Source organism: Xenopus laevis, chromosome 1S, assembly GCF_017654675.1.
Source record: "Xenopus laevis strain J_2021 chromosome 1S, Xenopus_laevis_v10.1, whole genome shotgun sequence".
NCBI lineage: Eukaryota > Metazoa > Chordata > Amphibia > Anura > Pipidae > Xenopus > Xenopus laevis.
In genome coordinates this window covers 121,504,981-121,577,069 of record NC_054372.1, presented here as the reverse complement: position 1 = coordinate 121,577,069, position 72,089 = coordinate 121,504,981, and the positions used below count along the sequence as shown (strand labels likewise).

Genomic DNA, 72,089 nt, shown 5'->3' with positions numbered 1-72,089 from the left:
ATGAGGTTTTCTCTTGGCTGCTGTTCTAAACCTGCTAATGAGAGCACATCATTCCCAACAGAGAGGTGGTCTGACATATTATCAGGTGGATGAATTTGAGTCTTTTTTCTACCTTTTAACTATTTACTTATGTAATAGTGTGACCAGTAAATGAGCCCTGGTTCTAATGCTTTCCTTGGCTTGAAGCCACACCTGATCTGTCAGTGCAATGTTATTTTAATCTCCCCACACACCTGCAGTTCTCAGATATATTAAAGAAAAATAATTAGTGACTGTATGACCATGAGGGCATATGTGCACATGAAATGCTGTCAGTGGCTGCAGTGATGTGGCAGAAGTTGTCTGTCTAGGGTGCTACTGACAGTGGCTAGACTGACCTAATTCCAAAACACATTCCTTGTATATAGTGAAATGTAGAGGAGATCCAAAATATTTTATAGAAACATTGAAATTTATATACATATATCACATTTATAATTCAAGTTTCTTCTGCATTTATTTTTTTAAATATTAGGCTGCCATATTACTTCTACATACAGCAAATATTTTTATACTGTATGTCTATTCATAGGCAAGCCCCAAAGACTACAGTAGGGTTGTGTTTCCAATTCATTGATGTAAACAGCCAATGTGGAATTGCCTGCACTTAAAGAGATACTGACACCTGAAATTAAACTTTTTTTTACATCTATTATAATATTGGCTTTGCAAGCTACTTCTAACTTTGCCATAAAGTATTTGCATGATGCTTTTACATTACCTATCTGATCCCCATGTTCCTGTATGAGGGGGCTGCCATATTTGTGCAGCAGGAGTCCGTTAGCATTAGAAACTGTAACTAACAGGCTGAGATGGGACAGTCAGGTTGGCAAAGTCAGAGTGTCAGAGAGTCAGGCTTAGGAACTTCAACTAACAATTATATACAAAAACAAACCTCTCAGCAACAAATGATCAACATGACCTATAGGTAACATTTAATGTACATTCATATGCTAAAATTCATTTTTTAGTGTCAGTATCACTTTAAAGATCCACAAAAGATCAGGAGAAAAATTGATGTTTTCTAGTAGGTTTCCTCCCCACTTTGCAACAGGTACTCAAATTATATAAGTATCTGCTTTGGCACCTTAACATACAAAATAGTATGGACATTTAGGGGCAGATGTATCAACGGTCGAATATCGAGAGTTAATTAACCCTCGATATTCGGCTGCCGAATTAAAATCCTTCGATCGAAAGATCTAAGGAATAATCGTTTGAATCGAACAATTCGAAGGATTTTAATCCATCGATCGAAGGGTTATCCTTCGATCAGAAAATTGTTAGCAAGCCTATGGGGACCTTCCCCATAGGCTAACATTGGCACGGTAGGTTTTAGGTGGCGAACTAGGGGGTCGAAGAGATTTTTAAAGAGACAGTACTTTGATTATCGAATGGTCGAATATTCAAACGATTTTTAGTTCGAATCGTTCGATTTGAAGGTCGAAGTAGCCAATTCGATGGTCGAAGTAGCCAAAAAAAAACTCGAATTATTTTCCTCTATTCCTTCACTCGAGCTTAGTGAATGGGCCCCTTAAACTAAAATATTTGTGATGCCAAAATGTAGTTGCTTATTTCAGAAAAGAAATGGAAAACTTAGTAGGTAGATCAGCCTAGATCTAATTCCTTGTTTCCCTGGGCCAACTTACTGGGTTGCACCATCTGCCCCTCTATAGTTACAGAGAGGAATTAAAATGAATTAGAATCCAACAGAGGAAAAAGACTGTGCAACTTTATATGACCTGTATTGCTTAGTGTGGAAGGATTATGGGAATACAGAATCTACAGTTGATAAACTTGGCTATGCAGTCCTATTTGTAGAGTGGGAGAACAGTTATTTTACCACAAATATCTCTAAATGTGCACTCAACAGGTTTGACACTAAATTATAAGTTAGTTTATATATTTCGCTGTTTACTGTGGAAACATTTAGGGGCATGTTTATCAAGGGTTGAATTTCGAATGTAAAAAAACTTCGAAACTCAAATTCAAAAAGACCAACCGAAATTAAGTTGAAGTTTTTTTTGGTCGAAAAGGTCAGTTTTCGATCAAACAGATATTTGGCCGAATTCAAATCGTACAAATCGAAGGAATAGCACATTCAATTGAATTCAATTTGAAGTTTTTCTCAAAAAAAAAACCTTTGATTTTTCAAAGTTTCAAAGGTTCTAGGAGGTCCCCCATAGGCTTAGACAGCAATTTGGCAGGTTTTAGATGGGAATGGTCGAGCAATACATGATAAATTTCTATGTTCGAACTTTCAAATTTTTTTTCAAATTCTAATTGAATTTGGATCATTCCCTAGTCGAAGTACACAAAAAATAGCTCAAAATTCGAATTTTTTTCATTCTGAAATTCACCTCAACCTTTGATTAATCTGCCCCTAAATGAAGATTCTTCTAGAAGAGCATTTCTTTAATTGTTTAGTATACACTGTTTGTGGCCGATTGCTTATTATTCATGGCAGAAGAAGAAATAATAATATTGAGCAGTGAACCTGTGCTGCATAACCATGCCTATGTTGCAGACTTTGTTTTAAAATAGCTCCAGGTGCAGGACTGGATTCTGTCTCCTTAGAAAACAAAGTTGGAGAGGAAGAACCAGTTTTGTATCTAAGCTAAGAATTATTTCAGTTATAGAAAAGAAAAAAATGTCTGGCTGTGAGGGAAATCAAATCTTTTTGGTATTATCTTCAAGCAATGGCATTTGTATAACAAAAGAATATCCTCTTAAGCAGCTTAATTCAGGGAAATCAAATAACGCTAGGCTCACAATATGGTACCTAGAGCTATAAACATTCTTTAGATGTGAAACACAAATCTTGTAAACAGCACCAAAATTCTGTATTTGCTTTCAAGGACAAAATATATAATATAAAAATGGAGCCAGGACTATAGTCAAAAGGAAAAAAAATATTAAATAAATCCAGAGAAAAACGTATTAGGGTTTGACAGACATTTTTAAGTCATCCTACATGCAGTATAAGGGTCCCTAAGCAAAATCCTCTTTTTTTGTGACTGATGGATAGGCATTTGGAAGAAGCACGTGTTTGATATTAATAAAACTTAAAAAGGAAATGAAAATAAATGGATTATTTCTTTCATATATTTTATCTGTTTCACCTTTATAATCTACTGCTGAAGGGCTGTAAATGGATCACTCACAAAGAAGATGTTGCTCCAGTGGAGTAACTATTGAGGAAGCCTGGGGAAAAGGGGGACTCAGACTGCAGGGTCTGCTTCCTCTATAGCTAACAAGACTTTGACTTTGCTAAAGCATTTGATACAGTGCCACACATAATATTACTGGTTGAATTAAGGAATGTTGGCCTGGAGCATAGTATTTGCACCTGGGTAGAACTGGCTAAAATAAAGATTACAAAGAGTGCTGTTAAATGGAACATTTTCTAATTGGACCAGTGTTGTTAGTGGAGTACCGCAGGGCTCTCTACTAGGTCCTTTGCTTTTCAACTTGTTTATTAATGACCTGGAGGTGGGCATTGAAAGTACTGTTTCTACTTTTGTTGATGATACTAAATTGTGCAGAACTTTAAGCTCATGCAGGATCCTCTCTCCCCGTTCATCTTAGTATGGGGGTGCCTCTGGGTTCTGTAATTGGTATTCTGTTGTTCCCCTCATAAGTCTCTCTTTAGGAGACCTTATATCTTCATTTGGCCTAAATATCAATAATATACTGATGACATCCAGATATATTTAGACACCCCTTCACTAACTGCCGACGTTCAAAGCCAGATCGCACACTGCCTAGTAGCTGTCTCCACCTGGATAAACCAACTAAACCTGAACTTGGCCAAAACTGAGTTCATGGGGGCAGATTCACTAAGCAACGAAAATGTGCTAGTGACGGCTTCACCGCACTTCACCAGGCTAAGTATCACCAGGGCACCGATAATTTACTAAAATCCGAAGTTGCGCTTAGGGAGGCGAAAGGTAGCGAAGTTGCACTAGCGTTACTTCGTCAAGCAAAGCAAAGTTACGCTAGCGATGCCTAATTTGCATACGCGCCAAGTTAAAGTACAATGGACGTATATGTAGCAGCAAATACATTACACTACACAAGCCTGGGAAAGCTTCATAAAATAATGTTGTTATTTTGCCCTATACATGTGCCCACTATATAGTTTAGGTGCCATATGTTAGGAAATGTAGGGGGGAAAAATTAAGATCTTTTCCAGCCCATCACCCTTAAAAAAGTAAAAGACGCCAGCATTTTTTGGGACATAGAAAAAATGTAAACTTTTTTTGAAAAAAGCCCTATCTACTCTATTAAACTTCGCCTGGTCTGAGGTGGCGAAGTGTGGCGCAAGAGGTAACGTTCAGTTACCGCAAGTTAGTCAATTAGCGTAGTTACATCCCTTCGCCATAGAGCAACTTCGCCTGGTGTAAGGGTGCGAAGTAGAGTAGGTCCACTTCGCTAGCGAATTTACGGCAGCACCCGTTAGTAAATCGATGAAGTAACGAAATTACATCACGCTGGTGAATTTCCGCTAGCGTTAGCCACTTCACCCTTTTGTAAATTTGCCCCATGGTCTTTCAACCCAAACCTAGTTCATCTCTTCCTTTCATCATTGCTATTGATGGCATGACCATTAACCCTGTTAACTCAGCATGCTGCTTGTGGGTCATTTTTGACCAGTCTCTATTCTTCTCTAACCATAATAATACTACCACCAAACTTGACGCTTCTTCCTTTGCCAAAACACTAATTCATGCCCTTATCCCATTTAGACTATTGCAATCTCTTACTAACTAGTTTTCCTGACTCCCATCTCTTTCCTCTCCAACCTCTCTCTTAAACTCCACTACCAGGATCCTCCTGCTCTCTCCTAAGAGGGAACCTGTTCAACCCCAACTAAAATCCTTAGCATGGCTGCCTGTTAAGCAAAGGAAAGTATATGAAATCCTTCTGCTAACATTCAAAGCCCTTCAATCCTCTGCTCCTCACTACATTTCTTCACTAGTATCACTGTACCTTCCTGGTCGTCTTCTCCACTCCTTTCAGAGCCACCATCTTTTTCACACCATCCACATCCACTGCTACTTCTAGTCTTAAACCTTTCTATCTTGATGCTCCTTGCCTCTGAAACTCCATCCTTGAATTACTCTGTAAGGAGTGCTTTCTCAATCTCTTCAAGAAAAAACTAAGTCTACCTTTTGGAGCACTAGAACATTAGTCTAGTCCTGGTACCTATTGGACAACACCTTTACACATTTACACTGTGCACATTTTCCACTCCAATTTGTGCCTGTATGTTAGCCAACCACCCACTTAGACCAGGGGTGCCCAAAGGGTAGATAAGAATCTACCAGAAGACCTTTAGCTAGTGATCAGATTGACTAAATCACCTCCTGTTTCATGCTTTTCATTCAGATATTTATTATGTTAAGGTTATATAAGAAAATGTCGTTTGTTAAATATAGCAATACACATTTTCCCATAAATCAGTATTTAAGTAATATTTTCCTTGGAACAGAATGCTAACAATGCTTTTATGGATGTAGATCCTAATGGGACAATATCACTAAAAGTAGACCTCACATTAGTAAAGTATGGGCACTCCTGATTTAGACTGTAAGCTTTCACCATGCTTTCCACTGTGTCTCTTACCACACAACGTTTCAACGTAAGCTTATGTTATATTGTCTATATTTTACTCCTTTTAAAATGTTATAAAACTTTTTTCTGTCTCCTACCCTAAATGTGCAGCAACAGCATGGATGATGGTCAGCAGGTTTCAGATCTGGTTGTGGTTAAGGCAGTTGTGCACTGGGTTGGGTGTTCATGTGTAGGACATAAATACATAATGTCCTACATGTATCTGTTAAGGGCAAATAAATACAATGATACTGCACAATAATCTAATGTTACCTAAAAAACGTTGGAAAAGCATTTTATGTATAAGAATAAACACCAGCATATTTACCAATACTCTTACCAACAGGGCCGCCATCAGGGGGGGGGACAAGTGTCCCGGGCCCGGGCATGAAGGGGGGTGTTGCAGTTTAGAAAGAGCCAGACCCCCCTTGTCAGCGCCTAAGATCTGCGGCCAGCCGAAAATGCAGAAGTGCCGAAAAGCCAAACAGCTGAACTCCCGAAGCGGCGAAAAGACCCAAAGCCACGAATAAGCTGAAGTCGTAGTCCCGAAGCGGCGATATGCCCCGAAGTCACGAAAACAGCCGAAATTGAAGTCCCGAAGTGGCGAAAAGACCCAAAGTCACGAAAACAACCGGAAGTCCTGAAGCCATGAGTTTAATTCTACTGAACACCAATTTGTGTTTTTGTTTTTTTTTTTTAATCCCCTGGCTACCAAAGTATTATTTTAATATTCTATAGGCCCCTGCCACCAATGTTTTTTTTTTTTAAATATTTTTTGGTGCCCCAATTTTTTTTTACCTTGTAAGTGGAGCCCTGGCACCAATGTTTTTTTTTTTATATATATTTTTTTGGGGCCCCAATTTTTTTTAACTTGTAAGGGGGGCCCTGGCACCAATGCTTTTTTAAAAAAAAATTTTTATGGGCGTCCCTGGCGCCAATCTTTTTTTTTTTTTAACTTATAAGGGGGCCCTGACCATCAATAGCTTTTTATAACTTGTGTGTGTGGGGGGGGGGTTACTTTTTTTAGAGCTGATGTCTGTCTGGTCTTTTAACTGTGTAACTGGAGGGTGCGGGGCCTGGGGCGGGGCTTGGGCACCAGGGTGGATGGGGCCCCAATAATGTTGTTGTACGGGGCCCTGTGATTTCTAATGGTGGCCCTGCTTACCAATATCTTGTCTACATTGCTGGTATGATCATTTACCCCATCTGGTATCAAAATATTTAACTTTTTTATCCATTTACCTTCTTTCTTGGATCAGTGGCCAATAAATCTCTCCATCTTGCTGCTATTCTGATTAAAAGAAGAGACGTATAGATATTCTTTTATTAGCAGTCTCCTTCAGTTTTTTAAACATAAGACTGTTATGTTGGAGACCATCAACCTCTTCTATGGCTTTCTGTAAAGGCTCTTGTTTATATCCTCTATCTAAAAAATGTTTAGTGAGGGAAATTTTGGCTTCATCATATTTATCTGGTATAGAAGAGATCCTTTTGACCCGTATATATTGCCCTTTAGGGATTGCACATTTTAGCATTGGGCTATGGAAACTGTTAGCATGCAAATCAACTGGCTTCCTGTACAGGTCAGTATGTATTTTACCATTAGATATACTTAATTTCACACAAGAACATTCATTTCTGATTTGGAGCATTCATAAGTGGATTTGATAGTACATGTATTATGATTCATATTAGCCTCATTCAACATATTGTTTAGTAAATTTACAGAAACATATTGTCCACAAATCTATAATATAATATATTATAATATAGAGTGGCAATAAGGTTCCTTTTCAAGAAAGATTTTCTTCTCTAGAGCATGTACAAATAAGTTAGAGAATGAGGGAGCAAATGTAACATCCATTGACATGCCTTGATTTTGCCAATAGAATACATTATCCAACATAAAATATGGTTGTGACAACATGTTTTTAAGCCAGTCAATGAAGTGCTCTGACTGTTGAACCTGATAATAACTAATGGTGGTTTTCATATATGACATAAACATCCTGTAGAAGAGAACAACTGTGACCTCGACACTAGAAATCCTGCCCCTCTGCTGAAGTGCAAGTGCCCCTGATGACTTAAATTATGAAATGATTACTTATTCAAGCCATACTTTAGAATTTGGCCCACAATATTTAAGAATAACAACAGGCTTGCATTTCAAAGATGAGAAACTGTCCCCAACAAATAATAAGAATAGTATTATTTATATATACATATGTATACACACACACACACATATATATATATATATATATATACAAATACAAGAGGTCCTCTGTACTCAACCCATTATCAATATATTTAAGACATTTTGTGCACAGAGCTACTAAAAATGCCTTACACTTTAAAACACGGATTGTTTGTTCATATATTGCAATATATTTAAGCTGGCCAACTACGTCAAAGTCATCCCATATCTGGCCAGTCCTATGCTTAATTTTCATCTGATTCATTAAGAATTCTATTGCTTCATTATACATTTTACAAAGGGACTAAGTTTTACCTACAACTTACTAGCTGCTTTCAAGGTTAAAACTCCCAAACATTGTCACCCTTTTATTGCCACCAGTGGGATCACCTGACTATAGCGGGGAAGGGTGGGAGCTACAACATGGAGCTGGTCACTGCTCCTGTATAAACTATAACAAACAAGGGAAAGTTATGCTCACCAGATGTTTTTTTTACCCTTTCTATTCTTGATGCTTGTGAGTGTCTTGCACCTTGCAGGGCACCCTCTGTATTTACTTTCATGCAGTCTTCTCTTTATGTAGACTTGGATATCGATACACCTACTGTACCTCCTGGAGAGTGTTGTTCACTTGTTTGGCTGTTCTGAAGGGGTTTCTCTCCATCATGGAAAAGATTCTGTGATCATCCACCACTGTTGCCTTCAGTGGACGTCCATGTCTTTTTGTGGTGCTGAGTTCATCAGTGCTTTCTTTCTTTCTCCAGATGTACCAAACTGTAGATTTTGCCACTCCTAATATTATAGCAATTTCTCGGATGGGTTTTTTCTGTTTTTGCAGCATAAGGATGGCTTGTTTCACCTGCATGGAGAGTTCCTTTGACCGCATGTTGGGGTATATTTACCAAAGAGTGAAGTTAATAGTGAAGTTCTGCCACTAGAGTGAAATTCCGCCACTCTCCATTCATTTCTATGGGATTTTTATAGGCATATTTATCAAAGGGTGAACTTTCACTTTCACCCATTGATAAATACGCCTTTCAAAATCCCATAGAAATGAATGGAGAGTGGCGGAATTTCACTCTAGTGGCGGAACTTCACTCTTTGATAAATTTACCCCGTTGTATATTCCACATACAAGCACCCCCCACCCCGTCAAATCAACTCCAGGCCTTTTATCTGCTTCATTGATAACAAAGGAATTTCCCACACCTGCCCATGAAATAGCCTTTGAGTCAATTGTCCCTTTACTTTTGAGACCCTGAAATGAAGTGATTGTGTTAAAAAAAGGCTTTAGTTCCTCACATTTTTATGCAATCTTTTTGTTCAACCCACTGAATTAAAGTTGAAAGTCTGTAGTTCAACTGCATCTCATGTAAAATTCATTGTGGTAATGTACAGAACTAAAATTAGAAGAAAGTTGTCTCTGTCCAAATATTTATGGACCTAACTGTATGTGTATATATATATATATATAACCAAACTGCAACAAAACCACACTCACAGGATTTATAAGGTGCACCTCCTGAAGAAGGCTCAAGTATAGGAGCCGAAACGTCATAATAAAATAATTTTTTGTTTTGCACCTTATAAGTCCTGTGAGTGCGGTTTTGTTGCAGTTTGGTTTACATAATTTTATAACCAGCACCCAGGCTGTTCATTTCTGTTTTATGAGTGCTCCAGTTCTACTAATGTTTATATATATATAATATACACAGTGTTTGTGGAATGAGAGATTATGGAACTGAACTAAAGAAATTAGGGTGTGGATAATAGAATAGAGATTTGTAATAATGTATTTCTATGTATATGGGTATCAGTGAAAATTATTGCAGCTGTCTGATTGTTCCAGCAAGCAGGGTGATTTTATATGTTGGCTGCTAGGAGAATAGCTAGGATTTTTTCATCAGTTTATCTAGTTGTCCTACAAGCCTGATTGCATTCTTGCAAGATTTGTTAGCTTATTTATTTCTATTAAAAGATTTACCATCACAACCTTGTAAACTCTGTATGCTTTTTTACCCTGCCACTGTTGTGCTGAGTTTCTGTTCAGCTGAAGAAATTTTGCTTTAGATATATTTGTTTCCCAGAGAAATACTCCGAGAGGTTTTTCAGTGTGATACTGGCATCTTTGACAAACTTACATGGAGGCTTATTTAGGTTGGATTTTAGTGGTTTTTGAGGTTTTTTAAACCACGACTACAAAACTCAGAAACTCTAAAACCACAATTGTCACTAAATTTACTAAAAGTTCCAATTATAATAAAGTATGAACAAAAAAAGCAGAGTGATCAAAACGAAATTCTGAATATCACTAAAAGCTTTAAAAATGTGAGTCTTTCAGACATTTCGTAGTGAAAAAAAATTGGAAAAAATCAGATTTTTGGAGCTTCTTTTTTAAAAAAAACAAAAAACAGGAAACCCACAAATATATATATATATATATATATATATATATATATATATATATATATATATATATATATATAGAACAAGGAGGAGCACTCACCAAACAAAAACACAGCATGCCTGGGTGCAGGTAAAATGTGTACAAATAGCAAAACAATACCACACTCAACAGGCTCAGTTAGAATAATGTATTTTAATAGACAAACAAAAGAAATTCCAATGTTTCGATCACATCATAGTACACTGCTTACACTCTTGTTAGTTTTTTCCCTGAGGAAGATCATTATGATGTGATAGAAACGTTGGAATTTCTTTTGTTTGTCTATTAAAATACATTACTCTAACTGAGCCTGTTGAGTATGGTATTTTATTGATATATATATATATATATATATATATATATATATATATATAGTGAATAAAGTACCCCCTTTTGTAAAATATAAGGATATTTTAAGTAAATGAAGACTAGTCCAAGCATGCCTGTATATGCTATAGAAATCTAAAATGATCTATTTACAAACACATACTGATGGCTATTTTAATTTATTTGATTTATTTATTTTAACCTTCTATCTGCTATATAATACTTATGGCAATCTGAGATAAGATTGATATGGTGCGTTTTTGCTCCTTAGGCATAACATGGAATTCAAATATACTGAGATTATCTCTAAATACAGAAAACAAGGAGCCCATAACCTGATGGGTCTATAAAACAGTTTAACAGTGCATCAAGTTCAATCAAGTTCAATGAAATTCCTTCACTTCTGGTGTTTAAAATGTGGCTATAAGAAGTGTCCTGCATTAAGAGGGTTAGAGTAATTCTGTATCAGTCCAGCAGAGTGTTATCTGGATTAACATATTTGTTTGGTTAAAATGGTAGCAGGTAATGTGGGTTGCCACCTGGCCGGTATTTTACTGGCATGGCCGGTAAAAATGATGGTTGATCCAAATGTTATTAATAGGGAAAAAAGATAAGTATATAGGAAGGCCGGTATTTTTTTACAGAAAAGATGGCAACCCTAGCTGCACAGAGAGGCGGCAAGTGAGAGTAACCATGCAATCCTTCACTCTGCAGTGTTTTGCTTGGATTTCTTTCACTTGTAATCTTTCAGAATATAAAGCACAGCAATGAGGGCAGTTGAAATAAAAAATAAGACTATAAAGCTTTCAAGATTATGAAATATTGCAAAGAATGCTCAGCTATGGGGAAATATTTTTCCTGTTAAGAAATTCCCAAAACATTGTAATGTGTAATTTTCTTTTAATGATACATTACTTCTGCACACAAGAAAAATCCTCCAACTTTCTGTTCATGCAGTTTCTCTAGTACCAGATTATAATACTGGGCACCTTTTCCTGTTCCCATCAGGTCCTCGGCTAATTACAGAAGGAATAGGAATGTTTTGTGTTTTCCTATCGCACAGTTTACATAATATTTTCAGCAAATGGCACAGCCAATTTGCACAGCTGAACATTTAGAGGTGGAGTTTAAGTTAAAGGAATGGTTCAGCTTTAAGTTAACTTTAAGTATGGTGGCTAATTCCAAGCAACATTTAAATTGGCCTACATTTTTTTCTCTAGTTTTGGATACTTTTCCTTCTTCTTCTGATTATATCTGGATTTCAGATGGAGGTCATTGGCTCATTTAAAAAACAAATGTTCTGTAAGGCTACAAATTGAATGCTGTTGCTACTTTTTATTACTCATCTTTCTATTCAGGCCCTCTTCTATTCCTATTCTAGTCTATTATTTAAATATGTGCATTGTTCTTAGGGTAAGTTGGACCCCAGCAACCAAATTGCTGAAATTGCTGCTGTATAAAAAGCTACAAATAATTAAAAAATACCAGTTATAAAAAATCAACACCAGTTGCAAATTGTCTCAAAACATCACATCTATACTAAAAGTTAATTGAAAGGTAAGTGGTGCTAGCATTTGTAAATGAAGTTCTTTTATTAATGAAAGCAAATGTATGTGTACCTGAGTTTTTATACAGTATGTACTAAAGTCAGGAGCTGAAAAGTCAGTAAAGTGCACTTTGGAGAAACTGCCTGGAAACCACCTGTTTTATGGAATTGATTGCTTGTGCTACAGTATTTTGAGGATCCCACCAATGAGATTATTTTGCATTATTATTATTTTGAGGATCCCACCAATGAGATTATTTTGCATTATTATGTGGGAATGTACATAAAGCAGGTAGTGTTTTGCTATATAATAAAATTAACATATACATGCAGCAAAATATATGGATATATAGGTATAGGATCCATTATCTGAAATGCCTGGGGCAGGTGTTTTTCTGGGCAAGGGGTCTTTCTATAATTTGGATCTCCTAACCTTAAATCTGCTAAAAACATTATATAAACAGGATTGTTTTGCCACCAAGATGGATTCATGCAACTTAGTTATTATCAAGTACAAGGCACTGTTTTATTAATACAGAATTTTTTTTTTAAAATGGGTGTTGGCCTTCCTGCAATTTGGAGCTTTCTTGATAATGCATTTATAGACATGGGATGCAATGTTTATTTATGGCTAACACATAACTCCATAGACCATGCATCACTCAAATTGTGGCCAGTAGGAATAATACAAGTCTTAATTAACACACACATGTTCACAAGGCGTCTTTTGGGTTGACATAAGCCACGTAAAATACTGTAGCTTAGGTGTGAGGTTTTTATTTCTAAAAAAAAAAAAAGAACAAAAAAAAAAAAGGAATTGATGCCAGATAAGACGAGTAACTTACAGTAACTCACATTTTCTTGCATTGAATGTTTTTCCCCCCCCAGATTTCTTTTATAGATTCACCTGAACCCCAATGCTTAATGAATAATTAAATTTGTCCCTTTGTGTTTTGACCATAGTCCTCTTAGGAAAAAGTAGTGGGGTAATGTAGTGGGGTATGTAGGCATCCCCATTCCCACCCTATAACTTATACATTATTCCAAAAAGCATGTTAGGAAGTGTCAGCAGGCCCAGGCAACTTACCATTCACCACATGGGAATGGAGAAGGCTCTGCCACATTAAATATTATTCCATTCTAAACAGGGCCACTCCTGCTATGAGGCAAGGCGACAGTGTGAGGCCAGTTACAAGGGGGTAGCAAAAAGCAGCTTCTTGTAAATTTAAGGTTCACCTTTACTTTAATTTTTAGTATGTTACAGCATGGCTAATTCTAAGCAAATTTCCAACTGGTCTTCATTATTTTTATATATATATATATATATATATAAATATATATATATATATATAAATATATATATATATATATATATATATATATATATATAGTTTTTGAATTATTTGCCTTCTTCTTCTTCTTCTTCTTCTTCTTCTGACTCTTTCCAGCTTTCAAATATGGAGTCACTGACCCCACCTAGCAACAAATGCTCTGTAAAGCCAGAAATGTATTGTTATTGCTACTTTTTATAACTTTCAGGGCCTCTCCTATTCGTATTCCAGTCTTTTATGCAAATTAATGCATGGTTGCTAGGGTAACTTGGACCCTAGCAGCCATATTGCTGCAACTGCAATAATAAAAAGCTAAATGAAACATGAAAACCAATTGCAAATCATCTTAGAATATCACTTTGCATCATACTAAAAGGTGAGCAACCTCTTTAACCAATTGCACTAGCGTTGCGACCCCCCTTTGACCGACGCTGATGTTTTAAGTGTAGCATGGGAGAGGGAAGCGATATCTGGTTTGCTCCCTCCGGTGGTAATGGCCGCAGGATTGCCGCTGATTGTAAAGGAATGGCAAGCCTTTGAGCACATTTTAACTGCTGCATTTCCCTCTGAGAGCACAACAGCTTTATACCCTAAACACTTCATATGTCATAAAGCCGAGTCCTGTAATTAAAATAATCCTGCTGAAATGGGGAATGATCACATGTAGCTTTGTAAACAGAATGTTGGGAGGGTATAAAGTCTCTCAATTTGCCTGTAAGAAAATATTTTATTTTTACAAGAAAAGATTTTTTACTGGGCAGCGTTAACTGTGAGTGAATCATTATTAAAACTAAAGTCTCTTGAGTACCATTTTGAGACAGTGAACTCACACATCTCTGAAGGACTGACTTTTGAAACCTGATCAAGTCTCCTGAATAGATTCCCCAGCAGTAAAATTGGGAATATGTGAAGTAAAACTTTGCTCTCAGGAAAAATAAATGTTCCAGGATTTTTTTTTCTTTAAAGAGAGGAATTTCAAGGCATTTCATGTATCAACATCTATTTTAGCAGTCAATCAGTGTATCCAGGCTCATCATAATGTATATGTTTCTTTTTGAAATATATATCAAAGCAGAGTAATGCAGCAAAAATAAGTAACCCATGTCACCTTTCTTTGCCTGCAGTTTCCCAGATTGCTGATAATTGCAAAATGTATTACAGTACAGTACAGGTTGGGGACCTTTCTATCTGAATACATATAGAAGATAGAATGATCTGAACATGTAGGAAGCTAAGATTGCCATTTTAAGTTATGGAACACATACAACGAATGCAAAAAGAAATGCAAAAGAAATATTGGGTGAAAATTTAAAATGAATGGTTCTGTTAAGTGGCAAATATCTGTCTGGGTTCAGCATCAGCAAAAAGACATGTTGAAAGCTTGTAATGTTGGGAGTGAAGGCTTTAGACTGAACCTTGCCCTCAGCCCAATGGGAATAGCAGGTCCGAATTTCTCACATATGCACTCAAGTGCCTTAGACTGCTGTTAAAGCCTATCTTTAAACCCTCAAAATCAATTTTTATTAAATGATATTAATTTCAATTGAGGTAGAATTGATTGCTCTTCTAAGCACATTATTATTATTATTTTTTTCAAAATTCTGTAATGTTTGCACATTTTACACTGCTACTATGATAAAATAAATCATCTCTGTGTTTAGGAAGGGTAAGAGAAACACTTGATAAAGGGCTTTCCCCGAAACATGTTGGGGCAGATTTACATAGGGTCGAATATCGAGGGTTAATTAAACCTCGATATTCGACTGTCGAAGTTAAATCCTTCAACTTTGAATATCGAAGTCGAAGGATTTAGCGATAATCCATCGATCGAACGATTTTTCTTCGACCCAAAAAAGTTACCAAAGCCTATGGGGACCTTAGATGGCGAACTAGGGGGTCCAAGTTTTTTCTTAAAGAGACAGTACTTCGACTATCGAATGGTCAAATAGTCGAACGATTTTTAGTTCGAATCGTTCCATTTGAAGTCGAAAGTCGAAGTTCGAAGTAGCCCATTCGATGGTCGAAGTAGCCAAAAAAAACATTCGAAATTCATTTTTTTCCTCTATTCCTTCACTCAAGCTAAGTAAATGGGCCCCGTTGTGTGATACACTTCCTTAATAAAGGAATTTTGCAGCTATAAACATCTGCTTGGAGTCATCCTACACCTACAGCTTTCTTTGATTATTCGCTTGGGATATCGGTACAGGATAACTCGTGGGATGAACAATATATTATCCAATGGTGAGCTACATAATCAATTAAGAGAAACACGATTTGTCTCTGGTGTAAAACCTATTTACAATTGTACATTGTTCCAATTGGTCAACAGCTGCATAAATTTACTAGAAGCTAAATGTTACACAATGTCCATGCTATTTTGCCATTTTAAAGTAAATGTATCAAATGTGCAGTAAAGCTAGAGCCAAATGTTTTTACGCATAAATTATCTTTTACAATCTGCACAAGCAAGACCTCATTCAGATTATTTTATGGTGGCAACTGAAATGATGGAGCAAAACATGTTATTGGGGCTCATTATTCTAAAAAATGTGCCCCCCCAGGCTAGAATATCCTTTGCTACTACTGCTACTGTTGCATTCTCTGAATGTCACAAGTTACAAATGTAATGGGTTCCTGTAAAAAAATCTTGATAACATTTCAGTATTTCTGGTTTTCTCAAAATTTACTACCTGTCCTCTTGTATCGCTCCTTCCAAACTTATCCACAATCCCACTTCCTATTTAACTAACCTGTTCAAACTTTTTTCCTTGAATGTACTCTTCCCCTACTTAAAATATGCACTGGTCAACCCTTTATGAAAGAAATACTTTCTTGATCCCCTCATTTATGGTAAGTTATGGTAAGCCCCCCCAACACACACAACAGGCCAGAAATCTGTTTTAAAATTAGCAAACCCACTATCACCCAATCTCCCCAGGTGCTGCACCTTGAGGGTTATTACTCTCTCCTGTCATTCAATCTTGATATCCAATCAATAATGATATCATCAATATCTTAAATACACTCCTTCTTGATTTCACATATTAAATACATCACTTTTCTACTGAGCTTTCTGCACCTCCAGAAGCATCACCATTCTATAATAAATATATACAGCTGCCAGGTTTATACACGTCACACTCTGACAACCCCTAAACTAGCTTCAGACTAACATTTAAACTACTGATTCTTATATTTAAGACAGTTCACAATTCACCCTATATGTCATCCAAGTACTAATCAAACCCTTTGGTCCAACAATTATGATCCAAATTTGGTTTGGTTGCAACACCAGACATTCTTGAAAGCCAAACAATATTATCCAAATATTGTTTGTGCTGTTGTCAACATTATTTCCTTAAAATAGGTGAATCAAAAACCCGTTGATAAAAAATGTATTGATCAAACAGGTCAACTTCTAGAAGACTTGAGAACCGTAAAATGATTTTGCTGTGGGGCCCAGTAACATATAAGTATGGCAGCACTTGAGATTCTTCTTTTCATACAAGGTCACATCTTTAAAGGTCTATGGCACAAACAGCATTTTAATTTGTGTATTTGAGCTCTATGGTGCTTAGGTCACCTGGGGCAGTTAGTAGCACAAGAAGTACAAATCAGACTCAGGCAGTGGTAATGAGGAACTAGGTTGCCATTAACAGTTATATAAAGAGACAAGGTCTGATTTGTGTTAGGTGAGCAAAAATAGGTATGCATCAACCCTAACAGGAAGATCCTCTTTGATCTGTGTAACCCTTCGCAAAAATCTGCTCTAGGTGTTTGGGTTAGATGCCAGGAATTTCACACAACAGAGGGCCATCGGCATAACTAGAGTGCTGATGGCCCCCTGCATAAAAATCTCAAATCCACATCCTCCCAAAGTCCGGGCCCCCCCTGCAGGTTCTGCTTCCTCTATACTGTAGTTACGCCACTGCAAATGTGGCAAATTATTTCTAAGGGTGTGCTTTATTTTCTGTAACATAATATCTATTAAAACAGTATGATTTATGCTTTTATAGTGCAGCAGTTTGTTTTAAATGTATTTTTGAGTGGTTAATAAAAGTGAATTTGGGTATTCTTTCTGATTAGAGTGATTGCATTATATAAGGTTTGTTAATACACATTCCTTATACCTATAATGAAGCTCCTTGTTGTGTGAAATGTGTAAGGCAGATCTTTTTGCCTAGAGCTGAATGTGCTACCATATCTTGCCTGCAACTCGGCCATGGGGTTACCCAAACTTCAAACATTTGCATAGCATTCAAGGCTCACAGAAACTAAGCCTGTGCTCTGACTGAAACTTTTTAAATCCAACAACTTAAGTTTCGTAGTCTAACAGTGTGCAAGGATGTGTGACCTTCTCTGGAATTAACATGGGAACAGCTCTATAGGGGCAGCTTCGTTCCAATTTGAAAATTATTTTAAAGTTTTTAACATTAAGAAATGTAACAATATCAATAGTCATATAGAGATAGAAACGATGATACCAATTGATAGAAAAAAAAACTACCAATGAAAGAAAAGTCATTGAAGATTAATTAATTAAGGCACACTAAGACTGCATAAAGTTAATGAATAAATGTCTCCTTTAGTCATTTTTCTAATGAATATATTCCCAGTGTCTCATTTGTGTTAATTACATTGACCTTTAATTACTTCTGTATTTTTCTTAAACTGTGATATAGTGTGTGATTATAATTATTAACAAAGCAGTGTTCATTGCATAAACATTTTTTGAACAATTTGTTTTTTATTATAGCATATTCTTTGCAATGTATTCTTTGATTTCGTTTCATGGTTCAGTTTATTGGCGTTAAGTCGCGCACAACATATATAACTGTATAACTGGGGGGCTGTTTAAGTAGAGAGTATAAGTCACATTCACATGGAACTACATAAATAACGAGGCTGGGGGGGGGCAGAGGGGAAAATTGTGTCTTTTTGCATGTGGACCGGAAAAGAATTGCCGCGTGTGTCAAAAAAAGGTCGAATAATAAGCCTATTAACACCAGACATACCCTTTAACTTACTACAACGATTTGGAAAATCAGCATATTAACTCCAGCTGTGTCAGTATAATTACTACAGAAAATGCATAATCAGCATATTAAGACATGCAGGGCTGGATTTGTGGTACAGACTATGATTAAGTGCCCATTGGCATGAAACGTGTAAGGCTATTATTATTTATTTTTGTGGTCTATATAAAGTTCTCAGTTTTTTTACAAGCCTTTTTGTGGGATCTGTGAGTCCCTGATGTTTTTCTCCTTTGGCTGGATTTGTGGAAAGGCCCGAGCCTAGGGTAGCAGGATTTTAGGGGGCTGCATGCTGCCCAACCACATCCGCATTGTTTGAGAAGCACTGGATATGGATTTCCCATGCGCCATTCACCAGTGCTTCAGACCCAATAATAAAAATTTGGGCATGTGCAGAAATGAAGGGGAGGGTACGGGTGACAAATTGCAGCAGGCGTAGGGGTGCCCGCTATGTAAATCTGGCCCTCAAGAACTGTAGAAATGGCCAAAGCACTCCATTGACACCATTTCTCAGTGAATAAAACAGTGTTATTTTATTCTTTGATGCATTTCCAACGTTTCGGCCCCCATTAGGGCCTTTATCAAGGATACAGTGCATGTATGATAAAGGACCTAATGGGGGCCGAAACGTTGGAAATGCATCAAAGAATAAAATAACACTGTTTTATTCACTGATATATAATCGTTTATTGTTGCATCAATATCCATGTTTCGGTCCTTGTTGGGACCTTTTTTAAGGATGATACAAAATGTGATAAAACCAAACATTAAATAACCATGTGCTTCATATCAAGCCAATCTATGTCCTTGTGTACAATCTACCCTTGGTTCCATACCAAATCCTTAGACATTTCAAGTGTAAAAAAATGTTTTTTACAATTGAAATGTCTAAGGATTTGGTATGGAACCAATTAACCAATTAAGGGTAGATTGCACACAAGGACACAGATCCAGTACAAAGCTCTTCGGCCAGACAGTAAATTCGCCTGGCTTTAGAGTGCGAAGTTGCACCAAAATCTATCTCTTTACGCCAGCGAATTTACGCCAGCTACCGTTAGTAAATCTGTCCCTTTGCCTCTCTCTGTCTGGCTGCTGTAAAAAAGAAATCCAAGATGGCCGTGCATTACCCAGTGGAACACACAGACATCTTGGATTTTTTTCTGGAGAAGCAGGGAGTTGAGAAGAATGGCAGACATGAAGGGCAAGCAATGTGGTGCTTTGAAACAGGGATCTGGGACAGTGGGTTGTTCAGTACGCACCAGTCGTGGGGGTGTCTGATACTGAAGAGGTGGAGTGATGATAAAAGGAGGCAGAGCCATGACATCACAGATGTCTCAAGATGCATCAGGGAAAGGGCAGAGAAAGGGTACGTTTGTGTTGAAAATACTCCAGCTAAAACCTGTCAAAATCATGTCAAAATCAATGGCAGATGGTCCCTTTAACCTTTGGAACATGTTTTACGCCATCATGGTACTCAAAAGTTTTGGGCTGTATGCTCTGGTTTTCATTCGATAATCCGAATTATTAGCGTTTTATGGGCGACAAAAATGTTGAGTTTTCAGATCGTCTAAATGAAAAAGCTGCGACATTCTAATTGACGATCAATTTTGTTGCAATGTTTTTTCACACTAATTTTTCTTGAAAAAAAAATCGGTTTTGGGAATTTTGTCGGATTTTTTTAAAATAAAGTCAGACCCAGACGATCAACTTAGTTGGCCAGATCGTGGTGTAATTTGCAGGGCCGAATTTGTGGGGAGGCCACAAAGGCCGGGGCCTTAGGCAGCAGGATTTTAGGGTGGCATGGTGCCAAGCCGAATCCTAAGGAGCACTGGAGTCATGCAGCTCTTTTACTGCTGTAAAAATGGGGGCTCTTGCAAGGGCAGGCAGGATGACCCTTTGGCCCTGGGGGATAAAATCAGTGCCTGGTAATTTTGCTACAGATATAGCCTGCCAAATCATGCTGATATAAATGTTTAGTTCTCTGCCCTTTACTCAAGTTAATTTATTTTATCTACCTGAACTTATAATTCCGATGCTGAATCTCTATTTCATACAAGTGTAGAAAGAACATGGAGAAGGAGAACAAGGAGATGGATAACATTAAGCAGCTAGTGCCATCTATTGGCACAAGTCAAAAATAACTGCAAAACTATGTTAGTTTCAACTCTATATTTTTATATCATTTGTTTATACAAATTAAAAAGTGTATGTGGGAAGGGGCTTGGAACAATTAAGTATTAATTTATCAGTAAAAAATAATTTAAACATTGAATAAAAACAATTGTTTTAACCATTTTTCAGAGAATATGAATGATAACACAAAAACTTTTCTTTCACTCATGGTTAGTGGTTTGCTGAAGCCAAACAACTGTGTTTACTCTTTTTAAGTCATAATCACTACACAAACTACCCAAATTACCCTGATCAAAAGTTTACATACCCTGGTGATTTGGCCTGATAACATGCACACAACTTGACACAAAAGGGTTAGAATGGCTATTAAAGGTAACCATCTTCATCTGTGATCTGTTTGCTTGTAATTAGTTGGTGTGTATAAAAGGTCAATGACTTTCTGGACTCCTGACAGACCCTTGCATCTTTCATCCAGTGCCGCACTGATGTTTTTTGGATTCTAAGTCATGGGGAAAGCAAAAGAATTGTCAAAGGATCTGCGGGAAAAGGTAGTTGAACTCTATAAAACAGGAAAGGGATATAAGAAAATATCAAAGGAATTGAGAATGCCAATCAGCAGTGTTCAAACTCTTTAAGAAGTGGAAAATTAAGGGTTCTGTTGAAATCAAACCACTGGTAGACCAACTAAAATTTCAGCCACAACTGCCAGAAAAAATGTTCGGGATGCAAAGAAAACCCCACAAATAACTTCAGGTGAAATACAAAAAATACTGGAGGAAAATTTGCACTCATCAGCCGGAAGCTGCGCATGGGACGTACTTGGACATTCCAACATGACAATGATCCAAAACACAAGGCCAAGTTGACCTGTCATTGGCTACAGCAAAATAAAGTGAAGGTTCTGGAGTGGCCATCTTAGTCTCCTGACCTCAATATCATTGAGCCAGTCTGGGGAGAACTCAAATGTGCAGTTCATGCAAGACAGCCCATGAATTTACAGGAACTGGAGGCTTTTTGCCAGGAAGAATGGGCAGCTTTACCATCTGAGAAGATAAAGAGCCTCATCCACAACTACCACTAAAGACTTCAAGCTGTCATTAATGTTAAAGGGGGCAATACACGGTATTAGAACTGGGGTATGTAAACTTTTGATCAGGGTAATTTGGGTAGTTTTTTTAGTGATTATGATTTAAAAAGAGTAAACACAGTTGTTTGACAACAAATGGCCACTAACCATGAGTGAAAGAAAAGTTTTTGTGTTATCATTCATATTCTCTGAAAAATGGTAAAGAAATCATAAATTCTGCCAGGGTATGTAAACTTTTAATCACAACTATATATATATATATATATATATATATATATATATATATATATATATATATATCCTGTCAATGACCACAGTGGAAACATGGGGTGGAAGCATAATAGAATGTATGTGGGAGTGTGGCTTTATACGGTAACTTGTAGAAGGATCACCGGCACACAGGAGTTTAGTTTAGCAGGGAAAGCCCTTGCAATTTTATTAATGCAGAAGACCTCTGTAACTCCTCAGGGATAATATCCTTATAATACACAAAAGCCATGAATATCTTATAAATTATATCCTTATAAACGGTGAGTTCTGATGTCATCAGTTATAAACGGTGAGTTCTGATGTCATTTCTGTCACATGACTCACTGAAACTTGTGTATTATAATAAAGTACCCCCAGTTGCAAAATATGAGGATATTAGAAGTTACCTCGGAGTTCCATGACCTGTATAAAAACACTCGGCCTTCGGCCTCGTACTTTTATATGTTAATGAAACTCCTCGGTAACTTATAATATCCTTATATTTTACAAGAGGGGGTACTTTATTCACTATATATATTATAAGTTGAACATTAATCCCTATATAAACTGAATTGAAAATAAAATGACAGTATTTCATATGTGTATATAAACGATTAGCCCACATAATGTCCTTAAAAAAAGTCCTGGTTTGAACTTAAACAGTTCATGTATAAAACTATAGATCAAATAGCTTATAGAAAGCATTTGTACAGTAAGATTAGATCAGACTTTCCCTGCAAACATTTGTTAAATCTGGTTTTATTTTCTTGGCTTGAATAATACTTTGTACATACAGACTGAATGCCCTATCATAGCCGTGTGAGGACATGGAGCCCCATCTGGAACTGCTGATAGCTAATTCTGAATTCCCAGCTTATGCCAAAGATTCAACACTGTGTTTTGTGAAAGCTGTATCTGCAAAGATCTCTCAGTTACTTCTTAATAGCATTGCATTCTGGTGCTCCGGATAAGTTGGTACAAAGATCAAAGATTTCTTTCACTTTCTTCCTGGGAGATTTATATACTTTACCCGTGTTATCCATGTCAAAATATATCTCTACAGAAAAGTAAATGTGCAATTCAAAAACCTGGTTTCACACCCCTTAGGAAGATAATTTTTTACGCCTAACAACATAAAAAAAAAACATTGATTATATGACAAAAATAGCCCAACCCATTTAACACATATGGTTGTATTCAGAATAATAGCAGTCTGTTTAAAAAGTGAATCAATCTCAAAATCCCTATAATAGCTTGTATTTCCATTTCCAAATCTTTCAGAGTTTGTTGCCAATTTAAAGCATTTGAGATCATTTTATCTGAGCAGCCTACCATTTTCTGCACTACTTTATATGTTTTCCCCTCTCCAATCAACTTTTTAATCAAATTACGCTGTTCTTCTGAAAAATGTCTGGAATAACCCCTTTTACTCAGTAATGCACTATAACCAGCCTGCACAACATTTGCTCCTTCCTTAAATAAGGGCCATAATTGACACCTGTTTTTTCACAAAATGAATGATTTTACTAATTGAACACTGTTATTTGGAACAGGCTATTATTATTTTGAACATGCATCAATTAATGATTCAGTTAAATACTGTTGGGTCTGTTGGCTTTCTATTACTCTACTACACCTACTAGTAAATTATTTGTAGAAATATAATTTATACCAAAAACAGAGATTGATCAGGTTAGTGATGTCGGACTGCTATTTGTAACGGTTGGCACCCAACACCAGAATAAATGCCAAGCACCCTGGTCTCAGCTCATGCTTCACCTGTAGTGTGACTCCTCGGGAGGAGCCTTCAGCTACTTGGATGCCACCACGACTTAAACAAGAGGTGCAAGGCTAGAGGTTCTGGATAGGCAGAGGGGGACAACTTTAATAAAGTCTTTTGGGCAGAAGGTCAAGGTACAAAGCATTAGGCAAAAGAGTAGTCAGATCAGGCCGGGTCGGGCAGGCAGAGAATAATCGTAGTCAGGCAGGCAAGGGTCAAACCAGAAAGTCAATCAGAGGGTTAAGCAGAATCCAAGTCAGTAATCAGGCAAGGGGCCAGGATACAGGATGTAGAATCATCAAAAGCCAGGCAGGGGTCAAAACAGGTAATCAGGTTCAAACAGAATAGCAATAGCTAACAGCACCAGGAACAAATCCTATCACGGGGCCAGGTCCTGTGGCTTTAATAAGCCTTTTATACTTTTCAAATTTGGCGCCATTAAATAATGAATAAATAATGCGCCCTTAGGGATCCAAGATGGCGCCAGACACTGAGCGGCATGGCGGGCGTACCTGCCGCACCACTGGACCACCAGGGTACATTGGATTCACTACACTATTATGACAGCTTGACCTCTTTTCAATTGCATAATGTAAAGAAGCTGTGTTCCACCTCAAATACAAAGTCACTGCAAAATATGGCTTAGATAGTAGATACAGTATGTATACAAAAAGTTTATAATGTGATTATGGACCTTTAAATTTGGATCAAGGTGGTCATTGCATAGAGCTAATATTCAAAAGAAAACACTTTATATACTGAGCATGGACATTGTTTTTTTAAATGGACTTCACAATACAGAGAATTGTTTTAGCACATGGACCCATAGGGGCAGATTTACTAAATGGCGGAGTGGCTGTCACTGTCGAAAATTCACCAGAAATGCAATCCGTAGGGACATATCCAATTCAAATACAAGAGTCCTCTGCACTCAACCCATTATCAATATATTTAAGACAGAGACATTTTGTGCATAACTATGTCTCTGTCTTAAATATATTGCTAATGGGTTGAGTGCAGAGGACTCTTGTATTTGTCTATATGTATTTTGTGGTCACAGCCTCATTGCACCCCCGCCTAATGGTTTTAAAAACTAGTGGTGAGCACAACTTTCCCTTGTTTATATATATATATACAGTTGATGTGCAAGTTACAAGGCTTTCTTCTGCCGACACAGATTTGAGATGAAGGTTATTATTAAATATCTAGGTGTGGGCATGTATACTGCTCTTATCCGAAAGGCCCCTTTTTTATGCACACATTTTTTCCAGCTTTTTTCCCCAAAAATAGTTTGACATACTTATATCACTTCTTAAAGAAATGTGTTCCTAAACATTGAGATATTAAAGTTTGATGGTGTTATGTTCAAAAATGTTTTATTTCGAGACATATTATTATACCAATTCTACTTTCGCATGTGTAAAAAATAAAAAAGGAAGGGTATAAGAAAAGCTTGAAGACAAACAAAAGTTATACTTAGATCAGAAATTTGGACACAAAACGGTAAAATCATGACATATTACACAAATGGGGTAGAAAACCGTTTTTCTACTTTGCTACATAAGCAATAAAAAGAGCAAAATTGTTTTTCATTGAACGTTTTTCAATACAATACAGGAAATATACAATGAATTGTCAGGAATAATGGGGGGGGGATTTATTTTAGTACTGCTAAGGTTGCCTGAGGCAAATAACATTTCTCAATGGAATGTCAAATGTTTGGCGCTAAAAGCATAAAGATGATAACTAATCAGAGTCTTCATCGTCAAGGTATTCGTCTGCATTGCTGGATGTTCGTACGATGCCTAAAATGAGACAGTTATTGTTAGTGTAGGGATTTCCATCTTTTGTGCCTTCAGAAGCTGAACTATCAGGAATAGGTTTCTCTCTTTTTACTGTACTTCTTTAACATTACAAAATCTTCACAGCAGTTATTAAAAAAAATAGATTTTTACAATTCTCTTGTAGTATTTTCTCCAGCATGAAAAGCTGCAAAAATGTAATACATATAAATGTGGTTCACTTTCACACATCAGATGCTATGCAAATCGAATGGAATTAACAAAGAACATTCTTACCTTGTCCTTGTCTCTTTTTAAGCAGTGAGGCACACTGAGCATTTGTAGCCATGTCAAGTGCCAGCTTTTTCTCGTTATTCCTTATATCTGTTCTTGCCCCTACAAAACAAGCCCCTCTTAAGGTTACGAAAGAAAATGTCGATTACATTTTATTCTGACTGCATAAATAATGACAGTAATGGCTCTGTCTTTTTTTGTTCACGTGCTGGAGTGCGATGAAAACTGCATTTCACATATACCTAAAATATATACTAAAATCTGATCTTTAGATCACTTTAGCCTTGGATAATATGCTTGTCCAAGAATCAAGGCCACACTGGGTGTTTTGGGGAGATTTGGTTGTCTGGGACTAATCGCTTCGTCTTTGCGGGGACCAATCTCCCCAAACGCCTTCCCATCACTCTGTGCCGGCTAAAATGAAAAAAAAAAAAAAACGCCGGCACTAACCACACACGGCGATTAATTTTCCGAAGTCACCAGGCAACCAAATCTCCCCAAAACGCCCAGTGTGGCCTTACCCTTAAAGGCATTAACAGAATCAGCCATCACCCGGCAGTGCATTCCACAACCTCACTGTCCTGACTGTGAGGAACCCCCTACGTTGCTTCAAATGAAAGTTCTTTTCTTCTAGTCTAAAGGGGTGGCCTCTGGTACGGTGATCCTCTTTATGGGTAAAAAGGTCTCCTGCTATTTGTCTATAATGTCCTCTAATGTACTTGTAAAGTGTAATCATGTTCCTTATCATGTTCTCCAGAGAAACTAACCCCAACGTTGACAGTATTTTTTTTAATAGTTTAATTATCTCTGCACTTTTAAGCTTATCAATTTCCCTCTTAAGGACTGGAGCCCAAAACTTGACTGAATACACTAGAAATGTAACATTTCAGTTTAAAGAACAAACCCACCTTTTGAAAGTAGTAACTCTACAATGTCTGCATATCCTTTCCATGCTGCTGCATGCAATGCAGTGTCGCCAAGCTTGTTCTGGACAAACCATGAAATAAAAAAAATATATATTTTTCTTATCATTAGAAATCAATGCATCATGTAATGGAATAATATGGGAGTGTTATGACATAGACTTCGGGGAACTGTAGGTTTAAAAAGAAGGTATTAACTGACAAAGTAAATGTCAATTTTGTGTATTGTAAAATATATTGTACATCTTTATTGTAAGTCCTATTGGCGTCCTGAAATCAATATACTGTAGATGTGCACTTGGTCTACAGAACTGCATTTTTGTTTGGATCCTTTAACCAACCTCCTCATGGACTGGTGCTGAACAAAGGGTATTAGACTTACTATAGTATTTTTTACAAGGGTGGGAATAAAGGGAGAATGCTCATACATATAGTACATGCTATGATTAATAAAAAGGTAACTGTTGTAATGCTAAACAGTCGTAATTAATTAAGGTGGATAAATTGGTATATGTTAGACATCTGTAGATAAAAGAGCAAAAAAGGACCACAACTGCTCACTGCTCTCCCCTCAGGCCAGGTGCTCAGTCAGACAGTGTCCCCACTGTAAACACAACAAAACTCGAAAGGCAGACGGCACTTCTGAAAATGGGGTTTATTGGAGTTCCTGCTGGAAAAACCTAACGCGTTTCGGGAGTTATCCCTTAGTCATAGGTTAACTCCCGAAACGCGTTAGGTTTTTCCAGCAGGAACTCCAATAAACCCCATTTTCAGAAGTGCCGTCTGCCTTTCGAGTTTTGTTATGTTAAGACAGTGGTCCCCAACCAGTAGCTCGCGAGCAACATGTTGCTCACCAACCCCTTGGATGTTGCTCCCAGTTGCCTCAAAGCAGGGGCTTATTTTTGAATTCACGGCTTGAAGGCAAGTTTTGGTTGCATAAAAAACAGGTGTTCTGCCAAATAGAGCCTTCTGTAGACTACCAGTCCATGAAGGGGCTACCAAACAGCCAACAACAGCCGTTAATTGACATCCCCATGGAATTTTTCATTCTTGTGTTGCTCTCCAACTCTTTTTTACATTCATGTGGCTCACGAGTAAAAAAAGGTTGGGGACCGCTGTGTTAAGACATCCACAAGTTTATTAAGATTACGACTACACAGACGTTTTCGGCGCCAAATCGCATGGGACAAAAAATAAGGTAAGTTTATGCATTGTCGGATGAAGTTGCGTGATGCGACGCGACACGTCTGTTGGAAAACGTCCGTGCAGTCCTACCCTAAATCTAACTTTTTATATTTTTTTTGTATTGTAATTACAATTGAATAGCAGTTTCCAACTGTTTATATTCTCTGTATTCCAGTCTCTGACTCCTGAAACAATGTTGCAAACCAGCTGATACAAGTTGATTAAAATACACGTAGGAGACCCAAGTCCTGTTACATTGTTTTAAGAGTCAGACCAATTGAACAGAAATGGATAAACAAAACACCTGCAATTACAAACAGAAATAGCTCTATTAACATTGAAAAATGTTTTATTAATGTAAATTGGAAAGTTGGATAGACAAATGCTTTCATTAGGCAAAAATCAGTTTTCGGGTATAAGAATCGGACCACTTTATGGTAAAAAAATAGGGTGGCAAAGAAACTAAAAAGTCAACACTTGAAAATACATTGCATTTGGAAATGTTATGCTGCAAGTTTATTTTCTTCAAATTTACAGAAAAAAAAATGCTTAGCATGTAAATAAATTAATTACCTGTTGATTTAGTTCAATGTTTGGTTGGGCAAGCAACATTTCAACGACATCTAGAAAAAAAATCAATGAAAAAAACAAATGGTAATAAGTATATTTAATGGAGATGTTCTTAGAACAATTGCTCAAACTAGAACAGATGCATTAAAAACTTTGCAAGGATGCGCCTTGCATCTACATGCCTTGTGTTCCAGTGTGCTTCTTTTACAGTATTGGGAGGTTGCTGTATCCTCCATCACTGAGCACCAAGCTTACACTAAGGGGCACATTTACTAAGGGTCGAATATCGAGGGTTAATTAACCCTCAAATTCGACCCTCGAAGTAAAATCCTTCGACTTCGAATATCGAAGTCGAAGGATTTACCGCGAATACTACAATGACCTTCCCCATTACTTTTCTAAGGATTTTTTGATCAAAGGATCAAAAAATCCTTAGAAAAGTAATGGGGAAGGTCCCCATAGGCTAATATTGTACCTCGGTAGGTTTAAAGTGGTGAAGTAGGTAGTCAAAGTTTTTTTTTAAAGAGACAGTACTTCGACTATCAAATGGTCTAATAGTCGAACGATTTTTAGTTTGAATCGTTCAAATCGAAGTCAAAAGACGAAGTAGCCTATTCGATGGTCGAACTAACCAAAAAAAAAACTTCTAAATTCGTACTTCGAATCCTTCACTCGAGCTTAGTAAATGTGACCCTAAGGGTGTGTGAGTGCCTTCATGCTTCAAACTGGAACAGCCCATTTTAATAAAAACATTTTTCCAAAATGATTATTTTTTTTTCGAAATAAAATAGATCAGCAAACCTTTGTCCTCCACTCAAGCAGAGTGTCACCAACCCCAGTCTGTGTGATTCACAGGAAGCCAAAGTTCAGGACTGAAGTGCTACTGTTCATGCCTTTTCCCTGGCTAACTGCCAGCTAATCATATCAACAAAATGCAAATGAGGCTGAATGATAGGAATAAGCACTTAGCGCATCAGTCATTAACCTCCTTCCTCTAGTCTATGCAATCACATGGCATGTCTCAGGATTAACACGGTTGCAAATTTAAAGGAGAACTAAACTCTAAAAATTAATATGGTTAAAAATGCCATATTCTATATACTGCACATATTGCACTATCCTAAACGTGTCACATTATATTCTAGGTGTACTGTATATATTAAGTCAGTCCCTAAGCTCAGTAAGGGACAGCAACACAGAGCATGTGCAGTGAATCAATAGAAAAGAAGATGGGGAACTACTGGGGCATCTTTGGAGACACAGAACTTTACTTCACACAGACTGTTCACACTGCTCCCATCCGGCAGACACTTCACAGTATTAAAGCCCGAACAACCAGGCTGCGCAAAAGCTTTTTTCCGCAAGCTATCAGACTCCTCAACTCACTGCCTGTCCTCCCACTACATTCCAGACACACCTGAACTGTGAACTGTTAATTTAATTTTAAAGGTTTACACATGTATATATCCAATTACTGCCAATATATTGCACATTTCATGTTTTCATATTTATTGTGTATTGTGATATGTACTAGCTGGAGCCACGTCATCTCGTCTCACTGTATATTCATATACTGAGACAATAAAGTTTACTTTGACTTTTGTGGTTACCTTGGGCTGGTACAGAAGCCCAAAACATAATGTACAACATTTCTAGCGTAATTCATTATTTAAGCTTTAGTTCTCCTTTAATGGCTTTATCAATGCTGTTTTGGCCATGAGGAACAGTGAGAAATTTGCCTAGTTCAGTGTTTGCCTCCCCTTGTAACTTTAGGAGCCATATTTCTTTTGTTTGCCTCCCCTGACCCTAGTACACACAGTGGAGTGAAGTTAAAGGGGTTGTTCACCTTCCGAAAACTTTTTTCAATTCAGTTGTTTTTAGATTGTTCCCCAGAAATAAAGACTTTTTTCAATTACTTTCCATTATTTATTTTTTACGTTTTTTCCAAAATCTAAGTTTAAAGTTGAATGTCCCTGTCTCTGGAGTTTGAGTCTGACAGCTCAGTAATTCAGGTGCAGACTCTGAACTGTTACAATTTTGCAACATTGAGTTGATACATTTCTCAGCAGCATCTCTGGAGTATTAGCAACTATTGTATCAAGTCTAACAGCTGCCTGTAATGAAACCCAGAGATTCTGCTCAGCAGGGACAAAGATAAGAAATGTATCAACTAAATTTATCCATTTGGAACAGTTTACAGGATCGGCGACCCCCCTCCTAGAGCTGCTTTAGAAGGTGAAAAATGACACTTTACACTTCAATATTAGAAAAACTGTGAGAAAATAGAAAGTCATTGGAAAAAGTCATTATTTCTGGTGATCTATCTGAAACCAACTTTAAGTATAAGCTATTGTTTTATAATAACAGAGAAAAGGGAAACAATTAAAACAAAATAGAATTATTTACTTAAAATGGACTCTGTGAAAGAGAAGTTTCCAGATAAGAGATCCTCTGCCTATACATATACATAGCACATACTTTTAATAAATAAACAGATTAAAGTAAAAAGTGTATGAGAGTACCTTTATGACCTCCATGGCATCCCCAGTATAAGGCTGTGCTTCCAGCTTTGTCTAATCCATTGACCCCAACCCGGTTCTCCAAACATTCTCTTAACCAGCTCAAATTACCTATAAAATAATCAAAAGAAAAATGTTTGAAATAGTCTGCTTATAAACACAATTAAGTGCTTAGTGTGACATTATTACTTAGAGGACTTTAAATACACATAGATACGCTTACAAGATTCTACCATATTTTGCAACCAGCAAGATAAGAATAAAAAATATTCTGGTATAGAACAGTTTTGTAACAGGTGATGTATAACATAACCTATTTAGCTAGTTGCAGGGTAACATGAACTATTTGCAAATTCTGAGGAGCACTTTATATACAGAAATGATATGGGACTTAAAATCCAAGTCATAAAAATAAATATCAGAACAAAGAAATAAGACAGAAGATCAATTGTACTTGAAAGGGCAATATAGGCTTTATGATGCATTATTACACACCTCTTTTGGCAGCTTCATGCAATGGATTGTCAATAGACTCGGCTTGCTCAGCAACTAGGAAAAACATTAAATAGAATGAATGCATTAATATAGTAAAGCAATATTTCTTGACCTATTTCTCAGGATATGCATCTAAAAAGTCAGATTTTTGACACTGAACTGGGTGATTTTCGGATTTATAAAAACTTTCTGTTTGTGAGTTCATCAGACTGTGTTTGACTGCTTTTAGCAGTGCTTATTGCAACTCAGTAGCTGCACTCAGCACTGTTACCCATCAGAATCATAACTTCCCAATACAAATAGCATGCAGGGAAAAAGGGATATGGACAATTAAATTGTTCAAAGAAGTTGCCTGTTATAGATTATACATTTAAAGAAAAAAGTAGTATGTGGGTTCTGGATGCTCATGCCCCAGACCTACAGCTCGAGGAAGGTATCCAACCAAAAGAGAAGTTAATACATAGCCTTACAAGTTTAATAATTGCCTATGACAATGTGAGTGCCTGTCATTTTCTCTTTTGGTTGGATACCTCAACCTTGAGCTGTTATAGATTATGCCTTGTCATAAGCCTAGAGTGAGCTATATTAAAGGCATATTTTACCATTGTTAATTTAACCTTTAACCACTTTATGCATGTTTAGTCAATGGTCTGTGTCAAATGTGAAACTGTTAACACGTACAACTATAAAATCTGGACAGCAAATTATGTATTTTTCTGTATCAAGCACCAGTTAGAAGAAAAACTGTAGTGCACAGTGTTGCTTTACAACAGTGCTGTAAAACCAATAAACTACAGAATCTTCAAGGGACAGATTATATTAAAAATGTGTCCTGGAGGTCATAATAATCCTTTGAAGGGCCATCTCAGTTTAATGTGATCCAATGTGAATAAAGCAAAACATGCGGCACTGAAAGAGAAGGAGTGCAGAGTTGTTGAATGCACTGATCCACATTTAAAGAAACAAGGCACCAAGTTCCGCAAACAAAATAATGAACTATGCCCTGCACATATTGTCATCAGCATCACAGACATTTGGAAAGTGAAACAAATTAAGATTAATGTGGAGATATCATCCAAGATCACAAAACATTTTGATTTCATGGAAACTTGGCAAAAACAAAGGAAAAGAAAGTTAACCTCTGTTGGGCTATAGTAACACCAAATGGACTTCCACGCAAAAATGTTACATTTGGATGACAATATCTATATGTGCATGGCCAATGTTAAGTTTAAATTACAGCACCATTTTAAAGATAATGGCATCTTAAATGAAAATCTGGTGGCTGTCTTTGCACATGCTTGTCTACCAACAGATGTTTATATGAATGATCATAGCATGCTTTCTGTTAATCATTTACTGTTCTGTATACTGAACTAACTTGTTATGACCATACCATTTTCTCTATAGTGTCACCAAAAGGAGATGTGCTTGGGTCATACTTCTATTATAATATAGTGTGTGTGTGTGTATATATATATATATATATATATATATATATATATATATATATATATATATATATATATATATATATATATATATATATATATATATATATATATATATATATATATATATATATATATATATATATATATATATATATATATATATATATATATATATATATATATATATATATATATATATATATTAGTGCTTACATATATATGTATGTGTACACACACACATAAGTACGAGGATGCTATGTAATGCACATAGATACTATCACAATATAAGTGCAAACCTCTGACCACATCCTGTCTATCAGGTTAGCTGTTAAACTCTCCCTAACAAAGTGTAGTTGTAAATTCAGACCTTTCTGTCCCCAAACTGCATTTCACACCTTCTATTGTCCTGAATTTGAGTGAAATTGCTTTTGCAATCCATGCCCAATAACCTTACATTATCATTTACTGACCAATCAGAACTGGATACATAAACATTAATAGATAGCCTCTAAAGCAGGGATCCCCAACCTTAATTATCTGTGAGCCACATTTAAATACTAAAAAAGTTGGGGAGAAACACAACAACAAGTTCCTTGTGCACCAAGTAAAGGCAATGATTGGCTATTTGAAGACCCCAATGTGGACTGGCAGCCTATAGGAGGCTCTATTTGGCAGTCCATGTGGCTTTTATGCAACCACAACTTACCTCCAAGTCAGGAGTTCAAAATAAGAATCTTCACAAGCTACTGGTGGGGGATCACTGCTCTAAAGTTTAGTTAGAGTTCCTGAAGCCGCCATACAGTGAGGAGACAGATATCAGACCCCATTTAAAGCATGATCAAAAGAGAGGCTGTTGGGAAGATACACACTGTATCCATATAGACCGTATTTGCTATTTATTGCTACTTTAGTTATGTGTAAAAATAGCTGTCTATGCTTTTTATTGAACTTTAGAGATCATTTATGACCCTCGGGTGCAAGTGCAAGAGTGCACTAAAGGGCAAAAGAGTACGCCATTTAGTCATTTAGTGCTTATCTACATAGCACTTTCGCCCTTTTCTACAATGCATTCTGCACTGAGCGCCAGATCTGGTAATCAGCAAAGAGTGCAGCACCAGAATGCAAGTTGTTGCCATGTCCTGCCATTAATGTCGGAATGACACACAAGGTAGCGGTGGCTGGGGAGGATCCAAAAATGGAGCTCAGAGGCCTGTGGCTATCTGCACAATGCACTATGCAATGAGGCATTGTGCATGATCCCTTAAAGGAGAACAAAAGCTTAACTAAAGAAGTAGCTAGAAATGTTGTTCATTATGTTTTTGGCTTGTGTACCAGCATCAAATATCTATAAAGGGTAGAGCTTTACAAGTGAGAAGGAGTTATAAGATGCCCGCAGGTTTGAGAAACTATATATGCAGCCAAAATATAAATGAGGTGTGGAGAGTTGTAGCTCTGACGTGTCGTGGCCCCTTCCCTCACACTCTCTTGCAAACCAGTTCAGGCAAAAAACCAAGTCTAGCTAAATGATACAAAATAATGACTAATTAAAACTTCACCTTTAATCATTACTGTAACCGCTATGTCTTGCAGATTGCCAAAGTAAATATGCACAATTGCATGACTGATATAGACAGCTCCCCCTCCCTTCTTTAACCCCGTTAATTAAATGTTAATTTTCAATATTAGAAGAAAGGTAAAAAATTAAAAACGGAAATCAATTAAAATTCTGAACTGAAAAAATTGTTTGAAAGGACAACAACCCCTTTGAAAAAATATATATTATGGACTTGTTTCTCCATATCTCCACAAGTCTTATGTTTTGAGACTTTGGTGTGTTCCTTGATGTTTTGTAAATTCTAGAAATTCTTGCAGACACCTAATTTTGATGTTATATTATAAAGATGGGTCCATGATGTTGATATTTAGGTGAGGCCTTGGTGAGAAAATTCAAGGGCTCTGTGGTATATTTTGTATGGCATAACAATAAAGTCTGGCCTGTGTTACACATTAAAGGGAAAAAGGTTAAGTACGGCATTAGAAAAAAAAAGATCCATTTGTCAAATACTGTAAATTCAGCTTGACTTTTTTCAAGCTACAAACAAATTACAATACAAGTATACACTTACCATAATTACTGGGTATAAGACCTGTTTTTCCTTTGCAAGTACCTTTCCACCAATTTGTGTCACTCTGAGAAAAAGAAAAAATAGGTTTATTTTCATGTATAACTTACTAAAGCTTTGCAAATACCATGGATCACAGCTTGCCTTTTATTACTTACAGGGTTTAGAAACTTTATGATATTCCAGACTATGAAAAAGACTACTTTTGTTTCTATGCAATGCAGACTATGTAAAAGAGATTTGTTGTAGAACGTACGTGCAAGGGATATGTAGATGTTGGGAGATGTGTTGTTCAAATATTATTGCTGGTAATGATTTATGCTTGACCAGCTGCAATACTTCTATATAAACATGTGCCCTCTTTTAGGCACTTTGTCTACTTGTGCAATGCCTTGTCATTCAAATAATATCCATGTTAGGGAAATGTTGCTACAGAAACAAAGTTGTGACTAAAAGTCAACTATCTATTGGAATGGCAGAAGGTTTCTGTAGTGAGGCAGAAATATCTATTGAGGGATGGGCCTCTTCTGAGAGATACAAGGAGTACCATATTTAACTAAATCAATTGATTGAGTCTATCATAAAGTCCTGGATTGTTCATGAAATATTTATTGCCGCATACCCTCCAACATTTTGGAAATAAAAAGAGGGACAAAAAAGTTGCCGTGGCGAAATTTTGTTGAGCACGCCCATGTTTGTGCCCACACCCCCTAATTACCATGTTTATTTTACAAAATTTTGCAGGTTAAAAAAGTTTGAACATATTTACATTTTTTCAGTTACTACAGTTTTGCTAATGAAGGTGAATTGCCCTTTAAGCTGTGAGTCTAACTTTTCCCAAGGGACCTGTTATCTTAAATTATTACAATTACTTATTTGCTTATCAAGATTGCTTATCTAGATACATTTGAATTGTTACAAATGTATCTTATCTATGTTGTGGCTGTTCTGGTCTCTCTGCCAAAAGCAAAATAAGTTAGAAACTATTTTTCTGGCTGTTCAGACAGAGAAAAACTGGACTTTCCAGTACAAATGAGGGACTGCGGGTTGAGCTGTCAAAAGAGGGACTGTCCCTCTAAAAATGGGACAGTTGGGAGGTATGTTGCCGGACTAAAGACTGCTTTGCACAACACCAATTTCCCCCAATTATGCATTGTATAATTAGCCCCCAAGCCCCCAACACTGTAACGCACAGCTACTTTACAGTAGGACAAACAGGTATGATTTTTACTCAAGACACAATGCTGCTTGTTTTAAATGGGAAATGTTTTTATATAAAATCCCACCAGAAACGGCAGACCTCTCAGCTTTTCAGCTAAAACAGCACTATAAATCATTTATAGCTACAATTAGTAATGAAATCAAATGATTTTGTCAAACATTAGTGATATTATAATTGCACTGTTTAAATTTCACTTTAATAAAACTCACCATATCTGATATATAAAGTATATCCCCTTCTTCAAAATATAATTCATCTGGCTGAAAAAAACAAATGTGAATGACAACAAAGTAGTAACATGGACTCTGCTACAGTAAATAAAACATAGGGTTTTAAAGGACCATGAACATCTAATTGAAAATATTACATTTGAAGTTTCTAGATATCTATTGATCAATCACCTACTAATAAACTATTTTTTGGATGGGAAATCGTATATAGAGCCCTGTTTATTTTCCTGTGTAAGAACTAACCCATTGTATTCTACAGATCTTATTTGGTTTCTGCTGTGTAAGGGTAGACAAAGTGTTGGCTCTGCTGCTCTCAGCTTGTGTATTTTTTTCAAGCTCAGAGAAGTGGATCCACTCTGTGCCCGAGCTAAATTCATCTGAACTGCTTTCGCTTGCATGCTGGCCGGTCCCATTGCTAAAAAGTAGGTATTTTGAGGCTGACCTCTACTCCACCGTGTGTGACTGCACACTGTGATTAATGCAAATCAATTGAGATGGGGCACAGAGCATATCTATATCTTTCAGTCTGAAAAAATATATAGTCTGAGAGCAGCTTCAACTGTACTGAGCCAATGCTTCATCTGTCTTTGGCCTAATCATTGGGGATGCACCGGATTTTTGGATTTGGCTGAACCCCCAAATTCTTTGTGAAAGATTCGGTCAAATACAGAACCAAATCCGAACCCTAATTTGCATATGAAAATCAGTGAGGGGGAGGGAAAAAGAGAGCAGTGCAAGAAGGAGACAGCATTTTTATTTCCATGTTTTTTGACGAAAAGTCACATGATTTTAAGGACTCGGATTTGGTTCAGCCAGGCACAAGGATTCAGCTAAATCCTGCTGAAAATGGGCAAATACCGAACTGAATCCTGGATTCGGTGCATCCCTACTACTCATACATCATTTGCCTTTTTATCCTATTCAGTTTAAATAGCTGCACTTCTACACAGACATTATTGTAAACATTTCTATAAATTATAGTACCATTGCAGCTTAACAGCACATTATATTTAAATGCATATAAAGCACTTTTTTTTTTGCTGTTACTGGTGCTTTTTGGTTTGAGATTATCAAACCAAAACAACAACAATAGCAAAACATTTAACAGAAAACTATTTTTCATTTCCACAGTAGCTCTTCTCATAATATATACTGTATGTACCAAATGAAAAGAGGCCATAGTATTTATCATGTGCCATTAAACTATTACACCACTTGTATAAGTAATGATAGCATTTACATAAAAATATATAATATTATAAAAAAAAACAGTAAAGAATGGGATATTAATATAAATTCTGCCTAAAAATGTAGAATTAAGGTGACATGGTGTGTGTGATTGATTCCAAGTTTGCCAGATTTAGATTGCATTGGTCGTTACTCAGCTAACATCCACTTGGCAACCATTTAACTGCAGATTTTTATGAACTATATTAGATACAGGGTAAAAAAAGTTTCTACAAAACCTGGGAACCCCTAATTTTCAAAAATAAAAGAGATGGCAGCGGTCTGTGATGCATAGATTTCAGTACAGCCCTTCATAGTTTCAATAAAAAAGGAATGATCTAACTTCAGATATATAAAGTTAACTAAAAAGAGGGGATCTGACTTCTGTCAGTATTCAATTTTTTGTATAGGAGAAAAGAATTAAAGTATCCCCGTCTTTTTAATCAGAAAAAACACAAAAAAAGTTATATATTATCACTATGTGATTTAATTTCAATTAAACCATTTAATCTCGTGATTCTGTAACTGTAGGTTCCCCCCTTAATAATTCATCCCACAAAGTGCTAGTGCTTAACCTCAATAAAATAGCATTAAATAGGGTAAAACTAAGCCACAGTTAATTTTCCTTTTAATTAATGTGTATACTTAGTAATTTCTAACTCATGAACAATTCATTTAACATTAATTAATAAATTACTAACAATCAACTAAAACACCAATAAGTATGGTAAAGTGCCACCAATTGTGATCAATTCACTTATGAATTAATTAAAGTGCAATTGTTAATATCTCTGATTCCAAGAAAAGGTAGGAAAAGGAAATTGGTAGATGGGTGGAGAAGTCCCGTATTTTCTAGCTGATTGTTGTATTAACTGCGGGACCCCACAAAGGAGGAGAAGTCAGTGCTTCTGGAACTGTGGTCTCAATTCTATTTTAACTAGCTAGATTGAGAAGCTATCTTTTCTAAAAAACACACAAATTCCAGAGCACTTATAGTGAAAACAGTAAAACAAGAATGCAGATAAGGAATCTCCTATAATCTGGGCTAAGAGAAGCGCCCATATCACTATAAGAAGTTTGTTTTTTTTTTAGAAAAAAGAACCCCCCAAGGTTTTGCTATTTTATTGAGGTTAAGCACTAGCACTTGATGGGGATGAATTATTAAGGGGGGAACCTACAGTTACAGAATCACGAGATTAAATGGTTTAATTGAAATTAAATCACATGGTGATAATATATATATATAACTTTTTTTGTGTTTTTTCTGATTAAAAAGATGGGGATACTTTCCTTCTTTTCTCCTATACAAGCCCTTCATAGTTTATTTGTACTGTTCCCTTTAAAAGAAGTACTGTATATTATGAGCCTATGCTGTAAAATATGGCAAGGTTAATCATTTTATATAAATAATTTTATACCTCAAACATTTGGTAATGGTCGCATGCAAAAAATATATATTAAAGGGATATAGAGTAATCAACTATGATACATGCTGCAGGTTATCCCGTAAGTCAGTTATCAGCAAAAAAGCATAATAATTTCATATGTGGTCAGTGGGCAATAAAAGTGATTTTCTCAAATAATACATTTAGTAATTTCCTGAATTTCAGCCAATGTACTTATACAACCATGGATGTGTCTGTAGTACAATAAGCAAAAGGAAATGTTCACACTGACATTACTTCTTATACAAAATGTAAAAGATGAAAATCACAGGGCAACTAAAGGGGCAATTAAACACTACTAATTGTTGTAACAGTCTCATCCCAACAGTAAGCTGGCATTCAACTCTGCCACCGAAACCTACCTCTATCAATCCTTCAAAGGGTCTTTTACATTAAATTTTAAAGTTCTTTTATTTTCCCTCATTGGGATGCTGGGAGCTTGAAAATGCATATTTTTGGGGGCTCTAAGGGGCCCATTTACTAACAATCAAAAACAGAGATTTTTTTTCCATGAACCTCGAAAAATTTGTGGTTTTCTATATTTTTAAAACCTTTGGAGCTTAAGTGTAAATATACACTTAATATATAGGCCTCCGCATTACTGGATTTGGAAGGTGGCAAAGAAGCTCTGTGTATGAAAATTATTTAGATATGATGAGGCTTGTAATACTTCAATATGCCATACATTTGCTTTAATGAAATGAGCAAAGTACTTGCTGAATAAGAAGCCTTTGGTGAGAACAGCTTATTATTGTTATATCATTATCAAGGGGCAGATTCATTAAGGGTCGAATTTCGAAGTTAAAAATACTTCGAAATTCGACCCTCGAATTGAAATCCTTCGACTTTGAATATCGAAGTCGAAGGATTTAGCGCTAATCCTTCGATCGATCGATCGAAGGATTTTTCGTTCGATCGAACGATTAAATCCTTCGAATCGAACGATTCAAAGGATTTGAATCCAACGATCGAACGAAAATCCTCCGATCAAAAAAAGGTTAGCAAGCCTATGGGGACCTTCCCCATAGGCTAACATTGACTTCGGTAGGTTTTACCTGCCGAAGTAGGGGGTCGAAGTTTTTTTTAAAGGGAAAGTACTTCGACTATCGAATGGTCGAATAGTCGAACGATTTTTACTTCGATTCGTTCGATTTCGTTCGAATTCGAACGAATTTAACCAATTCGATGGTCGAAGTACCAAAAAAATACTTCGAAATTCGAAGTGTTTTTCATTCGAATCCTTCACTCGAGCTTAGTGAATCTGCCCCCAAGTGTATATAGCATATTCAAGACAGGAGAGAAACTTACTGTTCTGGGTTCAAATGTGTATAAGGCTCGGAACACTTTCACCTGCCCTGCAAAATAAGAAAAATATATAGGTATAAATCACAAGCATAAAATAGCAATATTCCTGTCAAAATGTGGGCTACATTTTAAAATCAGACAGGTAAGCATCTTTTCCATATGCTTTAATAATACTATGCAAAATGGGCATCAACATTTTCAGTGGACCACTGGCATTCATGTTCAGGATGTTTTTTTTCTAATGGGGAAGTTAAGATGCTAGAAAATGGAAGCTTTTGGGCAATTTCAACACATCATCATCAACACTAAAAATCTGGGAAACAAAAACATGTTTACCTATTTTGGATTCACTCGAATTTGACTTTCTACAAATACATAAAGATAAGGATTTTGGGGTGGGGGGGGGGGTTACTCTTTGTGTGGGTTTTTAACCCACAAAAAATGCCCTAAATGAGTTGTAATTTTCAGTAGCTGAAGTGACTGCTGGGAAAATATGTACACACAATATATATGTATGTATATATGTATATGTACGCAATCCTATTCATAAACAACTGTTCAGTGGACCCTTGGCATTCATAATTAGATGTTTTTTTCTTTTGGTATCTAGCTATATTGGAGATACTAACTTGTAAGGTGAATGTTCTGATGTGATTTTCAGAATTTTCATATGTTTTTATAGAAACCACTAAAGTCAGAAAAACTTTGATATTTGGTAATTAGCATTAGAAAGACATGGTTATCCATTTTGGATTCAGCAGAATGTGTACTTTACAAAAATAGATGGTTTTCTGGGGTAAACCTTCTGTTTCATGATATTTTGGCTGTGGAAAATAAAAAGTATGCCATATTCTACTGTAGCATTTGAAAATTCAGTAATTGGCTGCTGTTAGTCTTTGATCTAGACATCAGAAACCGTACATATTTAGTATTCGCACATTTGAGAAACATGGGGCTTTCCAAATCAGTTGAATTTATGCACATGAAATTTTCTGGTATAAATCCATGTATCATTAAAAAATAGCAAATTTTCATTTTTTTTGGTACATAGAGCTCTAAATCTTGTTACAGAAGTGGAAATTTGCTGATTTGGGAAATTCAGTTTCTCTTGAAGAAATGATAAAAGTGAATTGCTGTCCTTTTAGAAAAAACTACAGTGATCAAAACACCTTTGTCCAATGTAATTTATCTCCCACAAACATGTTGTATGTGGCAGGTGCTTCTGTTACTAATCTAGGTTCGCTCAGGAATAATGGCTTGAGTACACTGGTGGTTCAATGGAGTAATGCCTTGAGTAAACTAGTGTTTATAAAAACTTAAAAAAACTGAAAAAATTGTCAACTATTTTTAGGGCTCTATGGGCATTTTTTTTGTTTTACAAATGCACACAAGGGGCAGATTTATCAAGTGAATAGGATACTACGACTTCGAATTTACTTCGACTTTGATTAGAAGTAAAAATCGTTTGGATATTCGACCATTCGATAATCGAAGTACGGTCTCTTTAAAGAAACTTCAACTTGAACAGTTTGCTAAATTAAACTTGCCGAAGTGCTATGTTAGCCTATGGGGACCTTCTAATGCATTTTTTGTATTTTTTGTAAGTTTTTTGTAGTCGAAGAAAAATCGTTCATTCGATCGCTGAAATTTTCATCGAACGATTTTTCTTTAACCGCAGGATACCCAAATTCGCTACAAAAAGTTCTAAGTATTTTTATCTTCGAAATTTGATCCGTGATAAATCTGCCCCTAAGTGAAAAACAGTATATATTGCGTTTCATGCATTTTTTTTTAACACAAAGTGCATTTGTGAGATGCAAACGATAACATTTTACTCCATAGTCTTTTGAAAGGTGCCAAGCTCACTATTCAAGTAAAGCACTAAAATATTTATACTATCAGGGCTGGTCTTATGAGAGATGACCAGATGACATATAGCAATCAAGAAAAGTTAAAAGGCTTTTTCTGGTATAGTGACCAGCACGCAAATGGTTAACCACTGCTAAAGAGCTAGCTGAAACTACAATGGACCACCTTTTATTAACTAATAGTAGTATGTATTTAAACAACATAAAAAAAAACCTGAAACCTATAAAAATGAAAGTAATAGAGGCACAGAGAAACGGTTAACACTAGGTAACCAAAGGCCAGCTAGATGGAAAATCTACAATATCTTGACATTTGTAGACAAGTGTAATGATGAGATTTAGCAAACAGCAATGCAGCAGTTTTAAGACTATATCAATGGCACCAAGTAATTTCTAAGTCTGCCTCAGTTACTCGATCATGGCCAGATTATCATGAACAGAAGATCTTGGACTGGTATTCAGCCTTTTCCTATAAGATGGTATAATAAACCATATAATTCTTGCTGCTTTATTGGACAAATGGCATGTTTTATTTTGTGAAAGTGAGTTTGCAGAGCAGCATACATTTGTTTTAGCTTTATGGAAACATTTTTTACCTGATGTCATGTTTACCTCTGTGTCTCCATACAATAAAAAGACCAGTGCTGTACCTCTGGGTGCAGACCCATCATAAAACATAACAAGAGTTGAAATGCAGGTAACAAACAGAACCACAAAGAAAACAACGGCACGTGCGCATGCCTTACACTCAGTTCTATATTTAAAAGAAAAAAAAAAGTAGCTGCTACATACAGGCCAGATAGTGATGTAAGTGAGTGATGTGCAGAACAACTGACACAGGAAAAGCGTGTTGCGACATCTTTCCTACATTTCCTGCCATCACTAGACCTGAATTCACTAGCCTTTAGCTGCTACTCATTATTCTTTTGTTCTGTAACAATACATCCTGGTAAAATCTGGGGAATCCTGGTAAATAAAGCAAAGATTACCTACAGGAAATAAAATAAAATGTAATTTTATGAATAAAGGATCTAAAGTGCATCAGCAATTTGTTTTGAACAGTCTGTTGCTAGATGAAAATAAGCAACTATACTGGTTAAAGGGGTTGTTCACTTTTCAAACACTTTTTTCAGTTCAGTTGTTTTCAGATTGTTCACCATAAACAGAGACTTTTTTCAATTGCTTTCAATCTATTATTTTTTCCCATTTACCCAACATTTACGTTTAATGTTCCTGTCTCTGGGGTTTCAGTCTGGCAGCTCAGTGATCCAGGTGCATCTGAACTGTTACAATTTGCTACATTTAGTTAATACTACTGAGAAATGTATCGACTAATTGTATCTTTAATCTAATATCTATAATTGTATCAATTCTAACAGCTACCTTTAATGAAACTCAGGGATGAAAGTCACGAAGTTTCCAAAAAATAAATTGGAAACTGTGATGTTTGTACTAATAAGAGTTTAGAGCTGCATCACTGTAGTATACAATGGGATTCATCAGACCTTATCTGTTATCAACTGTGTTTCCTGTGCTTCGATGGCTGCCCCTATTGCTACACAGCAGCTTGTTTATATAAACTATAGTAGTGTTTCTAAAGTAAATACACCAGTTTTACCAATACAGGGCACCACTACATTATATTGTCATTCCTTTACAACACTTACATTTTTTTGGTGTTTCTGTTCCTTTAAGTACTCACATACAACTATGGGTTGGGACCAGGGGTTTTCCTAGATGAGGGGTTTCTCTTTAATTTGGAGCACCATACCAGTGATGTGCAGGCCCACGGATGCCCAAAGCCAACAGGACCCACAGGTCGGGTGGGGTTGGACCTACTTCCATACAATGGTTGAAGGCCGTGGGCAGGTGCGGGCTGAACTTTAGCCTGTGTTCACCCCACCTGTGACCTTCTAGTGTCCCACTTCTTCTAGATAAACACCTTTTTATATACTCTCGCTGGCATGCCCTGACCCCTTCTGTGACGTCACACCCATCCATTAAAATTGACTCTTTAGTTGGAACACTCTGGAGCCGTATCAGCAAAAACAACTATGTTTACGAAGCATTGAGCATGTTCTGATCCACAGTCCTAAACAAAACATGAAAGCTGCACATAACTATGTTTTGCTATAAACAATCTTATCTATGGAAGTAGAAGTAGACTACAACATCAATGCGTGGCTGCTGCCGTTATCATCACAGCAGCAAGTCAGTGAGGCTGATTTACTAACAGCATTAAAGGGGTTGTTCACCTTCCAAACACTTTTTGCAGTTCAGTTGTTTTCAGATTGTTCCCCATAAATAGACTTTTTTCAATTACTTTCCATTATTTATTTTTTACGGTTTTTCCAAAATCTAAGTTTAAAGATGAATTTTCCTGTCTCTGGTGTTTGAGTCTGACAGCTCACTAATTCAGGCGCAGACTCTAAACTGTTACAATTTTGCAACATTGAGTTGATACATTTCTCAGCAGCATCTCTGGAGTATTAGCAACAATTGTATCAATTCTAACAGATGGCTTTAATGAAACCCAGAGATTCTGCTCAGCAGGGACAAAGATAAGAAATGTATCAACTAAATGTATCCATTTAGAACAGTTTAAAGGGTCAATGACCCCCTCCCAGAGCTGCTGTAGAAGGTGAAAAATTAAGGCTTTAGAATAGGGATGCACCGAATCCACTATTTTGGTTTCGGCCGAACCCCCGAATCCTTTGTGAAAGATGCGGCCGAATATCAAACCGAATGGGAAGGGGAATACCGAATCGAATGGGAAACAAAATTTACTTTCTTGTTTTGTGACGAAAAGTCATGCAATTTCCCTCCCCATCCCTAATTTGCATATGCAAATTAGGATTTGGATTCCGGATTTGGTGCATCTCTACTTTAGAAGGCATGAAAATTACGCCCATAGACTTGTATGGCGTTGTGTGTCAAAAAAAATACAAAAAATAAAACAGCGCATCAAAAAAAATTTTTGATGCCCATAGCCTTTAATGTGCATCTGCAACATTTCACTGGTGGGGAATTTTTGGTGAAACGGGTCAAATTTGCCCAAGCCTACACAGCACCTCTTATTCCTGAAATGCAGTGTGTTGCAGTCAGTCCAGCCTCTATTGGAATGAATGGGCTTTGGTAATGTAGTAGCAAATGCTCATGTGTTCAAGCACTAAGAATGGTGTGCAAATATAATAAGAACGATTACTGGAACCAGAGGTTTCTGCATCTTTTTCCCCCTAACCAAATTGTCTTGTTCAGTGGGTTGATTTGGACTAGTTTTATTTTCCTAAAAAATAAACAAATTCAATATATGTAACTGTCTGAAATGAAGCTGCACAGCAGAAACATGACAAGTTCTCTTTGCTGCAGGAAGTCTATGAAAGCAACTCAGCAGGGCTGTAGGGGACTTGTCAGCAGAATTTGCATTCAACAAGCATTCTGAAAGGGGAACTATAGCAACAATGAATATGTAATATAAGCTTCAGCATATTGAAATAAGAAACTCTCTAAATACAATCAATTAAAAATTCTGTACCATTTCTGAAATAATCAAGTTTATCTTCACTATCCCTCTCTCAGCATCTGTTTCTCTTTGTTCTATGTTTGTGCAGGAGTTGGGTGTCAAATATTCATTGACAATTAGATTCAATATATCTTATAGGAGGGGGGCTCATTTTGCCCAGAAGATGTATTAGAGGTCACTCCATTAAAATCACTGGACACCATGTCTCTCTACATGCAGGATTTGTGCAAAAGACAGTTATTTTGTTTGTACTGGAACCAGTTATTTAAGTGAGCTCTAATTCATCTTCTAGTAAAGGAAGCCTCCCCGATAAGATATATTGGATCTAACGGTCAATGAATATCTGACACCCAGCGCCTGCATGAAAAGAGAATGAAGAGGAAAAGATACTGAGAGAGGGATGGTGAAGATAAACTTGAAATGGGGCAGAATATTTAATTGATTGTATTTAGAAAGTTTCTTATTTCTGTATAATGAAGTCTATATTACATTTTCAGTTTTGCAATAGTTCCCCTTGAATAAAAGAGTTAGTCTGATTGGTGAGTATACTTTACTGCACAGAATGCACACACGTCACAAGGCAAATATATGTTTTTGGAGGGACTGTATGCATATTTCTGTATGAACATCTTCCCTTTAAAAAAATTAGGGTGGGGCAACCTATTAAAAAAAATCACCCTGCACAAAACTCTGTGGCTATGAATGTGGATATTCTTTGGCCATTGACTACATTTCCCAGCATTCCCTGACAGCACTTGTATGAACTTCACAAGAATGGGATTACTTGGACAATCAATAATAATAAATAATATCAAATTACTACACAAAAGCCGAATAGAAGTCGCATCATGACACCAATTCACAATTGTATATAATAGTAAAGGGACTAAACAACAACAGGAACAAAGTATACAGAGCTGTAGGCTGTGTATAAGTAAAAGCCCTAAGCAATTGCAGAGTTTGCCGATCCCCGTACAGAAGTAAGACTGTAAGAGCAAGCCTTCCCGGTTCCTTGTAGAGAGACAGAAGCAGTAGTGTAGGTGGGAGGCGGGCCTCATCTTACCTGGTTTCACGGGTTTGGGTGGAGGTTTAGACATGCTCGCCCAGCTTCCTTTAGTTCACAGCCCGGACGGTGTCCTCGCAAGCAGGCGAGTAGAATAAGGGAGATAGACAGTTAAAGTGAGGGTGCAGCTGATAGTACAAGCACAGGGTGGCTTCTGTCCTGTGAATGAGGAAGTATGGGGAGGGGCCGGCACTAGGCATGAGGGGTGGAGCTCCACGCAAGCACGGACAGGACATATTAGACCGCATACACATAATGTCACTTAATGTCACTGCATGCTGCACATGGTTGCGCACACAAACAATTGGGCATTTCAAGACAGAATTGTGAGCTGTACTGCGTTCATTTTAGGACATGTATGCCTCAAATTCAAGTTTGTCCTGGCCTGCCCTCTCTCCCCCCGTAATAATCCATGTCTGTATTGCTAAGAAATCCTTATGGCCCCTCTCACTTTGGGATGTTCTCTTTCAGCTGCCTCCCATTTCAGTTCAATCATCTCCTCTTACTTTTTCCTCACAGAACCCAGCTTCCCCATTCATCCTAACCCCTATCATGTCATCCCTCAGGCTTTTCCGACAAATTGGAATACAATTTTAAAGCTGCTGTGTACTTTCTGGCAAAGTTTTTCCTGCCTCTTAGTGCATGTTGGGTAATTTAGTTTTTTAGGTTTTTTTGTCATATTGCCAAGGTGAATGTAAAACTACAATACCCAGCATGCAATAGGACTGAGGGTGTAGAAAAAGCTTCCTTTTCTGCTACTGCTCTACTCTAAGCCAAGCAGCCTTCTTCTTGCTGCATATAGTATGTAATTCTACTACTACTACTATGCGATGTGGGGTGCTGTCATTTGTTTCTGCAGTAGATCCATAAAATATAACTCTCAGGTAGGGTTGCTACCTTTTCCAGAAAAAAATACCAGCCTTCCTATATATTCAAGGCTGGATTTACATAGCGGACGCCCCTAGGCCCACTGTCATCTGTCTCAACCGACCCCTCCCCATTATTCGTGCAAATTTTCATCATCGGGACCGGAGTAATGGGCAGTGTCGGACTGGCCCACAGGGATACCAGGAAAACTCCCGGTGGGCCCAGGTGTCAGTGGGCCCTCATGCTTCTAAACATTTGACCCATTTCATGGCCATACCCTAGTTCTATGAGAACAAAGAGACAAAATAGATGGAATAATAGATTATAGTATGTAAAGAAAATAGACTAGGAGAATAGAGGTTGCTAAGGAGAGGAATTATAATAGTACTGAGAGTGGGCCCCTGATCTAAGGTCTTTTGGTGGGCACCTGGTCTAATGTTTTTGGGTGGGCCCCTGGTGTTTCAGTCCAACACTGGTAATGGGGATTGGAGTACTGGGAATTTAAGAAATGATTGTATCTCCAGCACATCCCCAGTGTTCTTGAACCAATGTGGGTGTGATTGGACAGCATGTCGCCCCCCCTAAAATACTGCTGCCCTAGGCCCGGCCTAGGTGGCCTTTCCACAAATCCGGGCCTGTATATATTATAATTTTTCCCTATTAATAACATTGGGATCAACCATAATTTTTACCTGCCAGGCCGGTAAAATACCAGCCAGGGTGGCAACCCGACGTTATACTCCTTTAGTGCCTTTTCAAGACTAGATCTGTCATGGTATTGTTTTCCAGGCTTGTAGAATCAATTGAAGTATTGAATAAACTAAATTCTGTTTTAAATAAACTCACCTGGAGTTTGCTGAAAATGTTTTGGCGGAAGTTGGGAAATGATACTATGAACTTACAGAAGGAATGGTGGGCTAACCAACTTGGGCTAACCAACTTGTTGTGTGATTCGAATGCATTTGTGAGTATAACCACTGAAAGTTATTTAAGTATATTTTTAGAAGGTAATACACAAGTCTAGTGCTCCACTGTTTCAGGAACATAGGACCAAACAAGGGTGAAGTGAAACTGCACTTTCGAAACAATTTTACTCATGCAATTGTGTTGCTGAAATAGAACTTCCAGACTTTTGTTTAATATAAAGGGAGTTGGGAATTTGACATATTCACACTATTATCAGTGCCAAAGCATGGCTGCCTGCACTGGGAGCACCAGAAGTCTAGCACAGTCAGGGGGCATTTTTTTTGTAGAAAAATACTATTGTTTCCGCCCACCGGAGTATGGGTTCTATTAGGCCACATCTCACGTTGGGAAAACATTTTTCGGGTGCCCTCGTGTGAACTAGATTTTAATAACAGAGTTCAGAAAGCCATGTTTATACATGCCTTTTATAAAGTAAGTGACAGTGCTGTTTTTATGAGCTATTATATTTTACTAGCTTTAATACTGTCTATAGGAAGCCTATGATAAAGAGGTGTTCCTGAAACGCGTTAGGTGTTCATAATTTTTTTTTAATGGTATAATAAACTGTGTTTTTTACTTTGAGACAGTGTGCCCACAAAAGGTCCCCATAGACGCGACGATTCTTTTTTGGTGAATGACTGATTTCAGTGCAGTCCGACCAATCCATCACATTATCGTGTGGTTAATGGGATTCGAACGATCGTACATCTTACGATTTTTCGGCCGACATCTGTCAGAAAACTGATTGGCCAGGTTTAAAAATCTTTATCGGTCCCAGTGCAATCTATTTATGTTTGCAGGGCCAAGCAGTCAGCTACTCTTCAGTTTTGCTGGCAATATCGCCCGAAATGGTTTTTTTAGTTGATGGACACATCGTACATTTAAACGATCATTTTGAGATAATTGTGGTCTCACGATAATGATTGGATCTTTTAAAAATCTTTACATCTATGGCCAGCTAAACTCTTTTTTTCTATTGGTCTTGCATTACTGCAGTTGGAGGAACCCTGCATGAGCTGGTACACACTGAATCTCTACAATCAATATTATCTACCTTCTTTTTAAAGGGGTTGTTCACCTTCCAAACACTGTTTTCTGTTCACTTGTTTTCAAATTGTTAGCCTGAAATAAAGACTTTTTTCAGTTGTTTTCCATGGTGTGTAGGCAGGTCACTTTGCCTGCTCGTGTACTTTCAGCACTTCATTATGGAACTGCTTTCAGACAGGCTGTTGTTTCTCCAACTCAAGGAGTTGAAGGAGTCGCAGTGGGACATGAATTTTTACTACTGAGTGCTGTTCTCATATGTATATTTGAGCAGTGATCAGATTTAAAGGGGACCTGTCACCCTATAAAATAATTCCAAATCCTGTTTTATGATTTTAGTCAAGCAAAATAAAGTTCACTATACACATGATTTTAATCATTTTTCTTTTAGTCATGTAAATCACAATCACATCAAGCAGGCAACAGCCATTTTGTGCAAACTTTTATTAAGGCAAGCTAACATCTTGCCAAATCATGCCAAAATCTTGTTTATGTACCAAAATGGGGAACCTGATGCCCATGCCCGTGTACTGGCTACAAAATTAACAAGTGTAGAGAAATCTAGGAATTGCAGAATGTAAAGTGAAAAGTAATGCCTGCCCCTGCCTAAGCTGAGAGTTTTAAACAAGCTTATAACCAGTATGGTTGTTTTAATAAAAAAATGAATTTGGCATTCATGATTCATTTTCAAAGAACTTTTAATTTTTACATTTTCATGTGTGGGTGACAGGTCCCCTTTAATTCAAGCACAATTAGTGCAGCCCTTCACACAATCTGGTAGTCTTAATCAACTAGTTATATATATTGAATAAAGTAACCCCTCTTGTAAATTATAAGGATATTATAAGTTACCAAGGAGTTTCATGCCATATAAAAATGTAAGGCGAAGGCCGAGTGTTTTTATACAGGTCATGGAACTCCGAGGTAACTTCCAATATCCTCATATTTTGCAACAGGGGGTACTTTATTTATTATGATACACAAGTTTTAGTGAGTTTTGTGACAGAAATTACATCACTACTCACCGTTTATAACTGATGACTAGACATTAAGCCCGTTAAATTAACGGGCGCTAGAACATATGTAGTCAAACATTTATAAAAACAGAATTGTTCTAGTCTAAAAAAAATTCGCCAGAGACGGTCCGTGGGGCACATGCGCAGTAGCGCAATCCTACGGACACAGGGACTGGATGCAGAGACACTTCAACTTTATTAATTCGCCAGAGATGGTCCGTGGGGCACATGCACAGTAGCACAATCCCACGGACACAGGGACTGGACGCAGAGACACTTCAACTTTATTATATAGGATATTATCCCCCCCAGATGAGTGAGACTACAACATAAGCAAAACCTGGGAATTGATATAAAATGTATAAAAGCAGCGAAATTTTGCCCTATAAGGGCAGAGACACACGGGAAGATTTAGTTGAAATTGCCTCTTCTTCGGGCGACTAATCACCCTCCCCGCCGGCTACAATCTAAATCGGGGGATGGCATTCGGAGCGATTCGTTTTACGAAGTCGTCCCAAGTTTCCTTGTTAGGCGACTTCGGAAAACGAATCGTTCCGAGTGCCACCCTACTGGCGATTTAGATTCCAGCCGACGGGAAGCAAGTTTGGGGAGATTAGTCGCCCGAAGAAGAGGCGATTTGTTGCAAATGAATCTCTCCGAGTGTCTCTGCCCTAAGAAGGGTGACATGTGCTCACCCCCTTGCGCCCTAGGGTTACCTGTAATATATTTGGGTGCTGAAGCCTTTGCAGTAGGATCATTTCTTTGAGGATCTTGAAGGAAGCCAGCCTGTAGCAGTCCTCTAGGGTCCCATAGTGCCTGACACAATTCTGGATGTCGTGTCCCCCGAAATCGACCGATTTGAGCGCCACCGACACGCTGCCATTGAGGAGCGATTTATAGACGGCTTTGGTGTAACCGGAGCCCAAGTAGCGCACGTCGCTGCCATTTCTGATGTCCTGACAGCTCAGCCGGGGAGAGCGCAGTGACACGTCTATTTTGTTGTTGCCCAGCGCTGGGGATACACTGCCCCTCTTCACCTTGTTGGATTCCCATTTGGGCTGAGGCTGCGCCAGGTCCATGAGACTTCTCTCCAGGGGTCGGAGAAGTCTCGCCGAGGTCGAAGGAGGGGTCGCCCGGTGGTCTCTGTAGCGCAGCACCTCCTCGTATCGCTCCCGCAGCTGCTGCAGCAATGGGCGCAAAGATGCGGCGTCAGTTTCATTCTGGAGTCGCCGCAGCTCCTGATGGTGATGAAACCCGGCGGGGGCACAGAGCAAGTTGAGCAAAGTGCCAATAAAGAAGGAGAGACGGGGCGTGGCTATGTGAGGGAACGGAGCAGACGTGTCTGGCTGGAGCTCCGCACTTAAAGAGATACTGACACCTGAAATTAAACTTTTTTTTACATCTATTATAATATTGGCTTTGCAAGCTACTTCTAACTTTGCCATAAAGTATTTGCATGATGCTTTTACATTACCTGTCTGATCCCCCATGTTCCTGTGTGAGGGGGCTGCCATATTTGTGCAGCAGGAGTCCATTAGCATTAGAAACTGTAACTAACAGGCTGAGATGGGACAGTCTGGTTGGCAAAGTCAGAGTGTCAGAGTGTCAGAGAGTCAGGCTTAGGAACTTCAACTAACAATTATATACAAAAACAAACCTCTCAGCAAAAAAATGATCAACATCACCTATAGGTAACATTTAATGTACATTCATATGCTAAAATTCATTTTTTAGTGTCAGTATCACTTTAACCCATCCTGAAATATACCCAGCGTCGATTCCTTACCGCAAAAGTGAGTGGCTACTACGTCGGAAACTCCACTTATCTCGACCATATGAGCGGTAAGCGCTCGAGGCGATCCCAAAGGGCACCGCGACTCTCTAAAAAGCAACAACGCAACAGCGGGCCGGACACCATCTTGGGTATGACGGAGACACCTTCAGGCGCGGCGTCTCCGCCGTCAGCGGCAGTGGCTTTGGATGCCGACCCGGTACAGCAGAAAGAACTCTCACCGGAGTCCACTATGTTGCTCAATGCTATCCGTGAATCCCAGACGGCCCTCTCCTCCAAAATGGATGACCTCCGTATGGAGATTCAGGCTGAGGTCTCCATATTTCGGGCAGATCTGGACAAGGTGAGAGAGAGGGTGTCGGAAGCTGAGCGCCGCATGGGGGATGCGGAGGACACTCTCACACGACAGCAGCCGCTGGTGGCGGAGTTGCAGCGACAAGTGAAGTTGCTAAAACAAAGGGGGGAAGACGCTGAGAACCGCTCGCGGAGAAACAACGTGCGCATTATGGGTTTGACGGAGGGAGCGGAGGGGCATTCTCCAACTGACTTTATTGAAACTCTGCTTAAAGATGTGTTGGCGCCCATTACTCTGTCCACTGCCTATACTGTGGAAAGGGCTCATAGGATTCCCACGCGGCGCATACCAGATGAAACGCCGCGGCCTTTTATCCTGCGTCTCTTGAATTACAGAGATAGAGACGCCATTTTGTCTGCAGCTCGGAAAAAAGGCGAAGTTCGTTTTCTCAACGCTACGCTGCAATTTTATCCTGATTTTACTGCGGAGATACAAAGGCAACGCCGCACTTTCCAAGATGTTAAAAGAAGACTGCGTGAGAAAGAGATCAAATACAGCATGCTTTACCCCAGCAGACTGCGGGTAATTGTTGGAGCGGCTACCCGCTATTTTACAGATCCGACAGAAGTCAGCAAATGGATCGACAACCATCATCGCTAGGGCCGGATGGCCCCTTGTCTGGTGCACCTTGTGCAGTAAGGCTATTTGCAGGACTGTGACAGCATACGGGGTAAGACACATTGGAGCCCCAGCCACCATGAAGAAGTTTGGTTACACCTTAGATAGTTACGGTGTGCCTCCTCAGTTAGTTAGACGGGTTTGGGAATTAGGACCTCCGTTTTCTGCTCGGACGGTCAGGGTGGGGGGGAGTTAGTGGGATTTGGCAGCTAGGTTTGCCTATACGGGCTGATTTATAGTCCTATGCTTGATTTACCTATGGGGATTCCCATATATGTTGATATGCCATGTGTAATAATGCTTGCCATTGTATATTTTTTGTTTGTTGTATTTTTTCTGTGCTTTTTCTGTCCCTCCTTTCTTTCTCCCTCTATTCTCTTTTCTTTCCTGGGGTGTTGGAGGGGACTTAGGTGTGCTGGCAATCGGACGGTTCCTATTTGCACTGTACACTTATGGCGTCTTTGAAACTGCTTACTTGGAATGTACGGGGTTTGGGCACTAAAGAAAAAAGAGCTTTAGTGTTCCAGTTTGTGAAAAGGCACAAACCGGATGTTCTTGTGCTCCAGGAAAACCCACCTCTCGGGACAAAAATTTTTAGCACTTAAACGGGCCTGGGTAGGGAGAACTTTTCATGCCACCTACTCCACTTATTCTCGGGGAGTGGCGATCCTGGTGCACAGGAATATTGATTGCCAAGTAGAGAAGGTCAAGCAGGATCAAAATGGGAGATATATAATTGTCCAGGCCCGCTTTAACGGGGTTAGGCTTATATTGGCCTCTATCTATGCCCCCCCTGCTGTTGAACACCAATTTCTACCCCACCTTGTTACGCTTATGGCAGACATGGTCCCATCTCCTATTTTACTGTTGGGGGATTATAATGCGGTTTTGAACCCGGCAGTTGATACGACTACTGGCTCGCATTACAGCAAGTTACCTCTAAATAGCTGGGCGGATAGCAGTGCTCTTCTTGAGGCATGGAGGTGGAAACACCCGAATACGAGGGAATACTCCTGTTACTCGGCCACACATAAGTCACATTCTCGCATTGATTTGGCCTTTGTATCCCCAGATGTTCTAGCCAAATTGTCTTCAGTAGAATATTTACCTAGGGGCATATCGGACCATTTCCCCCTGATGCTCACGCTGGTTCTACGGGCCGAACCTATTGATAAGATTTGGAGGCTCCCTTCACACTGGATAGGTACCACTACCACCGAACCCATAGTCCAACCTGCTTTAGTGCAATACTGGCAGCTTAACCCGGGTACTGCCGATACATTTGTAGTTTGGGAAGCGTTTAAAGCAACAGCAAGGGGGGTGTACATATCAGGAATCAGCCAGGCAAAAAGTGCATTGGGTAACACAATTGGCTCCTTGGAAACAGAAACCGCAGCTAAGGAGCAGGTGTATCTAGCTGACCCCACTGATGTGAATAGGAATGACTGGTTGCAGTCCTCTCGCTTACTTGCACTGGCCAACGTCGAACAGGCACGGGCGTTCATACAGAAGCAATCGCATAGGCTTTTTGAGATGGGGGACAAAGCTGGCAAGCTTTTAGCCATGCTGGTGCGAGACGAGTGTAATACGGCTTCCATTCCCTGTATTGAGAATAATGCTGGTGAGTTGGTAACCCAACCTCGATGCATTGTGGATATATTTCGTCAGTTTTACCAAGAACTATATTCCTCGAAGGTGACATGCTCTGATGTACAGTTGCTTGAGTATTTGGGAACCGTCCCACTGCCATACCTTTCTGATGCTACACAAGAACGGTTAGATGAGCTCATAACGCAGTCGGAAGTAGAGCAGGTAATTAAATCGCTACCTACAGGCAAGGCCCCTGGCCCTGACGGCCTCCCGGGTGAGTTTTACAAACAACATCTCTCCTTGGTGGTGGGGCCGCTCACGGCGATATTTAACGATGTTGCTCTGAGGGGTGCAGTGCCTGAGTCCATGTCCTGTGCATATATTTCCATTATCCCTAAGAAAGGCAAAGATCCGCGAAAATGCGCTTCATATAGGCCTATATCGCTTATAAACTGCGATGCCAAGATTCTAGCTAAAGTGTTGGCAAATAGGCTTAAACCATTTATGCAAGATTTAGTCCACCCGGATCAAACTGGCTTCATTCCCTCTAGGGCGACTGACGTCAACATTCAGAGGCTTTTTACTCATCTACAGATAAGGCATGATAATGCTGGCTCCCGAACCATTGTGGCATTAGATGCAGAGAAAGCCTTCGACTCAGTCGAATGGGCCTTTCTGTGGCAAACCTTGAAGCGATATGGTTTTGGCCCCAGGTATGTGGGGTGGATTCAGGCACTGTACCATTCACCGGTAGCTCAGATCAGGGCAAACTCTATGCTCTCGGTCGATTTCAATTTGGGGAGGGGTACCAGGCAGGGCTGCCCCCTCTCTCTTTTTTTGTTTTGTTTGGCGATTGAGCCGCTTGCAGAACTAATTCGTAACTCTGCTGGTATCACGGGATTGAAAATTGGTACTCTGACCAAAAAGATATCGTTGTACGCTGACGACATGTTGATATACCTTGAAAACCCTGGCCCGGCCCTTGATGATCTCTTGGGAATTATAACAGAATGGGAAATACTCTGGGCTTCGAGTAAACTGGCACAAATCTACGTTATTTGCCTTGGATCGGGCGGCCAAAGGACAGTTATCTCCAAATTCTCCGTTACAATGGGTTGACACCTTTTTGTACCTGGGGATTTGGATAACTCAGGAGATTACCCGATACAAGACAATCAATATAGATCCTATTACTGCAGATATGGTCGCCAAATTTGCCCAATGGGAGTTTTTGCCATTGTCATTATACGGTAGGATCAACTTATTAAAAATGAAGTATGTTCCTAAATTTCTCTATATGTTCAGGAACTCTCCTATATGGCTTACTAAATCCTTTTTTCAACAAGTGAACTCAGCTATTTCCTCCTTTATTTGGGCCAAACGGGTCCCCAGAATCAGTATGGCGACATTACACAGGTCCACTCAGGCCGGGGGTCTTGCCGTCCCTAATTTGTACTTATACTACTTGGCTGCTTTATTGGTAACGGTACGATGGTGGTTTGAATCTGACTGTACCAATGCATCCTGTACCTTAGAAGCTGGGATACTGGGCTCGAGGGAGGCTTTGAGGCTTTTGCCTTATAGAGGGAAGGAGGCACACCCACAGGTTACCCACTCTATGGACACAACCGTCAAAGCCTGGCAGCTAGCTCAAAAACTGTTGACTCCCACGGGTCTGACCTATCACTCACCTCATGCTCCACTGTGGTGTAATAAGTTGCTCCCACATTTTCTTACTAACCTGGATTACAAATTGGGCAGGCAATGGGCTCAGATATGTGAAGGATCTGTATCGTGAGGGGGAGATAAAAAGTTTTCTGGAGCTCAAGGCCTCTTGTCCGGCACAGCATGTTACACAGTTTCGGTATGACCAACTTCGTCACGCTGCTCAGGCGCAATTCCCTGATCCGCAGTCTACTATTGTGGCTACCTCTTTGGAAAAGGCTCTACAACTTCAGGTGGTCGCCAAACCTCTCTCTGCCATTTATCATATCCTGACGCCCGCTTAAATGTTTCCAGAAATGGATCAGGGACATTGATAATTTGGACGAGGAGTCCTGGGAGCTGATTATGCGTCACATGTTAGCCACCACAACTTCGGCTAGAGACAAGTTGGTACAACTGAAATTTATGCATCGCTCCTACCTCACGCCGGTGCGCCTTCATCATATGGACCCTACCAGAGATCAGAACTGCACCAGAGGCTGTGGGCACCCGGGGACATGGTTCCATGTGGTGTGGACATGCCCCAAATTGACTCGCTACTGGACTGCCGTCTTCTCCTTTATCTCTAAAGTTTTGGTTTTCCCTATACTGCCTCAGCCCAGCCTAGCACTGCTTGGATACATGGGGGGAGATGTGAACTCAATTGGCTGTCGGACTTTGCTGTAGCTGCTGTTGTTCTATGCTAGGAAAATGATTGTTCTTCGGTGGAATAAAAAGGAAGCACCCAAATTGGAGGACTGGAAGGACCTTGTTAATAAAGCCCTCCCTTACTATAAAGCAGTATATATGTCTAGAGGATGCACGGACAAATTTATAGCTGTATGGATGCTATGGGTTTTGAACCCTGACACTAATAGCCCACATGTGTTTTAAAATGCCGATCTTTGCTAGCTCCACTAGATTCTAGTCTTGTCTACTGTTCACCCCCTCCACACCCTATTTGTCTCTCTCTCTTTCTTTCTTTCTTCTCCCTCCTTTCCTTTTTCTTTTATTGCTTTTACTGATTATGTATGATTTTTTGTTTCTTTCATGGAACAATGTCTGTTTTGATTTTTTCTGTGTGAGAAAACTAATAAAAACACTTTTAAAAAAAAAAAAAGTAGAGACAGAAAGCAGCAGCCACTGCGATCTTCCTGCGTCTCATGATGATGACCCCGACCCCGGCTCTGCCGCAGCTACTCCTTGCGTCCAGATAGCACGGGGGTGATTGGGGCTGCGCTCTGAGCTCACATTGTATCTCCCACAGCTCCTCGCACTGCTGCGCCTCAGCCATATAATTCATCCAAGTGCGTGTGACACCCGCCTTATTATTAGCCTCAAGCACAACCCACCCTGCTGCTCACATAAGCCCCTGCTCTGCCTACATCACCCCCTCGCGTCACTCCATGGACAGCTCCACCCCCCACTCACTCTGAGTCTGCAGCAAAGGCGTTTGGGAGTTGTAGTTCCTGTGTGTAATTCTATAGCCCAGGGGCAGTGATCTCCTGCACTAAACTCTACAATAGCCACGGCTGATCGTTCCAGCAGCAGCAGCTTGGGATGAATAATAAGACAGTCCGTGGGGCACATGCGCAGTAGCGCAATCCCACGGACACAGGGAGTGGACGCAGAGACACTTCAACTTTATTATATAGGATATAGGATGACATCAGTACTCACCATTTAGGATATAATTTACAAGATAATCATGGCTTTTCTGTATTATAAGGTCATATGTAGTGAATGGGGTTGGATAACTTTGATTTCCCAACTATTTACACCTTATAAGAATCAAAGGGATGGGATGTTTGAGTACATTGGCAACCACATGCAGGTCTTGTACTCCCTTAGGCTATGGGCACACATTTGCTTGCAGACACAGACTGAGAGCAGTTGAGCCCTTCAGCCTGTGTGCCCATAGCCTTAATAGAGGCTAGTGTTCTTCTAAAAGGCACTTCTTGTTCTTTATACATGGCAGTAGATAATGTATGGAAATGGTGGTCAGCTGGCTAGTAAAGATTGTCCACTGCCAATGTTGTTAATAGGGTAAATCTTGAATGCAAAAGAGCCAAAATACCACATTCCAGTAGATTATCTCCAGCCAGAAAGCTCTGAATTATGGAAAGGCTGTCTACCATAGACTCCATTTTATCCAAACAATACAAATTTTTAAAAATGATTACCTTTTCCTCTGTAATAATAAAAGATTAACATGTACTTAATCCAAACAAATATGAATCGTTATTGGAAGCAAATAAAATAATTATATTATTTTCGAGTAGACTTATGAAGATAATGTTCATAGGTATGAAGATCCAAATTACGGAAAGATCCGTTATCCGGAAAACCCCAGTTCCTGAGCATCCTGGATAACGGGTCCCATACCCGTATATGATAATTACTTGCTACCAAAACTCTAATTACTGCTGTTTTGGCAGTGAAGTGACAAGTGGGAAAGGCAGTGACTTAAAGGAGAATTCAACTGTAAAGTACAAAAACCCCTACCCTACATAGACCCCCTCCCCCCAGCCTAGCTGCTACCCCGGGCATATGCCCCTAACTCTTTACTTACCCCTCGGTGCAGATAATGTCCAGCGGAGTTCACGGCAGCCATCTTCTTCTCTTAGGTTTTGTTCGGGTGTAAGAGGCGTATCGGCGCATACGCAGTTGGAGCAATTATCAGTACTCTTTTTGTGGCCAAATCAAGAGAGGTGCAGTGTTTAAATTGTCATACATGTCCAATAAATCCCTATGCACACTGTTTAATGAATCCTCTGCAAAACGAAGGGGCTACGGTATTTCTACTTAAAACAAGAAAGGTTCAAGGCACATATGAACATATCCATCTCATATTCAGTTCAAAATAAACCCTCCCATCTGCTCAGAATTCCCTTTCTGCCACATAAACAAGCGACATAAACAACTGTCCTCCTCAAATGCACCGGAACAAGGTAAAGCCAAGAGCATTATACTGCTCATGTTGCACATGCCTGTTCTATGGAACTCCCTTGGTTTGTATTACAAGAGAGCTATATTTATTTAATTCATGACAATGTACCTTTAAACAGGTGTATAGGTAACTCTTCAGGTACCCTCCCTTGTTATGTAAAGGAAGCACAAATTCAAAAAATATGTCAGAGGAAGTATAGTTCCTTTATTTGTTTAACAAATATCTCTTTGTATGTCATGAGTTGGCAAATAATGATGTTTTCTTATCCACACAGAATGACAACCATTCCTCTCATGTAAATGATGAAACTGTTTATTATTGGAATTAGTGGGTTAGTGGGTAAGTTCACATGACGTCTATGGGTTGCAACATGCCATCAGGCCTGTAGTGTCAACTCCTACCCCCATATGTAATAAAAGGCACTAGGTTTGCCCAGGAGCAGTAACCCATAGCAACCAATAAGATTTTTGCTTTTTAACATGTGGCCAGTAAATGCTACCTGCTCATTGGTTGTTATTAGTTACTTCTCCAGGGCAAACTTAGTGCCTTTTATTGCATAACCCCTCTAGTATAGGATCTATTATTGATTTATACTTCAGACCTGGGGTTTTCTGTTTAAGGGATATTTATGCTGTTTATAATAATATACATTAAGCCTGCTAAAAATTTAACCATTGCTTTGTCACCAATACAGATTCATGCAAATTAGTTAGGCAATGTTTTATTTTTGATTGTGTAGGCTGAGACACACTGGGCTTAAAAAGCGGTACTTATAAGAACAAAAGTGGGAAAATAGCACAAGTACCACTTTTTAAGCCCAGTGTGTCTCTGCTTACACAAGCGAGCCCCACTTATTAATGATAGGAGGTTCTACGTTGATTTGTCAACTGACTAATTGTTTCAAAGCTAAGGGGAATGAAAATACAAGTAGAAAGCAAGCATTTGGGAATATCTGCCTTAAAGGGACTCCTATCATAGAAAAACTGTTGCCCTCCCCCACCAGAGGTACAGTCTAATTAAGCAAACCAGGGCCACCATCAGGGGGGCACGGGGGTCACAGTCGTCCAAGGCTCGAGGGATTTCTGGGTTTAAGGGGAGCCTCGTCGTGCTGCATTAGAAGGCTCTCTAGATAAAAACTAAGAAGAGGTGCTGGAAAAGAGTGAAGAAGCAGCGACGGAAAAGAACGAAGAAGCAGAGAAGAACAAAAAAGCCGCACTGGAAACTGGTGGAGGGGCATGACAACCAATATTTTTTTGAATGGGGAGGGAGGCCCTAGCACCAATATGATTTTTAATTGTAGGAGGCCCTGGCACTATTTTTTTTTTAACCACCAATGTTTTTTTATGAATGATAGGGGAACCCTGGTACAGTGTTTTTTTTTTACTTTTAGGGGGCCAATTTTTTTTTTATTGTGTAGGGGGCCCAGGCACCAAAGTTTTTTTAACCTGTAGGGGGTGCTAGCACCCATTTCTTTTTGTTTGTACTGTATGTGTAGGGCCCTGATTGCCAATGGCCCATATTCACACTGGTAATCTTATGACCATGTCTGTGTGGCCTTTGTACTGTGAGGCAGGAGGGGGGCCCAGAAAATGTTGTTGTGCAGGGCCCCATGAATTCTTATGGCAGCCCTGGAGCTAGTGATGCACCGAATCCACTATATTGGATTCGGCCGAACCCCCGAATCCTTCACAAAAGATTTGGCCTAATACCGAACCAAATCCGAATTTGCATATGCAAATTAGGGGTGGTAAGAGGAAAACATTTTTTACTTCCTTGTTTTGTGACAAAAAATCACACAATTTCCCTCCCGCCCCTAATTTACATATGCAAATTAGGATTCGGATTGGCCTGGCCGAATCCCAAACCGAATCCTGGATTTGGTGCATCCCTACCTGGAGCATACTATTTTTTTTAATAAAAATGTTAACACCTACACTGGGAATGAACTCCTGGTGCAGGTAGCCATGTTAGGGCAGGTGCATAATGAGCAATGTGCCCCCTTATCCTACATCACATTCATGGAACATTTGCTTATTATGCACCTGCCCCAAAATTGCCATAACACCAGGGGCTCCCTCCCAGTACTGGTGGCATAGCACTTATAAGAGGCATTTTCTTGAAAAATTAGTACTTTCCCACAACCAAAGTGTGCACTTTATCAGATTGCACCTCCAGTGGGATAAACAATTTCTCTATATAAGATGCCCTTTAATGACATGGGGTTAGTTAACATCTCTGCATTCCTCCTATCATTGTCTCCTGCAATCTGTTGGGGATTGGGAATGCAGTGCCTGAAGCATAAGTAGTGGTAACAGGCTTGAGAAATGCAAAATAAAAGACAGCAAACTAGCTTAGGCAGGAAATTAATCCTTAGTGCTTACTTCCTGTGCCCCTGCCACATAAATTACATAGTTAAGTTGGGTTGAAAAAAGACAAAGTCCATCAAGTTCAACCCCTCCAAATGAAACCCAGCATCCACACACACACACACACAAACACACACACACTGAAACTATATATACAAATATATAACTGTCGACAGATATCTAATTGTCGATTTTAGTTTCACTATAGCCTTGGATATTATGTTTGTCCAAGAAATCATCCAAGACACTCCTTTTAAAGGCATTAACAGATTCAGCCCTCACAACATGATCTGCCAGTGCATTCCACAATCTCATCACTGTGAGTAACCACCTACGTTGCTGCAAATAAAAGTTATTTTCCTCTAGTTTAAAGGTGTGGCCTCTGGTTTGATGTTCTGTTTTATGGAAAAATAGATCTCCTGCTAGCGGTCTATAATGTACTTATAAAGAGTAATCATGTGCCCTTCCAAGCGTCTTTCCTCCAGAAAGAACAACCCCAACCATAACAATCTACCCTCATAATTTAAAGCTTCCATCCCCTTAACCAGTTTAGTTGCACGTCTCTGGAGTCCAAAACTGCACTGCATACTCTAGGTGAGGCCTTACCAGGGACCTATAAAGAGGCAAAAAAAAGTTTTCATACCCTTTTTTATGCAAGACATGACTTTATTTGCTTTAGTGGCCACAGGACACTGCCTGGAATTAGACAACTTGTTATCTACAAAACCCCCTAGATTATTATTATTTATTATTAACATTTATTTATATAGCGCCAGCATATTTAGCAGCGCTGTAAAGTATATGTGTTTATACAACTACATCACATTAATTACATACTGTACATAGAACATATGGAGATACATACATCACAACCAATACCGGTACAAAAGGTGAGGAAGGCCCTGTGCAAAGGAGCTTACAATCTAAAGGGAAGGGAATAAGACGCAAGGTGTGGGAATGGGCAGGATCAGAATGTAGTACTGTATGTGGTATTGCAATTGGTAGTTAAGCAGAGTGAGGCTAGGCTTTTCTAAAGAAGATCCTTCTTCTTCTAGATCCTTTGCAATTAAAGAAACCCGAACACACTGCTATTTAGTGTATAACTTGCATTTATATTATTTTTGGCAAAGTGCTTAACCTTGCATTTATCAACTTTGAACCTCATTTTCCAGTCTGCTGCCCAGTTTTCCAACTTAATCAAATCACTTTGCAAATTGACTGCATCCTGCATGGAACCTATAGTTCTGCTCTATTTTGTATCATCAGCAAAAGTAGAAACAGTACTTTCAATGCCCACCTTCAGGTCATTAATAAACAAGTTAAAAAGCAAAGGACCAAGTACAGAGCCCTGCGAAACTCCACTAACAACACTGGTCCAATGTTGTTGTAAAATGTTCCATATACCACCACTCTTTGTAGTCTATCTTTCAGCCAATTCTCTATCCAAATACAAATACTATGTTCCAGGCCAATATTCCTTAATTTATCCATTAACCTTCTGTGTGACACTGTATCAAAACCTTTAGCAAAGTCCAAGTTGATAACATCCACTGCCATTGCAGTCGAGGTTACTGCTCACCTCCTCATGAAAGGCAATTAAATGTGTTTGGCAAATCTATTACACATAAAACCATGCTGGCACAAACTCATCGTATTATGATTTGCAATGAAATCAAGTTTTTTTTTATCTTAGTACCCCTTCGAAGAGGTTTCCCACCACTGATGTCAGACTAACCGACCTATAATTTTGAGGCTAAGCATGGGATCCCTTTTTGAATAGTGGCACTACAGTAGCAATTCTCCAGTCTCTTGGCACCATGCCAGACCAAAATGAATCCTGAAAAATTAAGTAAACAGGTCAAGGACCCTTGCTTATCTTTACATTTTCTAGTCTCTTTTGAATTTCCTCTTGCGTGAACCATGCATCACTGATGTATTATTAGATGTAATTCCTAGTAGGTTCTTGAACGAGCTGAAACAAAAAGTTGTCATTAAGAATATTTACAAACCCGTTAGCTCTTTCGGACTTGACAGCCCCATTACTTCAGTAAAGACAAATGCAAAGCAAAAAACTCATCATTGATAGTAGAAAGTTATTAAACAGTTAGATATAATATTTAACAGTAGACAAGTATCTCTGGTGTCTCTGCTTGCAGGACCAGCCCATTGTTCAATTATTAATCAATGAAGTACATAGTACACCACCACCACTTAAATCCCCATTTCTTTGTTTAACTTATTCGAGGCATAAAGGATCCCTTTCCCACCACATGATCTATCATGTAGTATGTATGGATAACTTTATTTAAAAAGCACTACAAAAACACATAGAAGGAGGACAAGTATTATAATAAATACAATGAATATGTATAAATATAGTACATAGTATGAAGGAGAATGCTGCCCCAGAGAGCTTACAGTGTAAGTGGTGGCAGTACTTGTGATGTCATCGACTGTTGTTAGCATCACTGTCCTTTTGAGGGCACAGTAGATAAGCTTTTCGGATGCATTGCATATGTTATTGATACAAATGTAGACACTTTGTACGTGCCGCAAATTAGACTAGCCTGCAATCAGTAGTTCATTCCCTAGCTGCCCTAATATTCCTAACAGTTTTCCTAAATTAACCAGTTTATCCCAGATTGTGACACATCTATTTTTGCACTAAAACAATGAGACCCTCATTGTCACAGTGACATCTAGGAATTACTGAATGGAAAGTAAAAGTAATTAACTGCCCCACCTTTATGCCTCAGGCATAGAGGCGGGGCAGGTAATATTTGATTGACAGCTCAGATATTTAAAGGGGTTGTTCACCTTCCAAACACTTTTTTCAATTTAGTTGTTTTTAGATTGTTCCCTAGAAATAATGACTTTTTCCAATTACTTTCCATTATTTATTTTTTACGTTTTTTCCAAAATCTAAGTTTAAAGTTGAATGTTCCTGTCTCTGGTGTTTGAGTCTGACAGCTCAGTAATCCAGGTGCAGATTCTGAACTGTTACAATTTTGCAACATTTAGTTGATACATCTCTCAGCAGCATCTCTGGAGTATTAGCAACAATTGTATCAATTCTAACAGCTGCCTGTAATGAAACCCAGAGATTCTGCTCAGCAGGGACAAAGATAAGAAATGTATCAACTAAATGTATCAATTTAGAACAGTTTACACTTTACAGTGTCGGCGACCCCCCCTCCCAGAGCTGCTTCAGAAGGAGAGAAATGACACTTTATACTTCAATATTAGAAAAACCGTGACACATAGAAAATAGAAAGTCATTGGAAAAAGTCGTTATTTCTGGTGATCTATCTGATAACAACTAGTTGTTTGAAGGTGAACAACCCCTTTAAACACTTTTTTTAAGAGATATGGATGCTTTAATGAAAAAAACCAATTTGGGTTCCAAGTTTAATTTGCAAACGAATTTTGTTAAACAGCTTTTTATGTGTAGGCGACAGGTCCACTTTAAAGGTGAACCACCCCTTTAAAACCTTCCTTTTGCGGTTAAAGGAAAACTATACCCCCAAAATGAACACTTAAGCAACAGCTAGTTCATATCATATTAAGTGGCATATTAAAGAATCTTACCAAAATGGAATATATATTTAAGTAAATATTGCCCTTTTACGTCTCTTGCCTTGAGCCACTATTTTGTGATGGTCTGTGTGCTGCCTCAGAGATCACCTGACCAGAAATACTTCAACTCTTACTGTAACAGGAAGAAGTGTGGAAGCAAAAGACACAACTCTGTCTGTTAATTGGCTCATGTGACCTAACATGTATGGTTTGTTGGTATGTTTGTGAGTACAGTGAATCCGACGATCCCAGGGGGCGGCCCTTATTTTTTAAAATGGCAATTTTCTATTTATGATTACCCAATGGCACATACTACTAGAAAAGTATATTATTATGAAAATGGTTTATTTACATGAAGCAGGATTTTACATATGAGCTGTTTTATGCAATATCTTTTTATAGAGACCTACATTGTTTGGGGGGGGTATAGTTTTCCTTTAACGTGGGATAAGAAGAAAAAAGGATACTTTTTTCTACTTCTTCGGCACAAACTGGAGCTTACAGCATAATAACATAAATGACTTCTGATGAATTATTGGGAGCAGAGAGACTACAGTGTGTCAGATAAAGGTCTGGCTTCCACAAGGGAGATAAAGTGGGCATTTGTGCTTCCCGGCATACTGTAAGTTCTAGTGAGCAGCACACACAACTATCTATTGCTTGAGAGCTGACGCTTTGGTGGCAGGGGGTATGAATGCCAACAAACATCAAAGTGCAAGTGCCTACTACACACTTCCGTGTGTTACTATAAGAGCTTTAGAGCGCAGCACACTAAACTACCACGTCACTCCCCAAGGGAGCTACGTGCCGCGTCACTGCACTAGTACGTGTAGTCGTGACGCCACTGTCTCGCGAGATAAGGTTTATGGCGTCGGGGTTTGCTGTCATGCTCAATCTAAAGAGCTGAAAGTGAATGGAGTTGTGTAAATATTAATCAGGGATCCGGGTCTGTCGGGCGGTATGGAAGATCAGGACATCTGTGCCTATAGGGAGCGACGCCAGCGCAAAAGTCCAGAGGAGGAAGAGGCACTGGAAAAAGAGCATTTCTGGAAGATCATCAGTGCCTTTACTGGCTATGGGTGATTATCTTTGTGTGTGTGTAGCGTGCAGTACGAAAGGCGTTTTGTCTGCACATTCCAACATACATGGTGCTCACATCTAGTGATGCTGCCCCTAATAAATAAGATTATGTGTAACATTAGCTGGAGGACGCTGCAATCGTTCGAGCTGTGGAACAAGACTATATCCCATGGATGGATGCTGTCTCTGAGCAATCAGTGTGGCGAATTCGAAGCAACTTTTAAACTTTTTAGTTTTTGAATTATATGCCTCCTTCTTCTGACTTTCTAGGTTTCAAATGGGGGGGGGGGGGTCACCGATCCCATCTAAAAATGCTCTGTAAAGCTACACATTTATTGTAATTGCTACTTTTTTAATTACTCGTCTTTCTATTCAGGCCCTCTTCTTATTTAAATCAATGCATGGTTGTTCGGGTAATTTGGATCCTAGCAACCAGATTGCTGAGAATTCAAACTGGAGAGCTGCTGAAGGAAAAACGAAATAGCTCAAACACCAGAGATAATAAATGCAAACCAATTGAAAATTGTCGCAGAATATCACTCTCTACATCATACTAACAGTCAAAGAAATAGTAATAACAAAAGATGAATGTGTTTTAAAGTGCACTGGTAAAACTGCTGCTTTGCTTCAGAAACACTACTATAGTTCATATAAACAAGCTGCTGTGTAGCAATGGCGGAAATTGATAAAAGTCTATATGGCACAGGTTGAATAGTGGATAACCGACAACACCATTATGTTCTACAGAGTTTAACTGCTGTGTAACCTGAGCTAGAGTCCTGCGTGGGTCCGTTTTTTGGAACCCGTACCTGCAATCCGCAACCCGCATTCTTACCCGCTACACGACCCGCAAGTACCTTATCTGCAACCTGGACTTGTGACCTGCTGACCACCAAGAATCAGGTGCTGTCATTGTAAACCGGAAGTGACATAATTGGAAGTAGGCGTTATCAGAAAAAAGGAGTAAAAATCGATATTGAGAAGACCCGCACCCGGAACTTCAACCCGCAGGTTTTTGCGGGTAACCCGTGGGTACCCGCAGCTATCCGACTAACCTGAGCCTTTTCTCCTTTGAATGGCTGCCCCCATTGTTACGCAGCAGCTTGTTTATATAAACAATAGTAGTGTTTCTGAAGCAAACACAACCGTTTTAGCAGTACAGGACAACGCTGCATTATAGTTTTATTACTGGAAAACATAAATTTTTTTATGTTATTGTTCTTTTAATTTAAAGGTGAACAACTCTTTTAATGAACTGGCATCTGTGGATTACATGCCATGCACTGAGAGGGCTTCGTTCATATGAAGGCAGCAGTGGTTCTTTTAATAAAATGCATTTATATCAATTGTAATGCTGCACAGTCCTTGTCATGTGCAGAAAACTTTTCACTTGGACACCTCTTATATAATGGGGAAACCGTTTCATTTATAAAAGCAATTTAGATGGCAGAAACAGAAAACTTTTTCTACATTAATGACCGTTTCAAGGAGCAGGTCACCTTCCAAACACTTGTTTTTTGTTAAGTTTTGTACAAGTTATGGTATTAACCTAAGCACAGGACACTCAAGACAAGTATCCTGTTGTAATAGTGTCCAGTACTAAAACTATAAATTTAATCCACAAATTTTCTTTGAAATTAGTATCTTATATATATATATATCCTAAATTTGTTTCATTAATGAGTTTGGTCTTTGTTTATTCAGATGTACCATTCATGAGCAAGTGAACCGCACAGAAAGACAATTTAAATCTCTTCCAAGAAATCAACAGAAATTGCTTCCTCACTTCCTTCCTCACTTGGACAGCATCCGTCAGTGCATAGAGCACAACCAGATGATTCTGCAAATGATTGTGGACGATTGTACCCATATGTTTGAAAACAAAGAATACGGTGTAAATGTAAGTACAAATTTATATGAAAATATACTGTGGGAATTTAACAACAGAAAACAAATCTTTAAATTTAAACTTCTATTTAATTACATAGATTCTTTATGTCTATAACACAATGTTTTTTGTATGCTTAATAATGCATGCATAGATACAGGTTTGATATAAATAATGGTGTGGTAACTGCAAAGTTCCACTTTGTCAGAACTGTATTTTTATTTCATAACTAATCACTGTGGCAGATGAGTCATACAATTAGGTAGTTGGTGGGTAGTATACATTTCAGTTGAATAAATGTAAAATATTTTAAAGGGCACATCAAACCAAAATAAAAATGTACCTAATAAAAGAAAACACAATTGTAAGCAACTTTTCAATATACTTTTATTAAAAATGTTCAGTTATTTGTAAAAACAGTTGCTATTTAAAGCAGCATTTGCTTAACTACTGGTTGTTACTAGGGATGCACCGAATCCAGGATTCGGTTTGGGATTCGGCCAGGATTCAGCCTTTTTCAGCAGGATTCAATTCGGCCGAACTGAATATGAATCCAAATTTGCATATGCAAATTAGGGCAGGGAGGGAAATCACGTGATTTTTGTCATAAAAAAAAAAAAACAGTAAAAATGGTTTCCCCTTCCCACCCCTAATTTGCATAGGATTCGGTTCAGTATTCAACGGGTTCACCGAATCCAAAATAGTGGATTCGGTGCATCCCTAGTTGTTACATTTTAGAAAAAGGTTGCAAAAGTCTTGGTTCCGCAGCAGACAGATCTGTTAACCAGCCGCCTTGTCTAACATTTTTTCAAAAGTCTGAGCCATCAGGGCAGAGAATATATTTTATTTTACTATGCAAAAAAAAAAAAGTTTTTTGATGGAGAACCCCTTTAAGGGCATTCATATTCTTCTCTGTGGGTCTGTAATCTCAAGGATAGACCCTAAATGTTGATCTTTGGTCTCATAAGTATTCACCTGCAGGAAGAACAAGATCAGTTTACATCTGCAGTGCTATGAAGACTGACATCCTGGAATGCACCTCATGGTAGTCCAATTTTAAAAAGGCTCATTGGTACAAAAGCCTGTTACAGATTTTTATGATGCATATGCACTGCAAATAATCCACTCTCACAGGACACACACAGTATATTTTATGTTATTAGAGTTGATTTTCCATGTGACCACGATTTGACCTGTTTTGAGCATTTGTGTTTATTGCTGTGTTTATAGATGGACCTCCCATTGAAAACCGGTCACGTAGTATGTAAGCCTATGTTTTCAATACACAGGGTTACAGAAAGCCTACTCCTCCTTCCACCTTTGAAATGGACAAGCTGAAATCTACTATAAAGCAGTTTGTGAGAGATTGGAGTGAGGATGGCAAGTCAGAGAGAGATGCATGTTACCAGCCTATTGTTGATGAGATTCTTAAATATTTCCCCAAAGATAAGAGGTAAGTACTGCACTACTTCATGTTCGTTTTTAAAGGAGAATTCAACCCCAACGTTAAAAAACCCCTACCCTACATAGATCTCTCCTCCCCCGTATAACTTACCCCTCGGTGCAGATTCAGGCATCTGAGTTCACGGGCTGATCAGAAATCTATTGAGCAGGGGTACTGAGCAGATGTGCTTCTCTCAGCCTGCAAAAAATATGTTTGTCTATAGCCTAAGAGGGATATCAGGAAGTTGCCCCTGCCTGCTTCTGTAAGAGCCTCTACTCTTTTGGCAGTTCATTCACTACATGTTGAAATATTGTCGGTGCCATTTGCTTACATTCAACCACAATAACTTTAATAGGGTTGGGCCCTGATGTTTATCTGAGCTTGCTCCATTGACATTACCGCAGGTGTCAGCAGGGTAGAAGTAGGGGCCCTGTGCAGGTCTGTGAAAAATCTTGCTTTGTGTATTGGAAATTATAGTACTTAAAGGGGTTGATCTTTACATTAAAGGGATACTGTCATGTTTTTTTTTTTTCAAAATGAATAAGTTAATAGTGCTGCTCCTGCAGAATTCTCTTTTGAATTTCTCAAAAGCGCAAACAGATTTTTTTATATTCAATTTTGAAATTTGACATGGGGCTAGACATATTGTCAATTTCCCAGCTGCCCCAAGTCATGTGACTTGTACTCTGATAAACTTCAATCACTCTTTACTGCTGTACTGCAAGTTGGAGTGATATCACCCCCTCCCTTTTCCCGCCAGCAGTCAAACAAAAGAACAATGGGAAGGTAACCAGATAACAGCTCCCTAACACAAGATAATAGCTGCCTGGTAGAATTAAGAACAACACTCAATAGTAAAAACCCATGTCCCACTGAGACACATTCAATTACATTGAGAAGGAAAAACAGCAGCCTGCCAGAAAGCATTTCTCTCCTTAAAGGACCAGTAACCTTAAAAAAAAAAATGTTTAAAAATTCCACTTCCTGTCCTCTTCAGAAATGGCGAAAAGGCGACCATCCACACTGCATCGATCGATTTCTCCTCCCTGGCTCCTCACTGACAGGCATCCTCCTCCCGACGTCCAGCAGCAGCAGTGTCTCTCCTTCCCCGTGCATCGGCTTCCCTCCTCCGCTCTCTTTATCTCCCTGGTGGGTGCATTCCAGAGCTGCCTATAGAGCACGAGCTGTCTCTACTGGCAGCATTGTGCGCAGCTTCCCCAGCGGCAGCTCCTTGTCAGCGCTGGGGAAGAGGACAGAGCAGAGGGCTGGGGCCGGCACGAGCGCATGTGTCTCTACTGCCAGCATTGTGCGCAGCTTCCCCAGTGGAGGCTCCTCGTCAGAGCTGGGGAAGAGGGGAGGGCTGGGGCCGGCTGGGGATTTCCCTTGTGCCTTCAGAGATTCCGTTTCCGCATATGGCTGCCCCTGAGCAGACAGCCATGCTCTTGCACAACAGCGAACCCACGGAAGCCAGGGTGTCTTCTTTCTTCATCAAGAATCTGCTGGGCCCCGAATCAAGGAGGAGAAGAAGCCGAATGCTGTCACTAGAAGAGCCAGGGAGGAGAAATCGATTGCTGCAGGATGGATGGTCACCTTTTCTGAAGAGGACAGGAAGTGGACTTTCTGTAAGTTATTTTTTAATAAAGGCTTTGCTATTTTAAAATTTAATTTGTGTTGGTGTTTTTTTTTTTGTTGTATATTAATGAATTTTCGAAAAAAAAAAATTTTTATGTTACTGGTTCTTTAAGTGCAGGCACAAGTCACATGACCAGGGGCAGCTGGGAAATTGACAAAATGTCTAGCCCCATGTCAGATTTCAAAATTG

The 72,089-nt window shown here is 38.7% G+C and overlaps 2 protein-coding genes across 2 annotated transcripts in view; one reads left to right on the top strand and one right to left on the bottom strand.

The window, feature by feature from the left end:
* Positions 1-25,143: 25,143 nt before the first annotated feature.
* Positions 25,144-47,216, bottom strand: ostf1.S (osteoclast stimulating factor 1 S homeolog). Its single transcript, XM_018243854.2, has 10 exons — positions 47,012-47,216; positions 40,561-40,607; positions 36,560-36,610; positions 35,132-35,195; positions 31,552-31,605; positions 31,060-31,167; positions 28,541-28,590; positions 26,768-26,846; positions 25,863-25,961; positions 25,144-25,589 (listed from the first exon to the last, which is right to left on the bottom strand). The coding sequence occupies exons 1-10, from the start codon at positions 47,043-47,045 to the stop codon at positions 25,531-25,533; spliced, it is 645 nt and encodes a 214-aa protein (XP_018099343.1). The 5' UTR covers positions 47,046-47,216; the 3' UTR covers positions 25,144-25,530.
* Positions 47,217-66,747: 19,531 nt separating this feature from the next.
* The window catches only part of carnmt1.S (carnosine N-methyltransferase 1 S homeolog), a 10,162-nt gene continuing 4,820 nt past the window's right edge, over positions 66,748-72,089 (top strand). Inside the window, 3 exon segments of the mRNA NM_001096087.1 lie at positions 66,748-66,934; positions 68,640-68,835; positions 70,113-70,276. Of these exon segments, the coding sequence (NP_001089556.1) occupies positions 66,816-66,934; positions 68,640-68,835; positions 70,113-70,276 (479 nt within the window). The 5' untranslated portion in view covers positions 66,748-66,815.

Coding starts and splice junctions, on each gene's coding strand:
- ostf1.S (XM_018243854.2), bottom strand. CDS start 47,045: ATGTCTAAACCTCCACCCAAACCCGTGAAACCAG. Junction 31,606..35,131: donor TCTTATACCCAGTAATTATG/GTAAGTGTATAC, acceptor TGTTTTTCCTAG/TTGCTGAGCAAGCCGAGTCT. Junction 25,962..26,767: donor AGAGTTACTACTTTCAAAAG/GTGGGTTTGTTC, acceptor CTTGTTTTGTAG/GGGCAAGAACAGATATAAGG.